The sequence below is a fragment of the Apium graveolens genome, chromosome 9, assembly GCF_009905375.1.
Source record: "Apium graveolens cultivar Ventura chromosome 9, ASM990537v1, whole genome shotgun sequence".
In the NCBI taxonomy this organism is placed as follows: Eukaryota; Viridiplantae; Streptophyta; class Magnoliopsida; order Apiales; family Apiaceae; genus Apium; species Apium graveolens.
In genome coordinates this window covers 45,680,158-45,752,246 of record NC_133655.1, presented here as the reverse complement: position 1 = coordinate 45,752,246, position 72,089 = coordinate 45,680,158, and the positions used below count along the sequence as shown (strand labels likewise).

The 72,089-nt window shown below is 36.9% G+C and overlaps 2 non-coding genes across 2 annotated transcripts; both read right to left on the bottom strand.

Annotated features, from left to right (window-relative positions):
• Positions 1-50,719: 50,719 nt before the first annotated feature.
• On the bottom strand, positions 50,720-50,824 carry LOC141688087 (small nucleolar RNA R71). The gene has a single exon (XR_012561553.1). It is a non-coding gene; the product is annotated as a small nucleolar RNA R71 (small nucleolar RNA).
• Positions 50,825-52,957: 2,133 nt separating this feature from the next.
• LOC141688217 (small nucleolar RNA R71) lies at positions 52,958-53,068 on the bottom strand. The gene has a single exon (XR_012561675.1). It is a non-coding gene; the product is annotated as a small nucleolar RNA R71 (small nucleolar RNA).
• Positions 53,069-72,089: the final 19,021 nt, after the last annotated feature.

The following is a 72,089-nucleotide window of genomic DNA, read 5'->3' as shown; positions in this document are numbered from 1 at the left end:
TACTAACTTCTGGTAGCTTGGGCCTCAAAGTGCACATCAATGACATGGTCAAAACTCACTCTAAACCTCAGGGTACTAAACTGATTTTTCTGCAGAAACTATAACTCTCATTTTTCCAAGGTTTTGACTTGACAACTCAAAAACTCAATACTTAAACCAAGACTTATACATGGTAATCTACTGAAATAACTCCTTTATTCTCAAAATAACATTGGGTGAGATCATCCATGCCTAAAAACAACAACATGCAACTAAATATATAACATGCAACTCATGGAAAGCACATAACAAGATTTCGGCTAGGCATAAAGTTGTAAATGCTTGCAAAATCGACTTGCACCTAATACTTATCCTTAATAATTATGAAATATAACTCCTTTTAAGTATTAATAAGAAATTCATCATGGAAACAATCTATTTAAGCACATCTATTTCGGATTTTATAGATAACAACATGATTTCGAAAAGAATAGCATGCAAAACATGGTTGATCATCATTTTAATATCTTAAAACTAGCATGCATGGCTAAACATAAATTTATAATGAGATTTCAGTAGCATGCAAAGCATTTTAAAGCATGATATCTCCATAAAACACTTAGTTAGCACATATACATAATATATCTCATAGAGAGCTCTTGAATTCGCAAGAATCAAGAGTTTCTCTTTGGAGATCACACAAAACTACACATGCAACCATGAAACTTCATCTTCCAAATCACAAAACTCTTGGGAAGTATATAAAATAAATGTAGGTGAAAGAATTACACTAGGGAAGATGAGAAATGGAATGAAAAATGGAAGGGAGTGGGGGAAATGGGGTTCGGCCGAGAGCAAAAGGGAGGGAGGGGAAGAGAGAAATTTTTGTGGTGTGTTGGAGTGTGAAATGATGAATGACTTCTCTCCACTTTGATTTGTTTGTTTTATGCTATTTGGTTGACAAGTAATGAGTGGAAGTGAGAACTTACAAAAATGTCCCTTGGCTAAAGTTAGGCCATTTTGCATGCAAGGCTAAGGTAGTAATTTGGTAATAATCAAATGAGTTAGTGGGGTTGGAAAAGTCTTATTTTCCCTTTGAGAGAATAGAAAGAGAGTTTGCATGCAAGGTTATTCATGTAATTTGATAATTATAACAAATAAAATTTGTAAAGATTTATTTTTATAAAATAAAATACAAGTTCAAAAATTATAAAATTTATACCATAAAATAACTTGTATTTTTAGAGACTTTATAAAATCATTTTCAAAATTTGTGATCAAAATTCCTTTTAAAAGAAGATTTTTCCAAAGCTTAGAATATTCCTTATAAATCAAAAATAAAGAAATTAAATAAACTCTTGCTTTGAAAAATCATATACTACCCAAAGCAAATTTATAATGCAGAAATTTTCACTCACACAAACGTACAATCATTGAATATATTTTCATTTGACTTAATATTATACCAAATTCACAAATAATATTACATAAAATGCCGGTCGTAACATCCTCTCCCCCTTAAGGGATTCTGTCCCCAGAATCTAAGAGAACAGATGAGGATACCGGGAACGCATATCAGACTCTAACTCCCAAGTCGACTCTTCGACCTTAGGGTTCCTCCAAAGTACTTTTACTAATTTTACTGACTTATTTCTAAGACTCTTTACTTGCCAGTCGAGTATTTTAACCGGTTGCTCCACAAATGACAGGTCTGCCTGAATTTCTACGGGTTCATATTCTATCACATGGCTAGTGTCAGGATTATATTTCTTAAGTAACGACACATGGAACACATTATGCACATGCCGATACTGAGGTGGTAAGGCCAACTCGTAGGCCACCTTTCTTACTTGACTCAAAATCTCAAAAGGACCTATGTATCTAGGTGCTAACTTTCCTTTCTTGCCATATCTCATCAACCCCTTCCTAGGTGACACCTTTAGCAACACAGCTTCGCCAATTTGGAATTGAACATCCTTACGCGCTGGATCCGCATACTTCCTCTGTCTATCTTGAGCAGCAAGCAACCTTTTCTGAATTAACTTGACTGAGTCATGCAACTGTTGTACCAATTCTGAGCCGAGAATTCTTCCTTCTCCTACTTCATCCCAACTTGTTGGTGATCTACATTTTCGCCCGTACAAAGCTTCATATGGTGGCATGCCGATACTGGAATGATAGCTGTTGTTATATGAGAATTCAATCAATGGCAGGTGGTCGTCCCAACTTCCTGCAAAATCGATTGCACAACTGCGCAACATGTCTTCGATTGTTTGAATTGTCCTTTCGCTCTGACCATCAGTCTGCGGGTGATACGCCGTGCTCATATTCAACTTCATGCCAAGACATTCCTGGAATTGCTTCCAGAATCTCGAGTTAAATCGGGGATCTCTGTCTGAAACTATTGATACGGGTACTCCATGCCTTAATACGATTTCGTGCACATACAGATGAACCAACTTGTCCAGTGACGACTTCTCATTTATTGGAAGGAAATGCGCCGACTTCGTAAGACGATCAATTATAACCCATATTGCGTCATGTCCGGATTTTGTTCGCGGTAGTCCTACTATAAAGTCCATAGCGATATTTTCCCATTTCCATTCTGGAATCTTCAGGGGCTGAATTAATCCGCTTGGTCGTTGATGTTCTGCCTTTACTTTCTGACAAGTATAACACTTCGCAACCCATTCTGCCACGTCTCGCTTCATATTTGGCCACCAAAAGTTCTTCTTTAAGTCTTGATACATCTTGGTGCTTCCCGGGTGGATTGAAAATTTCGAATGGTGGGCTTCATGGAGGATCTTATTCTTTAATTCAGGTACATGAGGAATCCATATTCTGGATGAAAACCTTAGTATTCCTTGCTCATCCCTTTTAGTATTAATCTCTTCTCCAGATAACTGATTTTTCTCTTTTTCCATTACTTCCTCTTGACACTTCTTTATCTTTTCCATTAGTGTTGGCTGAAAGGTCATTGCACGACAAACTTCTTTGACTTTCCCATAAGCACAAAGTTCCAATTCAAATTTTCCGATTTCTTCAAATAACTCTTTTGATGTTATCATCATATTCAATCTCTCCTTCCGACTCAGCGCATCGGCCACTACGTTCGCCTTTCTAGGATGGTAATTTATCGAACAGTCATAGTCCTTGATCAATTCCAGCCATCTCCTCTGCCTCATATTGAGCTCTTTCTGAGTAAAAATGTACTTTAAACTCTTGTGATCCGTGTAGATTTCACACTTCTCTCCATAGAGATAGTGTCTCCAAATCTTGAGTGCGAACACTATGGCGGCTAGTTCCAAGTCATGCGTCGGATACTTTAACTCGTGCGGCTTCAACTGTCTTGACGCATATGCTATTACCTTACTGTGTTGCATCAACACACAACCCAAACCCTTATGTGAAGCGTCGCTGAATATTACAAAATTCCCTTGATCATCTGGAAGTACCAACACCGGAGCTGTTACCAACTTCTGTTTTAACTCTTGAAAGCTATTTTCACATTCTGCACTCCATTCAAACTTTTGATTCTTTCTGGTTAACTTGGTCAATGGCGTGGCGATCTTCGAGAAATCCTTGACGAATCTTCTATAGTATCCGGCCAATCCTAGAAAACTTCGCACTTCCGTAGGAGTCTTTGGCCTCTCCCAACTCATAACTGCCTCAATCTTCGCCGGATCCACTTTAACTCCCTCATTTCCAATAACATGCCCCAAAAATTGAACTTCCTTTAACCAAAACTCACATTTGGTAAACTTGGCATACAACTTCTCTTGTCGGAGTATCTCCAATGCTATCCAGAGGTGTTGCTTATGTTCTTCTTCTGACTTAGAATAAATAAGGATGTCATCAATAAATACCACGACAAATTTATCCAAATACTTCTTAAATACTCGATTCATCAGATCCATAAATGCGGCCAGAGCGTTGGTCAATCCAAACGGCATTACTAGGAATTCATAATGCCCATATCTGGTCCTAAATGCGGTCTTGGGAATATCTTCTTCCTTGATCTTTAATTGATGGTATCCCGATCTCAAATCAATCTTCGAAAAGCATTTTGCTCCCTTTAACTGATCAAAAAGGTCATCTATCCTTGGTAGCGGGTAGCGGTTCTTGATCGTTACTTTATTCAACTCCCGGTAATCTATGCATAGACGCATACTCCCATCTTTCTTCTTCACAAAGAGAACAGGTGCTCCCCATGGCGACGTACTTGGTCGTATCACTCCCTTATCCAATAATTCTTGTAGCTGGCTCGCCAACTCTTTCATTTCTGCTGGTGCCATCCTATACGGAGCCTTTGAAACTGGTTTCGTGCCTGGAGCAAGGTTGATCTCGAACTCAATTTGTCGATCTGTTGGTAAGCCTGGTAGTTCATCGGGAAACACATCGGGGAACTCATTAACTACAGGAATATCTTCCATGCTGGGGCTGCCTCTCTCTGAATCCACTACATATGCTAGGAACGACTCACAACCTTTTCTAAGTAACTTCTTAGCCTGAATAATTGTAAGAAATAGTTGCCCTTGCCTCTGCCCCTTAAATACTACCTTCTCTCCACTCTTCGTCTTTAAATACACTCTCTTGGTCTTACAATTTATCTGAGCGCTATTCTCTCCTAACCAATCCATTCCTAAAATTATATCAAACTCTCCCAGCTTGAAGAGTATCAAGTCGGCTGAGAACTTATATCCCGAAATATCAATCTCACATTTTGGACAAAATTGATTCACAGGAATCTTCTCTTGGTTCGCAATTACCACATTTACTACCTCACTCATAACCGTTTTATCACATTGGAGCTTATCAACGAAAGATTCTGATATGAAAGATCTTGTTGCTCCCGAATCAATCAATACTTTAGCTTTGACATTATTGAGTAAAAGTGTACCTGCTATCACCTCAGAATTCTGAACAGCATCTTTCATCTTTAGATCAAATGTCCTTGCTGTTGCTTGCGGGGTTGGTGCGGGTGGTGGAGGTAACGCCAATACCTCAGCTGACACGCTTGCACTGGTACTTGCCACGTTCATCAGAGCTCTGACTGGTCCTGTTGCCTTACACTCCCTAGCCATGTGTCCAGTCTTCCCACACTTGTAACACGTAACTCCTGGCTTCGGCATCTTGCACTCGTTTGCCAAATGTCCCTTCTGATTGCACCTATAACAGGTCATACTCAGCTTATTGCATACTCCGGGGTGCCTTCTTCCACAGTGCTTGCATTCTGGCCTCTGGAACCTGTCTTCTCCAACTTGCCCTTGGCTTGCCTGATTGTTCCCTTTTGATTCTTGCCTTTTGCCCAAATTTCCCTTCCTTTGAAAATTTCCGCCCTTCTGGAAACCAATCCTCTTTACATTCCGATCTTGCGAACTTCCAGCTTCAGACTTTTCTCCATAAAATGGAACCTTCCTCTTCTTGTTATCCCTCTCTTTCCTTGACTGCATCCCATTATTCTCAATCAGAGCAGCTTTCTGTACTACTCCCACATAAGTTTCAAGCTCAAACATAGCCACCCTATCTCTGATCCAAGGCTCCAATCCTTGCTGAAATTTCTTTGCTTTTTCCTCCTCAGTGCTGGTATACTTTGTCACAAACCTTGACAACTCAGTGAACTTCTTCTCATACTCCAATACAGTCATGTTCCCTTGCTTCAACTCAAGAAATTTTAGCTCCATCTGATTCTGCATGTACTTAGGGTAATACTTGTCCAGAAATAACTTTTTAAATCTCTCCCAAGAAACCTACTGAGTGACTTCCATAGCTTTTACTGATTCCCACCAATAGATGACTTCTCCCTTCAAGAAGTAAGTGGCATACGGCGTCTTCTGATCGTCTCCTAACTGTACCAACTCAAAAGCCCTTTCCATCTCCTTGATCCAGGTGTTTGCTATCACTGGATCAGTGGTATCATGAAATACAGGTGGATTCACATTCTGAAAAGCTTTGAAAGTGACAATTTGTCTAGGTGGTACTGGTGGTTCAGGTGGTTGGTGTGGCTCACGGTTATCTTGGTTTTCAATTCGTTGTTGAAGGGTTAGTTGTTGTTGAGCTATAGCATTGGTTTGCTGTTGCAAGGTTTCCAGTAGTCGAAGAATATTTGGGTCTGTGGTGAAGGTGGTTATTGGGTTCTTCTTTTTGGGAGGCATGATCCTGAAATAAGAGTTGTGTCATAACAAATATGAATGATAAAATGATTCGAGGGTATCGCATGGCATTCTCATTTACATATGGGGTCAAGTTTCCAAATTAAGCAGATATGATGATAAAAACATAAAATAACAGTTGAGAGCAAATGGAACAATAGCACATAATTATTGAAATTTTTAAAGGTCACAGTACATAGGATTGGGACATAGTCTGATTCTAGGAATTACAGGCTTATTAAAGGAAAGACGGAAACAACTGGGGATTCTATAGAGTCTGATAGTACAACAACATGAAAGGTAAATGGAAAGAACTAAGGCTCCACTCCATCTGAACGGGGCTTGGTAGTCTTTTCCTCTCGAAGCGTCTTCACAATGCTCTGGAGCTCATCCACCACCATTTGAATGACATACTGGCTGGTACGGTCCTGGTGTGCTGGCATCTCCTCAAGCTTAGTGTTGACGTACTGAACCAAGGTCTCAAGTCTCGCAATCATCTGCTCCTTGGGCTTCCCTTCGTAGTTTCGGCTGTCCGGATACACGTTCTTCAGTCGGTCTATCAGTCGGTCGTACTTGCCCTGAAGCATGTCGAACTCGCGCCTCAACTCAGCATACACGGAGAAAGCAATAGTGTCGTCCGACCCTGAGGATGACGAGGAATGCGCCCTTTGCTGACAACCAATAAGAGGAGTATTAATAATAATTTACTTAACCTACTCTCTCGCATAATATCTATAACCTACACACAAATCCTATAACCTATTTGGGCTGTCCAGGGACTCTAAACCGTAGCTCTGATACCAAAACCTGTCACACCCCCAACTTAAATAGCGAAATAAATATAGCTATTACATCTTTTTAATGAAGAATACACAACCAAAATCCAAGATCTTACAGTTTAGGGTTTGGAACAGCCCAACACTACCAACTATTACATCTGATTACAAATACCGAGTCCTCACACAACTATTATTACTTATTCTACCTGAGCTCGAACATAAGCATCAGCATCACAGGTCTTATGGGCAGTCTGCTTGAATCTAACCATAGCTGCTAGCTGTAATATAAGGGTAAAGCAAGAAGTGAGCCAAAAGCTCAACAAGTGCTAATAGTACAACACAAAACATAAATCGAGATATACCTTTAGGAATGACAATGGAAAGACATTATCAATGATAACGAGAGATAAAACTTATGTGAGTTGGCATCATTTTGCTTGCATCAAAACAAATTTTAAAAATCATTCTTAATCAAAATCATTTTATGACGCTACGGATTACAGCCGGTGATCAGCCGCGAAGTAATCCCGAACCTCGCTGGGTTCTAAAACATTATTGGGAATCCCTAGGCAACTTTTAAGCCTAATATAAGTGTGGAAAGGACTCGCGTCTCAGTCCAGATCCACCATTCAAAGAAAACATTTATCCCCCTTTGGGACTGAAAAATCCACATTTTAATCATTTTAAAAACTGATGTCGATTTATGACAAAATCTCTTTCGACTGTAATCATTTTTATCAAGGGATTATAGATCAACTTGAAACACTGGAAATATGACACTAAATCTCAGGGCCATGATCCACTAGACTTTACTATATTAGGGTAATTGAGAGGTTTCCATAAACAAGAACTTTGACAAGGAAATTGAGCAAGGCTATTAGATAATATGAAAGAGTAATGCCAAACTAGGCTTAAAGCAATGGTTGTAGACAAGGTATAGGTATTAGAACATCAAGAAGATAAGCATCACTGGTTCCAATAGGATAGAGGTGTTAAAATATAAAGAAAGTGATCATCAGCTCAAGATATAACAGGGTATCAAGCTTTTAGGGTAAGGATAGGGTTATCAAACAATCATGAATGAATTTAAGAAATGATTGGCTTTTAGGTATCAAGATAAAGTTTCTATCGAGGTTATTTCAAGAGTTGAATCAAAGCATCAGGGTGCAATATCAAGATTTCTCAGGGATCAATAGCATGATAATCAAAAGGATCAATAAGGTATTATAACAAATCTCTATTTTATCATGGCATTAAACTATCATGAAAGACTTTTGAACTACTTGCAATACGTACTCGAGGGTTCATGGCATCTCTATGTAACTCAAAGATAAACAAAAGATACGCTTGATTTAAATATATCAAAATGACTCAGGATAATTGCATCGATATATAAATGAACTGTTTACAGTGAATACGAAGGTCAAGTTGAATCACTTGCCTTGAGATAGACTGGTCTGGTCTGACTGGTAGGAGCAACAACTGGAGCTTCACTCGACTTTTATGGCAAGTTTTCCCTCGTCTCGAGATCCTACATAAATAATAATAATCCTCATTATAATATATTCTTACCATCTTAACCTATTTACAACCCGAAATTAAACATGGATGGCACTTAGGCCTATACGCACTTAATTCATATCCACCATTATATTTTCAAATGTACACACGTAGCCACATAATCACATATCGTATATTAATACCAAATAACATCATATACACCATAATGCCACACTAGGCTTGGATGATCTCGACTCACCACTTAAGTCACTTGGTCGCTAACTAAACAAAGTCTTCAAATTTGGGCTTCCTAACTCAATGTGCCTTTCCTAAATTATCCAAAACCTATTGACCCTCACTTGTGCCTTTTTCTCTACTGACCTTATACTATCTTACAACTATGGTGTTTGACCTAATACTCACTTCTAAGTGTTCTAAAACTATGTGATAAGTGAAAGTGCTCACTGGTGCAAATTTCAGAATGTTAACTAAGGTTTCTTGAGTGCATTAGACACTCTTAAACTACAAGTTTTTCTTCAAAAATTTTACACAAGACTCTCCTGACCTAAGGGCATCTCACAAGCTTGATGTGGCTCAAAGGCCTGGCTTGGGCCTTCTTGGGCCTAAGCTAAAAGTCCAAGGTTCCCCTGTTTTTCTGGGCAGAAAATACCCTGACTTGAATTAACTTGTGACACATGGTTCTAGCTCATATCCTATGAACTATGGTTGGAAAAACTTCTCTGACATACCCTCTAACTAAGGCCCAATTGGGCCTAATGAGGGCCTACCCATGACATGGCCAAATATCCCTATTTCTAAGTTGCAACAAAACTGTCCCCTGCTGGACAGATTTTGTTATTCTACTTGTGCACCTAACCAAATGACATGAAAACCTCCAACCAACTCCTAAAACCTATTATATACTCCTCATACTAACTTCTGGTAGCTCGGGCCTCAAAGTGCACATCAATGACATGGTCAAAACTCACTCTAAACCTCAGGGTACTAAACTGATTTTTCTGCCGAAACTATAACTCTCATTTTTCCAAGGTTTTGACTTGACAACTCAAAAACTCAATACTTAAACCAAGACTTATACATGGTAATCTACTGAACTAACTCATTTATTCTCAAAATAACATTGGGTGAGATCATCCATGCCTAAAAACAACAACATGCAACTAAATATATAACATGCAACTCATGGAAAGCACATAACAAGATTTCGGCTAGGCATAAAGTTGTAAATGCTTGCAAAATCGACTTGCACCTAATACTTATCCTTAATAATTATGAAATATAACTCCTTTTAAGTATTAATAATAAATTCATCATGGAAACAATCTATTTAAGCACATCTATTTCGGATTTTATAGATAACAACATGATTTCGAAAAGAATAGCATGCAAAACATGGTTGATCATCATTTTAATGTCTTAAAACTAGCATGCATGGCTAAACATAAATTTATAATGAGATTTCAGTAGCATGCAAAGCATTTTAAAGCATGATATCTCCATAAAACACTTAGTTAGCACATATACATAATATATCTCATAGAGAGCTCTTGAATTCACAAGAATCAAGAGTTTCTCTTTGGAGATCACACAAAACTACACATGCAACCATGAAACTTCATCTTCCAAATCACAAAACTCTTGGGAAGTATATAAAATAAATGTAGGTGAAAGAATTACACTAGGGAAGATGAGAAATGGAATGAAAAATGGAAGGGAGTGGGGGAAATGGGGTTCGGCCGAGAGCAAAAGGGAGGGAGGGGAAGAGAGAAATTTTTGTGGTGTGTTGGATTGTGAAATGATGAATGACTTCTCTCCACTTTGATTTGTTTATTTTATGCTATTTGGTTGACAAGTAATGAGTGGAAGTGAGAACTTACAAAAATGTCCCTTGGCTAAAGTTAGGCCATTTTGCATGCAAGGCTAAGGTAGTAATTTGGTAATAATCAAATGAGTTAGTGGGGTTGGAAAAGTCTTATTTGCCCTTTGAGAGAATAGAAAGAGAGTTTGCATGCAAGGTTATTCATGTAATTTGATAATTATAACAAATAAAATTTGTAAAGATTTATTTTTATAAAATAAAATACAAGTTCAAAAATTATAAAATTTATACCATAAAATAACTTGTATTTTTAGAGACTTTATAAAATCATTTTCAAAATTTGTGATCAAAATGCCTTTTAAAAGAAGATTTTTCCAAAGCTTAGAATATTCCTTATAAATCAAAAATAAAGAAATTAAATAAACTCTTGCTTTGAAAAATCATATACTACCCAAAGCAAATTTATAATGCAGAAATTTTTACTCATACAAACGTACAATCATTGAATATATTTTCATTTGACTTAATATTATACCAAATTCACAAATAATATTACATAAAATGCCGGTCGTAACAGATATCGTATTTCTCAATAATGAATGACGAAGTCAAAAATAAGGTCTCGATGGCCAGACTTGGTTTAGCTCAGACCTTGAGGGTTAAAAACCTCAAAGTCTACGGAGACTCAATGTTGGTGATTTCTCAAGTAAATCGGGAACTCAAAACAAAGTATGAGTGATGCCTATGAAGTCATGAATAAATTATGTAAAGTTACATCCTAGTGGAGGAAACATGAAGGATAATGTTCAATTTGAGTTTGCATATTCAAATATAGAGATTTATAAATTATACCATCAGTAGGTGTGAAAATTGTTGGATTAATTTTATGAAGGTTTACCTAGAAATTAGTACGCTCTGATAGAGGGGATGTTACATAAGAAATTATTTATGGTTCCATACTTAGAATACCTGGGACCCTAGGAAGCGGAACCAACCTCGTAGGAAGTTCATCCATGAACAGCACCGGGGGGCAAAGCTGACACAAAAAAAGTAGTAGAGCAGAATTCAGCTCAAAAGGAGACTGAATCCTAACCAAAATACGGCTCAACCAGGCTGTTTAAAATCAAGATAAGTCGACCAGAAGGCATGTCGAGGGGATTTATTTGGTAAAATTGCAATTTAGTGCCCAAGGTTTTACAAGCTTTGCAGCACACTCCTCGGAATTTTAGAAACAATAAATTCGTCAATAAAATATAAGAGACTTGTGAAGTCATGACTAAATTGATGAATTCTACATCCTGATAGAGGAAGACATGAAGGCCGTGACTCAAGAGATACAAAATTATACAAGAAGTTTTTACTTTTAAGTCTCGAAGACCCAAAAACTAATACAAAACCGATAACACCGATACGTGTAAGGACTTATTGCCTAGATGACTCAATGTGAAACTAGTCGATGACCCGATGATGCCATGGGAGCATGAAAAATGCTGGAAAAGGTTTGGAGTTTCAATTTAATTGCAAAGACTTTATGTAAGGAGTAGTTCATGATTCCTTACTTTAAATGCTCGAACCCCCAAAAAATGGAATTGGCCTTAAAAGAAGTACATGAAGAGAACCGTGGGCTACACTTTGGGGGCAAGGCTGTCACTAAAAATGTATCCTATTTAGATTATATTGGCCAAAGATGATGGATGATGGCAAAGATTGTGAGAGGAAAGTATACTTGATTTAGGAAGCACACATATGTAGTTAGGAAATCTTATAAGGTATTGATTTTAACAAATTCCCATGTCTCATTTACAATGTATAAGATTATTTCTCTTGATACATTCCCATAGCCAGTGCCGGAGGTAGATCCTGACACAAAGAGGATTGAGGCTAAAACCCTTAGTTGTATAACTGTTAAGCGGCATTTATGTCCACTAAGAATGCTCTATATAGGCTTGCATTGGTGTTTTGTACTCGAGTTGTTTGTGTGTTTGATGCGTTTTTGTAGTGTTTTGCATTTCAGGCATATATAAAGGAATGTGGAGATTTAGCATTGTTTTGGAGCTAAAATGATGTTAGGAAGGTGCCTCAGATGTTCTCTTGTGGATCGCCATCAAAAACCAGCGAATAAAACTCAAGTCAGAAGTTTTTCCAGAAGGTCGGCGTGCCCGAGCTGTGTTAGCGCGCGGCCGCCGGTTTGTTAGAGAAATAGTGTGCACGCGCTGGGATTGCGCGCGCCCGCGCCAGGTCGGCTTTTCAGAATCCTGATGCTACTAGAATTTTGATCTGCTGGACTTCTGGATTGTTTTGGGCTGCTATATAATAACTCTTTGAAGATATTTTTCATAACGGAGACTGAGGAGAAGACGACAAGAAGACCTAGGAGCACAAATACAACGAAGGAGAAAATGATCTAGTTTATTCTTGTGATTCTTTGTTTAAGTTATAATTTTGGATGCTAGTTTTCTTGTTTGTTGAACCTATTACTCTTGATTACGTACTTTTATTATTATTCAGTTTTTTAAATACTTAGTTTATTATACCATGCTTTCATCGGAACCCACGGTGATGATGAGTTCGGTTATGAACTTATCGTTATCATGGGGTTCTAGCGGATTTACTTATGAATTTCAATAGTTTATTTGTTTCGATATCTTAGTGTGTGGTGATTGTAAGATATCCTAGTATTGGTTGTGCTTATTCATCTTATGAGCGTCGCGAACTTATAATATATCGTGTTAATCTCTATTAAAGTGAAAGTAAATATAGGGGTTTAGAACTTGCCATGCTAGCATAGGTTCATATATTTGTTTTACATGATTCGTAGGTAATTTTAACCATCTTACTTGCCCTATGTAATCACGATAGGTAACTTGCGCATTAAACCGTTATGTTGTCAAATTCTATAGACATATAGGGTCTCAATATAATTGGTGTCTATTTAGCTTCCATCTCTTTTATGGATGTCTGGTAGTAGGGTATTCGTGTAACGAAAGTTGGCATTTACTAGTTTCGTGTTACCTGATTAGTTGTGATCACCATTGCATGCTAAAAATAAAGAACAATGACTTTGAATGAAGTAGTAATAAAGTTAGAATCCCATGTTTGTGTCATATAAGTAATTTAACCTCAATTCTCTTAGTTAATTTTAGTTAGTATAATTTCTTAGTTAATCGTAGTTATAAACAATCTTAACTTATTATCATCTTAGCATTGAATAATAACCATACCATTGTTGCATACGTGTATAAATTGAACTAAACCTAAACGAGTCTCTGTGGGAATGAACGAGAAAGAATTCTATATTACTTGTGAACGCGTATACTTGCGTGTAAAATTAGCGCGTGTATTCGTCCTAACAAGTTTTTGGCGCCGCTGCCAGAGAATCGTGGTTTATTTTTAGTTTATGTGCTTGACATCAGTGGTCATTAAAGTTCACTAACTTGGATATTTTATTTACTTATTTGCTTGTTGCTTTTCAGGTACTCTAGAAAGTGTGTAAGCTAACGCGTTCTCAATCTCGTAAGAGAACACTGGATAAAGCGGACGAAGTAGTAGAAGAAGTTCTTGTAGAGGAAAAGTAGAAGAAGTCTTAGCTGAGAAAGTCGAAGAAGCTCTTATTGCAATGGGAGAACCAGAAGTAAATCCGAAATCTTTGATGGATTACTCTCAACCGAAGATAATGATATTCGGTCTAGCATTGTCAAACCAGCCATCATGACTAATACTTTTGAGATCAAAGCTAGCATGATTCCGATGGTGCAGAAATCAGTCCAGTTTGGGGGTTCTCCAACGGAAGATCCTAACATGCATATTAGAGATTTCATTGAGATCTGCGACACTTTCATATTCAACAATGTCTCTGAACATGCTATAAAGCTAAGGCTTTTCCCATTCTCTCTGAGGGATAAAGCTAAGTGTTGGTTGCATTCTCTATGACTAGGCTCTTGTTAGTGTTTGTGACCTAGAGATAGCATTATAATGTTTTAGTTTAAGACTTTTGGATTATTAATGTTTATGTTCTATCGATTATTGCCTTTATAATTTATTAATTCTTAATTTACTGCGATATAAATGTTAGATTAATAAATGTCCTTGGAATATGATATGCAATTCTATATATCTAAGTACGTGACTTAAACATGAGATTATAAGAATAGTATTAATATTCCTAAAGGTCCCTAGTCGAGTATTATTATTAAGGAACAATAATAATGCATTAAGACTAGTGTGTTTGTTAACTGCTGATCACATCTCATTGATCATACGAATAGTGATACTAAAGTCAAAGACACAGGCATATGTATATGTACATGGTGCTGGACACATAACATGCCTCTAGTTTAATTTATAATATTTAGTCAAAGGGATTATATTACATTGTACAATATTCACGAAAGGTTTAATCGATCACCGATTCAATTATTATTACTGGGGTAGCAATGATGTATTACCAGATGCCGCTCATTGTTTATGATTTTAAATTAGATTTAAAATTCATTGCAAATGTAATAATAACCTATAGGGTCACACAAAAAGAATGCTTAAAGGATTATTTAATTTAAATTGGATTTAAATTATATTAAAGTAATACAAATTAATTATAATATTAATTAAAATTCATTGCGTTTATGTGCTCGAAACCCTTCAATAGCATCAAAGCTACTTGTAAAAAGTGTTTAATTCATTTATGTGTTTACTGGTTTTATGATGATAACATGTATACAATATGCCATGACTGATCAGTATGCGATTTATATGTTATGTTTGATGTCTAGTTTATAAATAGTGATATAAACTGTTGGCCAGATGGTGTATTGACATAATCTGTTAAACGGGGAATGATTAGTATATATATGATATATGCTTCTGAAACTACATATGATACATAGTGGCAGAGACTGGTTCAGATATGATCTCTAGTTCTGAAATTGAGATTTTTGTACAAGACTAGTCTTCTGTTGATGCACAGAACTGAGTATCCGTTGATGGATTTATCCGTTGATGGATTTATCCATTGAAGTACAATGTGCTTATCCATTGATGGATTTATCTGTTGATGGATTTATCCGTTGAAGTACAATGTGCTTTATCCGTTGATGAATTTATCCATCGATGTATGTATATGTTTTGAATATCTCATGAGAGTTGTATAATCATATGATGATTATATAATCTGTGTATATACTGATATATACATGTTTTGTATTTGTTCTTATTATAAGAATCGTATTTCATATGATTCTGAATTGGATGCAGCGGATTTGCTGAAATCTGTGTCTGGTATCCGATTTTGGCAAATGAATACGCTATTTCATATGGAATCGAGCGTCTGAGCCTCTATAAGGCGTTTGACGTCGTTCAGACCCTATAATCAGCGATTTAATATTTTCAGAATTTAATTTTGATTTTTCTGATTTTTGCCACATTGGTTTTTATGATTAGATCATGATGGGTATGATATGTTAAGATCATAATATGTGTTTTAACATGTTCTTATGTGTTAATTGAGCATGGTGGATGGTTATGGCTTATGACCATAGGTTAAAAGTTTTGGTTTTTTATATACGGCTTGCATATCATTTAATCTTGTAAATATTAAATCTCGAATGTAACTCGAGTTTTTCTTGTAAGTTCATTAGATTAGTTTTTATATTTCATTCGTCTAATATACAAGAAGACATGAAGATTGGAAGACCAAGGAAGAGTAATCTCATATGGGGGCCATCCAAAGAAGCAATACAAGAAAGAAGACATGTAATAGTTAGCTTGTATTTATTTTTCACCTTAAATTGAACTAGATATTTGTCATTAGCTTGATGAAGATCACATAGGATGAAGCCATAACCAACCATGTTTATTTATTGCACTTTATGTATATATGCACATATGATGAATGTATGTGTAGAGTAGTTTATAAAGATGCATGCTTAATTAGATTAAGGATGTATGTATTAGATATGACACCCATGCCATACTTTCTAAACAAGATAAAATCTGTAATGACTCAATATTTTAAAATGAACAAATGATTATGAAATTTTCATGTTTATGAAACACATAATAAAATACAAATTTTCTTTATTTCTTGCATGGGGCGATTTTGTCAAAAGCGAGTTCATTGAACTTATAAGGTTTATGGTTTTAAGTGAGACCGTTGTGACTCCCTCATAACCTGGAAATCAAACCATTGACGAATATTGATTTGAAGTATTTTATTCAAGGAAAAATTTGGAATCTCTTTATGATGGGATCATGATCATTTTTAAATTAACAAAACCCTAAAGTTAATATTAAGTTGATCAGATGCCTTCCAATGAGTCCAATACATTAACCCCTAGATCGACAAGGAGTGGGTTCGCCAAAGTGAAGTACTGCTATCTATCGTGAGAGATGTGTTGAAGTATATTGATACTTTTTGACCATTAGGTGTGACTTAACTAAGTTACCACAATAGGATTGTGAACTTAGAGGCATAAAGTTTGGCGAGATTTATTAGATAAATATGAACAAATGTTGTTCCACCAAGCTATCTAAGAGTTATATAGTTGATTTAATTGACAAATGTTGTCTAAATAAATAATCATGTTGTAGGAGAAAAGCCAAAACTGACCTAACGCATGGTGAAATATGGATCTTGGCTCACTAGAAAGGATATAGAAGATATTCTTTCCGAATTAATAGCTAGGGCTATTGATTTGATAAAAATAGTGGGAGATATATATTGTGAATATATATATATATATGAATAATCACTTGAACATAATTTATTGATCATTTGTAGGCTAAGTCATTTTATGCACTTTAATATTGTAGATATCAAATGACAAATAACACAAATAACTTCTCTATGTAATAGTCCTTGAGAAGGACAAACTGACATGAAATATTTCCTCGATTGACATGGGAATTTGAGGATTGTCCTCCGGTTCAAGGATGTCACTCAAACCCCTCCCTTATTTCTTCTAGCTGAGAATGAAACATGTGTTGAACAAATTCTTACCAGAAGCGAATTAATTATGCAACTGATGTTTCGTGTCTCATTCTTGTAAATATGAGTGCTGAGCTTTAGAAGCAACAAGAGCATAATGATGCTTATGATATGATTGAGCACCTTCAAAGGATGTTTGAAGGATAGGCTCGTCAGAAAGATTTGACAATAATAAGGCACCATACTTTTGTATTAATGGAAGAATGATAGCCAGTTGGACCACATGTTCTAAAGATGATAGGTATATGTACCTTGATATTTTGGGTTTCAACATTGGTCTATAGACTCAGCTTGATTTGATTCAATAATCGTTGAACAACTTCTATTCTCAGTTTGTTAAAATTAAAATGAACGAGATAGATAGAAGACTCACTGAGTTGTTAAGCATGTTTAGAACTGTAGAAAATAACACGGTAAAGGCATGAATTATGTCCATATTGATGATGTACACATGGATTGAAAAATGGGAAAGGAAAGTGGACAGGTAAGGTGAAGATTTGATCTTATTCGGTGCCAAACCAAAGTCCAATCCTAAAGGGCTTTTGAAACCAGATAGTGGTGTTGCTAAAGGAGATTATTGTCATTTCTGTGGAAATAACTGAATGATTGGAAGTTAAATTATCGAGCTTGTTTGGAAGATCTAAAGAATAAGACTAGCAATGGTCAAGCTTCAGGTATCGGGTTAGAATTGGAGCAAAAGTGTGACGGCCTCAACCCCGGGGTCTGGAGTTGACGTCACTAACAACAATAATAACAATCATAATTCAGCCTAACTCATTAATAATAAATATACTACGACCCCTTTACCAAGACCTTTTCCAGGTTTAAGTATGACTTAGGTTGCTCAACTAACACAACTCAAATTACCTTACACAATCCTGACCACTAATTCAATGCAGCAACTTAATAGACCTCATCTGGTCTGAACACAACTACCTCAGAGGAGCCTGACACAAAAGGAGCTGGAACTCTACCCTAACTACCGCGCGAGAATCTCCTAGGCATCTGCAATACATATAAAAAACATTCTGCAAGGGTGAGCAATCAATTGCTCAGCAGTACCACTATATGAATAACAAGTAAAAAATATTTAATAAAGCAGTGATAGGAACAAAATTCATAGCTCGTTAGAAAACAAGTAAACATTCATAACTGGATATTAAAACTAGCATGCTCCGAGAAATAACAATATCAGTCGTGTGCTATATATAAATACCAATGTTCAATTCTTTTAGCATGCTATTTTCATTTTCAAACATTCCGTTCCATTACAGGAATCATCAAACCATTTGTCCCGTTACGGGGATCCAAAATCATTTGTACCGTTACTGGAACCACCAAATCATCTGTCTCAAACACGTTGATTGTTAAACAATTTTCAAAACTGAATCAATCAAATCTATTGGACGTGTAACGGGTGAAGATAGCTGATCAGTCTACCCTCACCGGATAGCGACTAGCGGCCATCTAGAAATAGAATGTGTTCCGGAACTTGGGAAAAGACTAGCTAGGTCTTTCCCCAATGCTGGACTAATCGGTTAAACATAATGCCCAACCCAATTAGCCACTTACGCAACTACATGTTGGGCCGTTACTGAATAATGGGCCTCTTACGCAACTCCAATAGATCAACTGAATTCCCTTTTTGCCTCTTTCCAAAATTCTACGACATAGGTGGATCAAAACCTTCCACGACATAGGTGGATTAAAACCTTCCACGACATAGGTGGATTAAAACAGTCTCTTTATCTAGTTTCCAAAATCACTGTCACCTATCTCTTTTTAAAACCATTATGTCACAGCACACTATTTAAATCCTCTTTTTATTTAAATCACGTTTAGAGACAGGTGTTTTCAGAAGTTACTTTTCCCCAAAACATAATTTTAAAAAACATTTTCAAATACAGGGGATACGTAACTTAAAACGTTTCTGTTCCATTATGAAAGTTAAACATTTAGCTATTCATATGTACTGAACCATAAAAGAATGGTCAGGGGTACTTGCCTTGCAGAGCGCTACAACTATCTCTGATTGACCTTGAACCGACTTGGAACACTCGGCTTTATCGCTTTACTATTTAACTATCCTGAATCTGACTTCAACGCTCAAGTCCTTTGCTTGGAACCTCGTTGTGCTCGTCGACAGATCACTAGGTTATCTTAGTTCGATATCAACTCTTGAGTCCTTGGACTAGAACCTACAGAGCCGAAATACCCTACGTTAGACGTCTAGGCATGCTTGACATATCCTCCATAACACATCTACCCATTCGATATCAAATCCCGACTCGTACTCATATATATTATTATAATACACGCATCAATTTAGGGTTCACGTTCTCAAAATCGGTTTTATGTTCATTTTCAGAAAATACGAATACTCCTCCTTTTACGAAATTAGGGTCGTTGAGTTTTAACAAAACATTCACCACAACATATAATCACGTTCCGCACAGAATATATATATATATTTATTTATTTATTTATACTCGTTCGGCGTTCCGATAATTACAGGGTATGTCCCGAATTTCTGAATTTAATTTCCAAAAATTTGGGCAGCACCTCCACTGTTTATCGGCCTACCCGTCGAACAACTCGACGTCAAATCACAACAAACAATCCAACAATTTATTCCACCAATACAACCGAAATCCATTTCACAAATCCCAAACACCGATTTAACCAACTAATTATTATTATTACATCTCATATTTATACTCGTATTTATTTATTAATTTGTAGGACTCAAAACAACGTCATCACCGTCCACTGTTGACTCATTAAAAGTCATCGTCAACAACAGCAAAATTTATTGGTACCCAACAAAATTCGGGTTTCCAAATAAATTCCACCGATAAAAATTACTAATATTTTGATAATCACAAAACCCGAATCAATCATAAAAATTAATTCGATTTATTCCTAGAATAATCCGAATAAACACAATACCATTCATTCGGATTTTTTCAAAAATTACTTCGAATAAACTTCCTGCAGAAAGATAAATGAATAAAAATTTTAGTCAACACTTAAATTGAAAAAAAAACCAAAGGATAGGAACCGAACTGCTCATGCCACCAGTGGCCGGAAAATGACTGGGAAGAATAAAGAACTCAGGCGGCAAGTAAAACTCACCCCCTGACTCCAACACAGACACACACGTGAATATGTACATACAGTACATACACGCAAATATTGCCACAGACCCCGCCACCACCACCTCGTCGGAAAATCGAGGAAGAGCGGCCGGAACAACACAGATCACCCGAAAAGAAACAAGAACAGCGCACTTACCAACTCTGGGAATAACACAGGGAACAGAAAAGAAAAAGGAAGGTGGAAGCGGGAGAATTAAGGGGAAAAAGGAGATCAGGAGAGATAAGAGAGATGAAATGAGAAAGACAGAGACTTGAATTTGGGGGAGAAAGGATAAACCGATCGTGTTTATCTAATTAAGGGTCGTATTGTGGCTCCCTCCAAACCCGGGTCAGAAGTTTGGGGTCCACACATACCTCACTATTTATAACCTGCTTATAACAATAATAAAGATAATAATAATATGTAGTAACCCTACTTACCAACTACCACATACCGCAACAGGTTAAAGTATGCGCACAAGCCAAACACACCTACTTATATTACAAACGTTCAAATCCTAACTATTCCAAACTCAGAACTGAGTATTAAACATTATTATAAACTTTTACAAACTTAGATTATTCCAAAAGAAGCCTACAAGCTCAACTCGATCAACCTGAACCCCTAGCTCTCGCGCTGGACTGGGGATTCTCGTTACCAACCGGTTCCTTCTTAACTGGAAAAGAACATAAACAACATCGCACAAATGAGCTAAGTAGCTCAACAAGTCACAATGACAAAACTGAGAATAATGATCATCAGGTGAAAATTGTTACGATATCAAGTGAACAATGAATTATGATTTAGAATTGGATATTATACTTTCATTTTAAAAACCAAGGTTAGGCTGCTGATCAGTCACGCACTAACCCCGAGCAAAGCACACAGCACTGCTCTAACTACTGGATCCAAGGCACACATTGGCCTAACTTGACCATTATATGGTCTAACCACGAATCTGGTCCACAATTTTATAAAAACAATCCAATTCTAACATAATAACAGAATAAGTAGTAATAAACAATAAACAGAATCATTAACAACATTGGACATTCAATAATGAAAATGGTTTCAATCGGTATAAAGATCAATATGGAATTTCCAAAGCTTGGCTGTTAGGTAATGAAAGAATTGGATAACAAAAGAATCAGTGTTTCAGGGTTTCAAGGATTTGGCCTTTCAAAGCATAAGATACAATGGTTTGAGTGTGTAAGAAATCTGGTTCAGTGTTTGATATTTAGTTTGTATGTATTTGTGGAGTAGTATCGTATATTTGAGGTTTGTATTTGGGTATACAACAATCAATGGTCTAGAAAGAATTAGGTTTACGGCTAAAGATCAATAACTGGAATCAGGGTTTTGGGTTCAGTGCTTCAAAGCACTTGCAATATAAAATAAGATTATCAATCAATACAACATCTCGAGAAAGTTCAGAACACTTGCCTGGTACTAGCTTATTATACTGCACTCGCTTTCAGTCACGACTGTCTTACTCCTCGACTACCTGTTTCCCTTTCCTACGCCTTGCCTCTTCTGCTCACATATCATAAGCATCTATCAATATTCAACTCATACGATTCTATTCGATGCATACTTCTATCTACCCTTCGTTTCACGCAAATCAGATTAACAGATTGAAAGTTACGCAATAAACAAGTAAACATCGAATATACAGACCGACAGTTAACCAACAAGTCACATATAACACATAACACGTCACATAATCAATGATATATAATTTATAAAGAAGTCTCGGGTCATAAATAGGCTTTCGGATATTTAAAATGATTTTTAAAACATTTTTCGGAATTAAAACGGGTCGTTGGATCAATTTCAGAGTAATAAACAGGGTTCGGTTGGCCCATTTTGGCTTAAAAACAATTTTATAATAATTATCGAGCCTTGAAAATAATTTAGAATAATATTTTAAAGCTCGAAACTATTTTTCGGAATTTTTAAATCATTTTTAAATAATTAAATCTAATTAAATAATTAATTAAAATCAATTAATAATTAATTAAATCAATTAATCAATTAATTTTTGATTTAATTGATCAATTAATTGATTAAAAATTAACTGAAATTAATTAACAAATTAATTCAGATTTATTTTTGAATTAAAAATATTTTTTGGAATTAAAATATAAAATTTTTGGAATTTTCAGAAATTAAAATCGAATTTTTATAATAAAAATAAATAGGAAATATGATTTTTGAATATTTTTAAAACAGGAATCCAAAATTTGCAAGTTCTGGAAACCTCAGGGACCTAACTGTTTATTCTTCAATACTTCAGGGGCCTGTTTGCAATTTTGCAAACCCCCGCCGTCGACTCGCCGGAGTGTGGCCGGAGAACACGATTCCGGCCACCTCAGGCCACCAAACTGTCCAGAATTAATCTACACATTACCAGGAACTTATTTATGCAATCAAAACACATCAATCATCCCTGTCCTGGCCGGAAATTGGCCAAGAACATCGCCGGTTTCCGGCGAACTTCGAAAATTTTCAAAACACAACTCCCTTCGATCCAAGCATCCTCTGTTAACGAGCTATATACCAATCGATTGCAAATTTCATAAGGAACATAATCCACTATAAATCAACAGCTAATAACCCCTAAATCAAAAAGCCCCAAATATCAATTAAAAACATTCATACGGGTTATAAACCCTAATTTTAAAATTCGAGAATTAAAACCACTTTTGAGCATGTTATTGAACTCCAAATCAGACGTATGACATATGAAAATCATCAGGATAACAAGCTCTACAACATGCAATCATCAAATCATACAAACAATCATCCGAAGAAAAATTCATATTTTTAATAAAAATAATTCGAAAATAAATAAAAATATAGAAAAATAACCTTAGTTTCTGCAGTAAAACGAAGCTCAGAATCTGATAGTACTCCTCAAATCCTTCATTTTGGTTAGTCAAGCTTTGAAAACAGAGATCAATAACACCTTCGTTTTGCTATTTGATTCTCAGAAAGGTTTATGAATTTAGGGTTTTTCTCTGGAAAATTATATATTAGCTGACTGCAAATGATTTTGATACGAAATAAAATACGGTAAAAGGCTCTTTATAATTACGGAAAATTAGTATCCCGTTGGATCATTCCGGATATAAAACGGTACGTTTATTTGTAAAAACTGATCCAAACGGTATCAGTTTTCGGGATAATTATCCAAATCAGTACAATTTGTACTGCGGTCTTGGTCTCAGCGCCTGGTTATACGTATTACGAGGTGATAATTGTGATAGTTTAATAAAAAGCTCCCGTTTCTCGAAAATACGAGTTTTATTGATTTACCGAAACGAATATTGTATCGAATATGTTGCGCCGGGACTTGCGCAGGACAAACCGTACGCCGGATCGAAAAAGTTGAAACATGGAATATGCTCGTAATATTACAATTAGGTTAGGAAGGAGTTCTAGGAAGAGTTTCGGGTTCCAAAAACGTAATAACGGATGACGTCGGTTGGTTCCCGTTTTTATAAAATAGATTTTAAATACCCGAAAAAAGATTTTATAAATTACATATGATTCTTATAAATTCATAAATCAACATAAAAATAATTAGGAAGATATGACAATTATCTATATTTTATTTTGGACATATAAAAATTAAAATACTCAGTTAATAATATTTTTAAACATCCAAACACATTTAACACTTAACAAATAATTCACAGAATGGATATTGAACACATATAATAATTATTTATTAGCAAAAATAATTACACGATATATCCCGGATATTACATCCTTCCCCCCTTAAAAGGATTCTGTCCTCAGAATCTCTTAAGAAAACAAACGAGGGTACTTTTCTCTCATTTCACTTTCTAACTCCCAGGTTGACTCTTCAACCTTTGGGTTTCTCCATAATACTCTTACTAGCTTTACCACTTTATTTCTCAATACCTTCTCCCTTTCCTCTAAAATCTCTATCGGACTCTCTGCATATGACAAATCTGCCTGAAGCTCTATTGGCTCATATTCTATTACATGCCTGGAGTCTGGATTATACTTCTTAAGCATCGATACGTGAAAAACATTGTGAATGTGCTCCATGTGCGGAGGTAACACCAATTCGTAAGCTACTTTGCCAACACGCTTTAGAATCTCAAAAGGTCCGACATATCTTGGACTCAGCTTTCCTTTCTTTCCAAACCTCGTTAGTCCCTTCCACGGTTATACTTTCAGTAATACCAAGCTTCCTTCTTCGAATTCCATGTCTTTCCTTGACTGGTCTGCATATTTCCTTTGACGGTCCTGTGCGGCTATCAATCTCTTTTGGATAGTTTCAACCACTTCTTTTGTCTGATGTACTAGTTCAGGTCCAAGTATTGTGCGTTCTCCTACTTCATCCCAATACACTAGAGATCTGCATTTGCATCCATAAAGGGCTTCATAGGGTGGCATCCTAATACTGGCATGATAACTGCTGTTATAAGCAAATTCTACCAGAGGTAAATGCTCGTCCCAACTTCCTTTGAAATCAATAGCACAAACACGTAATGTAATAATCCCAATTTTTGGGAAATTTTTGAAACCCTTATGAATAGTGTTTTTGCTGAATGAGAAAACTTTTCATGCCACACTATGTAGGGGTTCTGATATGGATATTCTGAGATTTTATTAGTACTTTATATGGGATATAGTTTTTAAAACTATGGATCGAATAAGGTTTATTCGATACCTTTATTTTACTTTAATTGTTAGTAAGTTTAATGGTTGGTGTTGTGAAATGAGAAGCATGGATTGTGATTATTAGTAGTTTGGTTTGATTTGGAAGTATTTTGGTAATTGAAGCTTGATTATAGTTCATAGGTCTTGATTGTGGTTGTTTGAGTTGAAAACCTTGGAGATTATGGACTGATGTGGTATGGTTTAGGTGAAGTTTTGTTGTATTGATGGTTATGAGTTGGTTGGTGGTTAATTAGAGTAGTTTAAACATTGGTAATCGCGTAAACATAGCCGTCGTAACGTCCGATTTTCTTTGGACTGTTTTTGTGCATAACATTAGGACCCGAGAACCCCCTGCTAGATTATGACCACTGCCATGTTTAGATAGCTCATGTTACGAGCTTCGTTTTGATATGTACTTCGTTCGATTCCGATGCACGGTTTAGGAGAAACGACCGTTTCAAGTAACGGCGTTTCGCGAACGAAACTTTTCCCCTCGCCTTACTTTGAAACATAGGTTAAAGACCAAAAAGGGTTAATTAATGCATGAAACATTTATGGTAAGTGTGTTAGGCAGTTGGTAAGACACTCGCGAAGGAATCTCCTTAAAACTCGTAAAGGTTAAATTATTAAAAATAGTGGAGCCGAGGGTACCCGGGTGACTTAAGCAAATCAGTAAGCGCAAAACGAGCGTTAGAGTCTGAGTTGGTTAGAGTATAGATTTACAAGTGACTTTGGTTTAATTCCAACTTACTTGTTGCTTATAGGTTACCAGACTCGTCCCGAGCCATTCGTAACCCCCAGTCGCTCAGGCAAGTTTTCTACCCGTTATACTGTTGTTGTGATAAATATATGTATATGCATTATCTTGCGATAGATGCATGTTGGTTAATTAGCAAATGTTGTGATATATTGAAGCATGCTGATATGGTATATATATGCATGCCTATTTCGTATTCTTGATTTATATATCTGTTGGTTCAAGTGCTTATTCGTTGCATAATACCTATGCTAGAGATAAGCGGTATTTGCATATACCCTTAGTATAGGGACCCAAAGGTGAAAACATTTTCTAAAACCGGGAGTCGAGGATCCCGAGTAGATTTTATATATATATATATGGTTATAGTTTTCAAAACTATTAATCGAATAAGGTTTATTCGATAACTTTATTTTATTAATGAATATTATCTTGAATATTCATTTGAGGGCTTATGACTCCTTTTATTTTATTAATTGAATATTATTTGAATATTCATTTGAGGATGTATGACTCCTTTATTTTATTTAATGAATATTATTTATAATATTCATTCGAGGTATTATGACTCCGCTTATTGTTGAAATATATTCTTTATTTTATTAAAGAATAAGGTGTTAATAATCAAACTTATTTTCGATTATTCAAATAAAGATAATACTTTCGTATAAGTGTATCGTTGGTTATTTAATACCCGTTTCAAGTATAAGTTTTAAAACTTCTACTTCAATTATTTTTATAAAGATTATTCTTTATGGGAATATTATTTAAATAATAATATTCAGATATTTTCTAATATATCGGGACTGATTTATTTCATTAAATCAGCTTTACTCCAAACATTCTTAAAAAATGTTTTTGAGTCTTCAAAATGATTTTAAAAGTTAGAGCGGATCCCAAAACTCGTTTTCCGATTTAAGATCTTCCTTTCGAAGGAGACTTGAATATTCGCTCAAAAATCTTGGGCATCCGGCTCTGTGGTATATTTTATATTCGCAACATGGTTGCTGTTTTGAGAAAACAATTTGATTACTTGCCCAATGTTCGGGAAGTAAGTCCATTTGATTGAGTCGGCATAAGCGACAGGCCGGGGTACGGTCTATAAAGTGTAAGTGGCTGGGTGGCAGTCCATCAACGCGTGAGTGGCCGGGTAACGGTCTAGCGCGAGGTCCTAATGCGGCCAGGGTGATGACCGGTGAGGAATTCATCCATCTACAGTAGAAAAGGTTACTTATTGGTATCTTTGCCTGATCAGCAAGATATCTGGTTTATGCCAAAATTCTTTTCCTTCCAAATTCATTGGATATTACAACTCTGTTCATACTTTACATGACAGAGGTTTTCAGGAAATGTATGGGAGATATATATGAATATATTTATATATCGGGACTTAATGAAGTATCTCGTAACTTCATTATTTATAATGATATTCAAAGATTGAATCTATTCAAATTTTGTCTTGTAGTCTCATCTATGTGATGAACCTTTGAAACTGATTATAACTTGAACGGGGGTAGTTCAAGTAGTATTTGGGAAAGATATAAGTATTTTGGGGTATCTTGTAACTTCATCTTTTAAACTTATATCTAGTTAATGATTGTCTTATGAATGACAAAGATTTTCGGAAAAACGTTGAGACAAGGTTAGATATATGAGATCACCTTGCAACGATATTTTTTATATATACAGTTATAAACTGGAACTCTGTGTGTATTATGCATGGAAGAGGACTTCCCATATTTTGAAAAGTATATATGTATATATATATACTGAATATTTTGCGACTTCATCGCATTAAGATATCAACTTGGTTCATTTCTTTTGACCAAGACTTGCATGAGTACTATGAGAAGGCTCATATATTGTAAATCATTATACATATTATTTTGGTGGGCTTGCTGCTCACCCTTGCTTTATTTCTTCATCACACAATAACAGTTAGGAAAGATGGCCAGACTCCAGCAGACCCAGCGCAAGCGCGTGGGAAGCATTCCGCGTCTTCCCGTTGATGTTATAGCTGCTATAGCTGCAGAGGTAGATCTATTATAGATCAGACCATCTACTTTTGAGAATCAATTATGTATAATTATAACTTGTGGCAGATAATGGCAATTAACTGTAAATTTATCAAGTAATCATTTTGGGTTGTAATAACTTTTAAATTGTGGATTCAAAGACTTGTACTTATTTAAATTTCATCGCTGAGACTATAACGGGTTGTGGTGTGTGTTAGTGTGGGGTCACAGCATAAGGTTATTTATTATTAATTAAGTGAAGTGATATTGTGGAAAGAAAGACCGTGACGACCCGGATCCCCGACCCCGGATCTGGGGGTGTTACAGAAATGGTATCAGAGCTAAGCGTTATAAACCTCAGAGATGATGTGACGTTAAGATAATAAGTTCGTTAAGATAATAAGAACTCTTGCCAAGTTCATAGTCGGGCTACCTAACGTAGCACTGACAGTTAAAACCCTTATGGGAACCCTTATAAATATCGTGATAGGAGCGTAGTTCGTTATCGTATATGGTAGCGGGACTCCGAACCCTGAGGTTGAGGAGCAACATCGCGATGATATTTTATTACTAATTGGAGATTAGATTGTGGATCCAATAGAGCGTCCTAACGCAGGACCGGATGATGTTGATATTGAGGATGTAGCGGTTGAGGATGTTGTCCTAGAAGGGATAGTTGCTGAGGAGGATCCCATGGAGGATCCTGACGAGATTGGATAAAGGACCACTGATGAATTGATGACCATGGTTAGGGCAACTACCAGAGGTAGGATTGGCCGGTCACTACCGGAGGTTCGTTCAAGTTGTAAAGATAGTAGCCCCTTTAACGCGGCTTACTCGTAAGACTGAGAAGTTCGAATGGACAGAGAAATGCGAGAACAGCTTTCAAGAACTGAAGCAGAGGTTGGTGATGGCCCCTATGCTGGCGTTGCCGGATGGAAAAAGGAGATTTTGTGATTTGTAAGTGACGCTTCGCATAAGGAATTAGGGTGCTTCTTAGCACAGCAAGATAATCGCGTCTGCGTCAAGACAATTAAGGTAATATGAAATTCGATATCCCCGCCCATGAGCTTAGGCTCGTGGCAATAGTTTTACCCTAAAGATTGGAGGCACTACTTGTATGGAGAGAAGTGCAAGAATTACCTAAGCCATAAGTGCTCTAGTATATTCTTACGTAGAAAGAGCTCAACATACGCTAGAGGAGGCGGTTAGAGCTAATCAAGAATAATGATTGGGAGATTCTTTATCATTCGGGGAAAGCCAATGTGGTGGCTGATGCCCTTAGTAAAAAGGAGAGACTCAAGATGATAATGTCTTTGGGAGAGTTTATAAGAGATTTTGGAAATAGTAGTGAAGGTAACCGGAGCCGGTACCGAAAAGCTGTTTGAGATTGCAATAGAGACCGAATTATTGGAAAAGAGCATACGGTGCCAGAGGAAGATGATAAGGGAATAATGAGGTACTCCTACAGAATTTGGGTTCCAAATGTTCAAGAGCTTAAAGATGAGATCTTAGATGAAAGCTAGTTTGAGGAATAAGATTTAGAGCAAACCCTGAACGTAATAGTCAGGGAGGTCGCCATCAAGATAGAAGGAACCCATGACATAATGGAGTGGAAAATGAGGATTTTAAATTAAAAGATGACCCCAATTATGGGGAGTAGGATGAAACATTTCATACTAAGGAAACAAAAAGTCGAGTAAGGAAAGGAGACCCGAGATGGTACCCCTATACGGCAATTCATGGACCTGTCTAAAGAGAACTTAGACTATTATCCCCAACCACCACCCTGAGGAGACAGTGCGGTGAGAAATTCTTTCAGGACCTTTAAATCGCTAAGCTCTCATAGTTCCAAGGAACAGGCTGACCCAGCCGAGGCAAGAGCCTGGCTAAAGGAAATATAGGAATCATTTGAGATTCAAAATGATTGATGAACCACAAAAGACTATTTTTATCACTCACCCTCCTAAGAGAGAGACCACCCGCTGGTAAAAGGCCAAGGAAGGCACGGAGCAAGAGATTATAATAAACTGATTTAAGTTCAGTCAATTGTTTTCAGGAAAGTACTTCCCAAGGTTATGGAGATAATGTAAAAGCTTTAGAGCCATAACAAAGGCAGACGAGTATGATGAATTATGAATCTAAGATGTAAAAGTTGTTAAGATTCGTTCTGAAGACGCGAATCCAGAATGACGGGATATTTGAAATCAATGCTTATGTTGTGTTGGTTCATAAAATAATGATAAGAGAAAGGAAAATAAAAAGGAATTGAAGTGGAAAGGAATATAACGGCAATAGAGTTTGAGGTATGATAAGGGAGTTGGGTATGAGGAAACCCTAACGACTCGTAGCAATAGAAATAGAAAAGTATGCATTCGTCAGGATGAGGGTGATTTACCATAAGTTAAAATTGATGGTTGAGGGCATAAGAGATACATATTGTTTATCCCCTTTAAGTTGGGAGGATTCGAGGAAACATTGAGATAGTTCGAAGGATAAACAATGAGACGCGGATAGACTGAGGAGACAAGGAAGTAAGAAACTAGGAAAATTGGATGAAGGAAATGACCTTCAAGAATGTGAAGTGTAAGACCGGTGGCATGATACCCAGAAAGGGAGACGCCGAGTATGAAAGATATCCCAACATTGAGGTGACTGTTAAGATAAATAACAAAAGTAAATAAGGAATTATTAAGAAGAAGTTCACGTTGAACATGACCAATATCTTCCAGAACATCCATGTTATCATTACCAAATCAGGAAAGAAAAGCGGATGACCATTGTTATCTTTTGGAGGCCATATGGATTGACCTCAATTTGAATAAGGATGCTATTATGAAGTTAGGTATAGACTATCGAGGTGGAAATGATTGAACAAGATACCCTTATCAGGGATATATGACTTTATTTATCCATGGAAGGATGCTTGTACCTTTTTAGAGGTGGAATTAAGGATAGAACATCGGTAACTTAAAACGAATCCTAGGGGAATGCATAAAGGTTGGCATTTCACCCTTAATAGGGATAGTATGAGTTTTGACAGTATGAATTGGAAAGGATTAAGGTAACAATAACCTTTAAGAATTAGTGGAGAAATTTTTCAGATGTATATAGACAATGGTTCTAGTAATAGTGAATGGTATTTTCATATGCCCTGTATCTAGGGAATACAGGAGGAACGATTGAAGGATAACCTTAGAGGTTTTACAAGGAGAAAGGTAATATTCAAAATTCTCAAGAATAGAAATGTTGATAAAGGAAATGTGTCGTAATTATAATGATGCCAAGTGGGGCACGTGTTACACCACGAGAAAGTATGGATCGAACCAGTAAAGGTCGAAATTGTTCAGGGCAATTAGGACCTAAGACAAAAGATGTTCTAAGTATGATTGAGAATCAGTCTTGACAGTGATTAGCCTCTAAAGACTGAGGCAATAACTTATGGAAAACATCTTCACTCAAGCAGTGATCGGAAATAGGGTAGAAAATTTGTGAAAGTGGTTAAAATGAAATTGACTATAAGGAAATTTTACTATCAGGAAAGGCCAAAGAGGTGGCCGACGCTTTAAATGTAAGAGAATAATTATAGACGCTCGTGCGAGAGGAATACAGTGATGATGGTTAAAGCTGTGAAGGTTGTATTATGGTTTGGAAGATTGACATTCCTTCTGATGACTGTGCAATACCCAACCCTAATAGTAGTTGGTAAAGGTTTAATTCGTGTAATCGCCATGAGCAGGCTATCTATCTTAGAAGGTCCTATCTTGAGATAATCCAGGACCATGTTTCAAAAAGGACTAGATGAACCCTTGAGTTAATTCTTCTATTTAGGGCGTATGATTAAGAATGGTATTAACCTGCTATCGTTGCTTTGATTGAAACTCTTCTGCACTTTTATCTGCTTCATGTCATGTATGTATGTCAGAATCAGGAGTGTACTCCATGAATCATGAATGGTGATTATGTTACCTCCTTAGAAGGATTTGATACGACATGTATGGACTCCGTATGGTTAGCTATTAAGACTTCATGGAAAATGAATGACTACAGTGGGTCAGTGGTGGACCATAGTAAGGCAGCAATGATTCTGCGAGTAGTGAGCTGATTACAACCATGAGAGTTGTATTGGAATGGGTGTTGAGATTGAGTACCCCTAATCGGGTCGTGGTAGTGTATAAGTTATCATTGATAGACTAATTAAGTAGAGTATCTACCTAGTGAATAATTATTCTTTCTTATCAATAGAGAGTCGTATTACTATACGAGGAAGGTTGCGGTACGAGCATAGAATCCTAGTAACGGTGATATATAGAATAAGATCCCAAATTCGATTTTCGATGTCGAGGGAGTTTCAAAGGTGATTGTGTATAAGCTCGAGGAAGAGCATGGGTCCATAGAATGATGGACGGGATAGCGAAAATATTTAGGCACGTGAAATGCGATGCTATAATACTTGATGTTGATATAAATACATATATGTTTTGTTCTTCTATGACAAACCTCTATAGTTCAGAGGTAGATTCCAAGCCAGATATTTTATGGCAATAAAATTTTTTTATGAATATACAATTCTCTTCAATTCGTTCTTTTCTCTTCTTTTCATTTCATGTAAGCTGAGAAGAACAACCCTTCCAGAAAGGGGAGGTATTGCCGAATGACTATCTATCTGTGTGATAGAAGCCTAGCAGGATACCATCTATTGCTTAATTGCTTGTTAAGTACTAAAGGCTGGCCACCTTCTGTACTAACTATGCGATATAACAAGTGTTCATGATCATAGTGATCTCTCAACAAATTCCTTTACTTCTATATGATTGATCAAACTTTGGGAAATAGAAACATCTGAAAAAGGAGTAGTAAAGTTATGGTGGTATGCGGAATGGGAACACATTCGTGATACTAAGGTTGACGTGGTTATTAAAAGGTTATAGAACGCTAACGAGCAAAAGTATAACCAGTATAATATTAGGAACGGAAGGTAGTAGCGATTACGAACTGGAAAAGAATGGGTATTGAGAAGCAAAAGCTCTAATGCTAAAAGCTATAATGAGAGTCTGTGCAATAGACTTGAAAGAATTTGGAATGATCACTTAACACAGATTAAGTTTTCTTACGATAATATATCATATGTCATTATCGAGATGTCGCCTTATGAGATCCTTGAGGGAAGACAATATCAATCTCCCTTATGTTAGGATGAAGTTGTAGAGCGCAAGATGCTCGGACCAGCAGTGGTCTAAAGGACCAAGGATATGATAGATCTAATCAGAGGACGGCTGGTAGTAGCCCAAGATGGACATGATAAGTATGTTGATTTGACACAAAAGGATAAAGAGTACGAAATAGGGGACCTAGTAATGTTATAGGTATCCCTTGGAAAGGATTGATGAGATTCGGAAAGAAAGGAAAGCTAAGTCCACCAATTGTTGGACCCTTGGATATATTAAGGAGTATTGGGAAGTTAGCATATGAGCTAGCCTTACCCCAGAACATGTAGCAAGTCATAGCGTGTTTCACGTATCAATGTTAAGAAAGTGTAATTCGGATGCTAGACAAATAGGGGCATATGAGCGCATAGACATGCAACCAGACGTAACCTATATGGAGCAACCAGGAAGGGTATAGAGTAAAAGGGAACGAGTGCTTAGGAGAAGGGTTATCAAACTATTAAGAGTTTGATGGTAGAACCACAATGTGGGAAAATTTACTCGAGAGTTAGAAAGTGCAATGCTAAGAGAGTATCCCTATTCATTTTCTATCTGATTCCGGGACGGAATCCTTTTAAGGAGGGGAGACTGTAATAATCCCAATTTTTGGGAAATTTTTGAAACCCTTATGAATAGTGTTTTTGCTGAATGAGAAAACTTTTCATGCCATACTATGTAGGGGTTCTGATATGGATATTCTGAGATTTTATTAGTACTTTATATGGGATATAGTTTTTAAAACTATGGATCGAATAAGGTTTATTCGATACCTTTATTTTACTTTAATTGTTAGTAAGTTTAATGGTTGGTGTTGTGAAATGAGAAGCATGGATTGTGATTATTAGTAGTTTGGTTTGATTTGGAAGTATTTTGGTAATTGAAGTTTGATTATAGTTCATAGGTCTTGATTGTGGTTGTTTGAGTTGAAAACCTTGGAGATTATGGACTGATGTGGTATGGTTTAGGTGAAGTTTTGTTGTATTGATGGTTATGAGTTGGTTGGTGGTTAATTAGAGTAGTTTAAACATTGGTAATCGCGTAAACATAGCCGTCGTAACGTCCGATTTTCTTTGGACTGTTTTTGTGCATAACATTAGGACCCGAGAACCCCCTGCTAGATTATGACCACTGCCATGTTTAGATAGCTCATGTTACGAGCTTCGTTTTGATATGTACTTCGTTCGATTCCGATGCACGGTTTAGGAGAAACGACCGTTTCAAGTAACGGCATTTCGCGAACAAAACTTTTCCCCTCGCCTTACTTTGAAACATAGGTTAAAGACCAAAAAGGGTTAATTAATGCATGAAACATTTATGGTAAGTGTGTTAGGCAGTTGGTAAGACACTTGCAAAGGAATCGCCTTAAAACTCGTAAAGGTTAAATTATTAAAAATAGTGGAGCCGAGGGTACCCGGGTGACTTAAGCAAATCAGTAAGCGCAAAACGAGCGTTAGAGTCTGAGTTGGTTAGAGTATAGATTTACAAGTGACTTTGGTTTAATTCCAACTTACTTGTTGCTTATAGGTTACCAGACTCGTCCCGAGCCATTCGTAACCCCCAGTCGCTCAGGCAAGTTTTCTACCCGTTATACTGTTGTTGTGATGAATATATGTATATGCATTATCTTGCGATAGATGCATGTTGGTTAATTAGCAAATGTTGCGATATATTGAAGCATGCTGATATGGTATATATATGCATGCCTGTTTCGTATTCTTGATTTATATATCTGTTGGTTCAAGTGCTTATTCGTTGCATAATACCTATGCTAGAGATAAGCGGTATTTGCATATACCCTTAGTATAGGGACCCAAAGGTGAAAACATTTTCTAAAACCGGGAGTCGAGGATCGCGAGTAGATTTTATATATATATATATATATATATATGGTTATAGTTTTCAAAACTATTAATCGAATAAGGTTTATTCGATAACTTTATTTTATTAATGAATATTATCTTGAATATTCATTTGAGGGCTTATGACTCCTTTTATTTTATTAATTGAATATTATTTGAATATTCATTTGAGGATGTATGACTCCTTTATTTTATTTAATGAATATTATTTATAATATTCATTCGAGGTATTATGACTCCGCTTATTACTGAAATATATTCTTTATTTTATTAAAGAATAAGGTTTTAATAATCAAACTTATTTTCGATTATTCAAATAAAGATAATACTTTCATATAAGTGTATCGTTGGTTATTTAATACCCGTTTCAAGTATAAGTTTTAAAACTTCTACTTCAATTATTTTTATAAAGATTATTCTTTATGGGAATATTATTTAAATAATAATATTCAGATATTTTCTAATATATCGGGACTGATTTATTTCATTAAATCAGCTTTACTCCAAACATTCTTAAAAAATGTTTTCGAGTCTTCAAAATGATTTTAAAAGTTAGAGCGGATCCCAAAACTCGTTTTCCGATTTAAGATCTTCCTTTCGAAGGAGACTTGAATATTCGCTCAAAAATCTTGGGGATCCGGCTCTGTGGTGTATTTTATATTCGCAACATGGTTGCTGTTTTGAGAAAACAATTTGATTACTTGCCCAATGTTCGGGAAGTAAGTCCATTTGATTGAGTCGGCATAAGCGACAGGCCGGGGTACGGTCTATAAAGTGTAAGTGGCTGGGTGGCAGTCCATCAACGCGTGAGTGGCCGGGTAACGGTCTAGCGCGAGGTCCTAATGCGGCCAGGGTGATGACCGGTGAGGAATTCATCCATCTACAGTAGAAAAGGTTACTTATTGGTATCTTTGCCTGATCAGCAAGATATCTGGTTTATGCCAAAATTCTTTTCCTTCCAAATTCATTAGATATTATAACTCTGTTCATACTTTACATGACAGAGGTTTTCAGGAAATGTATGGGAGATATATATGAATATATTTATATATCGGGACTTAATGAAGTATCTCGTAACTTCATTATTTATAATGATATTCAAAGATTGAATCTATTCAAATCTTGTCTTGTAGTCTCATCTATGTGATGAACTTTTGAAACTGATTATAACTTGAACGGGGGTAGTTCAAGTAGTATTTGGGAAAGATATAAGTATTTTGGGGTATCTTGTAACTTCATCTTTTAAACTTATATCTAGTTAATGATTGTCTTATGAATGACAAAGATTTTCGGAAAAATGTTGAGACAAGGTTAGATATATGAGATCACCTTGCAACGATATTTTTTATATATACAGTTATAAACTGGAACTCTGTGTGTATTATGCATGGAAGAGGACTTCCCATATTTTGAAAAGTATATATGTATATATATATACTGAATATTTTGCGACTTCATCGCATTAAGATATCAACTTGGTTCATTTCTTTTGACCAAGACTTGCATGAGTACTATGAGAAGGCTCATATATTGTAAATCATTATACATATTATTTTGGTGGGCTTGCTGCTCACCCTTGCTTTATTTCTTCATCACACAATAACAGTTAGGAAAGATGGCCAGACTCCAGCAGACCCAGCGCAAGCGCGTGGGAAGCGTTCCGCGTCTTCCCGTTGATGTTGTAGCTGCTATAGCTGCAGAGGTAGATCTATTATAGATCAGACCATCTACTTTTGAGAATCAATTATGTATAATTATAACTTGTGGCAGATAATGGCAATTAACTGTAAATTTATCAAGTAATCATTTTGGGTTGTAATAACTTTTAAATTGTGGATTCAAAGACTTGTACTTATTTAAATTTCATCTCTGAGACTATAACGGGTTGTGGTGTGTGTTAGTGTGGGGTCACAGCATAAGGTTATTTATTATTAATTAAGTGAAGTGATATTGTGGAAAGAAAGACCGTGACGACCCGGATCCCCGACCCCGGATCTGGGGGTGTTACACGTAACATGTCCTCGATTTTCTGGATCGTTCTTTCACTTTGGCCGTCTGTCTGTGGGTGGTAAGCTGTACTCATATTCAGTCTTGTTCCCAAACATTCTTGAAAACTTTTCCAAAATCTTGAATTAAATTTTGGATCTCGATCAGATACGATAGACACCGGGACTCCGTGACGAACTACAATTTCCTTCAGGTACATATGGACCAACTTGTCGAGTGAAAATCTTTCATTTATAGGCAGAAAATGAGCTGACTTGGTAAGTCTATCCACTATAACCCAAATGGCATCATGATTAGCCCTTGTCCTTGGTAATCCAACTATGAAATCCACGACAATATGTTCCCACTTCCACTCTGGAATCTCCAATGGCTGTAGCAATCCACTTGGTCTTTGATGTTCGGATTAACTCTTTGACATGTATAACATCTGCTAACCCATTCCACAATTTCCCTCTTCATATCTGGCCACCAATAATTTTCCTTTAAATCTCTGTACATATTGGTACTCCCTAGATGGATTGAATACCTTGAATTATGTGCTTCCTGTAAAATTTCATTCTTCAGCTCCGTCACCGGTGGAATCCAAATTCTTGAAGAAAACCTAAGAATACTTTGATCATCCTTTTGCGTGCACAATTCTTCACCTACCAAACGATTTATATCTTGATCCATTACATCTTTCTAACACTTCTTTATTTTCTCTAACAACTCTGGCTGGAAAGTCATACTGTACACTTTTGCTTCATCAGGCTTGCAAACTCTAATCTCCAATTCCAGTTTCTGAAATTCCTTATATATCTCTTCAGGTACTGATAACTCATTTAACTTTTCCTTCCGACTCAACGCGTCTGCTACAACGTTCGCCTTACCGGGATGATAATTAATTAAGAAATCGTAGTCCTTGATCAATTCTAACCATCTCCTTTATCTCATATTAAGTTCCTTTTGTGTGAATATATACTTTAAACTTTTGTGATCTATGTAAATCTCGCACTTTTCGCCATACAGATAATGTCTCCAAATTTTCAAAGCGAAAACTATGGCTGCTAGCTCCAAATCATGAGTAGGATATTTCTGTTCGTGTGGTTTCAATTGCCTTGACGCATACGCAATCACCTTATCGTGCTGCATTAGAACGCATCCTAGTCCTTTATGAGAAGCATCGCTATAAATTACAAAATTCCCTTGATCATCTAGAAGTGACAAAATAGGTGCCGTGATTAATCTTCGCTTCAATTCCTGAAAACTTTCTTCGCACTTGTCGTTCCATATAAACTTTTCATTATTCTGTGTAAGCTTTGTCAATGGTATTGCAATCCTTGAAAATTTTTGAACGAATCCACGATAATATCCCGTTAATCCCAAGAAACTTCTTACCTCGGTGGGTGTTCTCGGTTTTTCCCAATTTGTAATTGCCTCAATCTTTGCTGGGTCCACTTTGATCCCTTCGTTACTGACTATGTGTCCTAAAAACTGAACTTCCTGTAGCCAAAACTCACACTTCGAGAATTTAGCATATAACTTCTTTTTCCTTAGAATCTCCAAAGCTGTTCTCAAATGTTCCGCATGATCCCCTTCCGCCTTTGAATAAATCAAAATATCGTCTATAAACACAATAATGAACTTCTCCAAGTATTCCTTGAAAATTCTGTTCATCAGGTCCATAAATGCTGCCGGGGCATTGGTCAATCCAAAAGACATCACTAAAAATTCGTAATGTCCACACCTTGTTCTGAAAGCTGTCTTTGGTATATCTTCTTGCTTAATCTTCAGTTTACGATATCCCGATCTTAAGTCAATCTTGGAGAAAAACTTGGCTCCCTTCAATTGGTCAAATAGATCGTCAATTCTGGGTAACGGATACTTGTTCTTGATTGTAAGCTTGTTGAGCTCCCTATAGTCGATGCACAGTCTCATGCTTCCATCTTTCTTCTTGAAAAATAATACTGGGGCTCCCCACGGGGATACACTGGGTCTGATTACTCCCTTCTCTAATAATTTTTGCAATTGCTTCGCTAGCTCCTTCATTTCAACGGGCGCCATTCTATATGGGGCCTTGGATACCGGTTCTGTTCCAGGTGCTAAGTCGATTGCAAACTCAATTTCTCTATCTGGAGGAAGTCCTGGTAACTCATCGGGAAACACGTCTGGAAATTCATTTACTACTGGAATATCTTTTAGTTTTGCTGGCTCCTGACTTTTATCTATCATATATGTCACGAAATGCTCGCATCCTTGTCGTAGTAACTTCTTGGCTTGAATCATCGCTAAGAACTTCTTTACTTGTTTCTGGCCCTCAAACGTTACTATTCTTTCATCTGGCATCTTCACCATTACCTTCTTATTTCGACAATCTATCTGGGCATCGTGCTTAGATAACCAATCCATTCCTAAGATAACGTCAAATTCTCCTAACTTAAATGGTATCAAATCTACGCAAAACTTACTACCAGAAATCTCAATCTCATAATTCCCACAAACTTGATTAACATATACTCGTTCTTGATTTGCTAATTCCATGGTCATTACTTCATTTAAATACTCAACTGGACAATTTAACTTACTAACAAAATCTTCTGAAACAAACGATCGAGTTGCTCCCGAATCTATTAACACTTTCGCACATAAAGAATTCACATTAAGCGTATCTGCCACGACATCCGTATCCTAGATAGCATCCTTCACAGACATGTAAAAACTCTAGCCCTTGGAGTCTCATTCACTGCTGGAGTAGACCCCATAATCCTCAATGCATTACTAACTGGGGCTGGTGTCTTGCAATCTCTGGCTATATGTCATGGCTTTCCACATTTAAAGCACATAAATCCAATGGCTGGAACCTTCAGTGCTGGATTCCGAATAGGCTGATCCTTATTTGCTGGCTCTTTTGCTGGCTGATTTTGGCACTCCCTTGAATAGTGCCCTTTCTGATTGCACATGAAACAAACTACATTCAACTTATTACAAACTCCTCCATGCTTCTTCCCACATACTTGACAATCTGGAAAAGTTAATCTCAACTGATTTGGCTGATTCGCAGTAACTGGGCGGTTGTCTGGCCTCCTTCGCTTGCATTTTGTCTCCTGAAATTAAAATTCCTCCCCGGATGAAACTTTCCCTTCTTAAAATTTGGAAACTTCCCTGGTTGTGACTGACCCTCATTCCCTTCAAATTTCCTTTTCTTGCTTTCTTTCTCCTTCTGTGACATCCCACTCTCTGTCTCTGCGATCATAGCCTTCTGTACAACCCCTGCATAGGTATCCAACTCAAAAATGGCTACCTTCCCTCTGATCCATGGCTTCAAACCTTGTTGGAATCTCTTAGCCTTCTTCCTATCAGTATCCACATACGACGGCACATACCTTGACAATTCCTCAAACTTACTCTCATAGTCCGTCACCGACATAATCCCTTGCTTTATTTCTAAAACTTCAGTTCCATTTGGTCTTGGACAAACTGAGGAAAATACTTTTCTAAAAACAACTCCTTAAACCTTTCCCAAGTAATAACATATGTTCCTTCTAACATCTTCGCCATCTCCTACCAATAGGTGGCCTCATTCTTCAAATAGTAACTTGCAAACTCAACCTTCTGTTCTTCCTTGACTTTTACTAAGGCAAATGCCTTCTCTAACTCCTTTAACCAAACATTTGCTTCAATCGGCTCTAAGGAACCCTTGAATTCTGGTGGGTTTATTGCCTGAAAAGTTTTAAAAGTTACCTTGGGATTAGTCTGTCTTTGTTGTTGTTGTGCCAGGTGAACTGTTTGTTGGGCCAAGATTTGGAGTATCTGGGCTATTGCTGGGTCTATAGGTCCTGGGTTTGCATTCTGGTTTGTATCATCTTGGTTGTTATTATTGTTGTTGTTGGTTTCTTCATTCTGGGTGTTGGTGCCGATATTTCTTCTAGGAGGCATTTTCTGTAAAGAATCAAACAACTTATTTAGCTTTTAAACCAAATTCTTTGCAGAAAAGAAAAGTTTTGTAAAACAGAAGTATCTCTTTTTGAAAATAGTTGTAGCAGTTAAACTAAGTAAATTGCATGCTTCTTTACAGAATATAAACAGTTATGTGAAACAGGGTACATGGTATCACAGGGGTATAACTGGTGCAATAAATAAGGTAAAGTAAAACAGGTGCAATAAAGTAAATGATAGTGCTGGAAAGGAAAAGGTACTAATATATATAGATCAAAAGTTTTGGGTAGTACAAGCGTAAAGACGTTTCGGAAGTAAAAGTAAAAGGGTACAACAACATACTCACTAGTCAACATAGCTAGTCTATAAATACAACCCAAAAGTCTACTGATACACACTACACACAACTGTACATACTACACAACCAAAACAACACTGATCAGTATCTCTATCTCTGAATCCTTGACTCATGGCAAATCTGGACCTCCAATCTCCTTAAGCTCCTCTAGCACCCACTTAGCCCACTCTACTAGAAAATCAGGGGTGATGTCCTCATGTGTAGCCTCAGCAATCCTCACCGCAGCTGCTCTACGAAATGCCTGGAGCCTCTCTCTAAGTCGCCTCTCACCACTCCCAACCTCTCTGGTACGCATAATATGCAATAACTCCTGAATCTGACCCTGTAGGAATCGCTGCTCCATAAGGCAAGCCTCAAACTGATGATATGGGACATGATAGGAAGAGAACTGGAAAGGTACTCCTGTAACTGAATGACCAATAAAGCCCGAATCAGCAGGTGGGGGTCCTCTGATAGGTGGCCTCATGCCTGGGGGTGGAATGGTCTGCAGTGGTACGGGCTGCAACACAGGTGGAGGTAGAATAGCCAATACTGGTGGAACAACAGGACATGGGTCTGAAGACGGTCCTCCAACTGAAAGCTCTGAGTGATCAACTGATACGGGGATGAAAGAGTCGGCCATCGCTGCTATCTGAAATCATATCGCAATATAAGAATCTCGAACCATGACGCGAATTACACTAATACCTGTTATACCATAGCACTCAACCTCTCGACGTTCAATCTTTCTATTCCTTACTTCTAATCCTAACCCTCTACCCATTCCCGTCAATCTAAGCTTATGTCAGTGACTTATAACCTGTAGCTCTGATACCAAACCTGTGGCGCCCTCCAAACCCGGGTCAGAAGTTTGGGGTCCACATATACCACACTATTTATAACCTGCTTATAACAATAATAAAGATAATAATAATATGCAGTGATCCTACTTACCAACTACCACGGACCGCAAAAGGTTAAAGTATGTGCACAAGCCAAACACACCTACTTATATTATAAACGTTCAAATCCCAACTATTCCAAACTCAGAATTGAGTATTAAACATTATTACAAACTTTTACAAACTTAGATTATTCCAAAAGAAGCCTACAAGCTCAACTCGATCAACTTGAACCCCTAGCTCTCGCGCTGGACTGGGGATCCTCGTTACCAACCGATTCCTACTTAACTGGAAAAGAACATAAACAACATCGCACAAATGAGCTAACTAGCTCAGCAAGTCACAATGACAAAACTGAGAATAATGATCATCAGGTGAAAATGGTTACGATATCAAGTGAACAATGAATTATGATTTAGAATTGGATATTATACTTTCATTTTAAAAACTAAGGTTAGGCTACTGATCAGTCACGCACTAACCCCGAGCAAAGCACACAACACTGCTCTAACTACTGGATCCAAGGAACATATTGGCCTAACTTGACCATTATATGGTCTGACCCCGAATCTGGTACACAATTTTATAAAAACAATCCAATTCTAACATAATAACAGAATAAGCAGTAATAAACAATAAACAGAATCATTAATAACATTGGACGTTCAATAATGAAAATGGTTTCAATCTGCATAAAGATCAATATGGCATTTCCAAAGCTTGGCTGTTAGGTAATGAAAGAATTGGATAACAAAAGAATCAGTGTTTCAGGGTTTCAAGGATTTGGCCTTTCAAAGAATAAGATACAATGGTTTGAGTGTGTAAGCAATCTGGTTCAGTGTTTGATATTTAGTTTGTACGTATTTGTGGAGTAGTATAGTATATTTGAGGTTCGTATTTGGGTATACAACAATCAATGGTCTAGAAAGAATCAGGTTTACGGCTAAAGATCAATAACTGAAATCAGGGTTTTGGGTTCAGTGCTTCAAAGCACTTGCAATATAAAATAATATTATCAATCAATACAACATCTCGAGAAAGTTCAGAACACTTTCCTGGTACTAGCTTATTATACTGCACTCGCTTTCAGTCACGACTGTCTTACTCCTCGACTACCTGTTTCCCTTTCCTACGCCTTGCCTCTTCTGCTCACATATCATAAGCATCTATCAATATTCAACTCATACGATTCTATTCGACACATACTTCTATCTACCCTTCGTTTCACCCAAATCCGATTAACAGATTGAAAGTTACGCAATAAACAAGTAAACATCGAATATACAGACCGACAGTTAACCAACAAGTCACATATAACACATTACATGTCATATAATCAATGATATATCATTTATAAAGAAGTCTCGGGTCATAAATAGGCTTTCGGATATTTAAAATGATTTTTAAAATACTTTTCCGAATTAAAACGGGTCGTTGGATCAATTTCGGAGTAATAAACAGGGTTCGGTTGGCCCATTTTGGCTTCAAAACAATTTTATAATAATTATCGAGCCTTGAAAATAATTTAGAATAATATTTTAAAGCTCGAAACTATTTTTCAAGATTTTTAAATCATTTTTAAATAATTAAATCTAATTAAATATTTAATTAAAATCAATTAATAATTAATTAAATCAATTAATCAATTAATTTTCAAATTAATTGATCAATTAATCGATTAAAAATTAACTGAAATTAATTAACTAATTCAGATTTATTTTTGAATTAAAAATAATTTTTGGAATTAAAATAATAATTTTTGGAATTTTCAGAAATTAAAATTAAATTTTTATGATAAAAATAAATAGGAAATATGATTTTTGAATATTTTTAAAACAGGAATCCAAAATTTGCAAGTTCTGGAAACCTCAGGGACCTAACTGTTTATTCTTCAATACTTCAGGGGCCTGTTTGCAATTTTGCAAACCCCTGCCGTCGACTCGCCGGAGTATGGCCGGAGAACACGATTCCGGCCACCTCAGGCCACCAAACTGTCCAAAATTAATCTACACATTACCAGGAACTTATTTATGCAATCAAAACACATCAATCATCCATGTCCTGGCCGAAAATTGGCCAAGAACATCGCCGGTTTCCGGCGAACTTCGAAAATTTTCAAAACACAACTCCCTTCGATTCAAGTATCCTCTGTTAATGAGCTATATACCAATCGATTGCAAATTTCATAAGGAACATAATCCACTATAAATCAACAGCTAATAACCCCTAAATCAAAAAGCCCCAAATTTCAATTGAAAACATTCATACGGGTTATGAACCCTAATTTTAAAATTCGAGAATTAAACCCAGTTTTGAGCATGTTATTGAACTCCAAATCAGACGTATGACATATGAAAATCGTCAGGAAAACAAGCTCTACAACATGCAATCATCAAATCATACAAACAATCATCTGAACAAAAAATCATATTTTTAATAAAAATAATTTGAAAATAAATAAAAATATAGAAAAATAACCTTAGTTTCTGCAGTAAAACGAAGCTCAGAATCTTATAGTACTCCTCAAATCCTTCGTTTTGGTTACTCAAGCTTTGAAAACAGAGATCAATAACACCTTCGTTTTGCTGTTTGATTCTCAGAAAGGTTTATGAATTTAGGGTTTTTCTCTGGAAAATTATATATTAGCTGACTGCAAATGATTTTTATTCGAAATAAAATACGGTAAAAGGCTATTTATAATTACGAAAAATTAGTATCCCGTTGGATCATTCCGGATATAAAACGGTACCTTTATTTGTAAAAACTGATCCAAACGGTATCGGTTTTCGGGATAATTATCCAAATCAGTACAATTTGTACTGCGGTGTTGGTCTCAGCGCCTGGTTACACGTATTACAAGGTGATAATTATGATAGTTTAATAAAAAGCTCTCGTTTCTCGAAAATACGAGTTTTATTGATTTACCGAAACGAATATTGTATCGAAAATGTAGCGCCCGGACCCGCGCAGGACAAACCGTACGCCGGATCGAAAAAGTCGAAACATGGAATATGCTCGGAATATTACAATTAGGTTAGGAAGGAGTTCTCGGAAGAGTTTCGGGTTCCAAAAACGTAACAACGGATGACGTCGGTTGGTTCCCGTTTTTATAAAATAGATTTTAAATACCCGGAAAAAGATTTTATAAATTTCATATGATTCTTATAAATTCATAAATCAACATAAATATAATTAGGAAGATTTGAAAATTATCTATATTTTATTTTGGACATATAAAAATTAAAATACTCAATTAATAATATTTTTAAATATCCAAACACATTTAACACTTAACAAATAATTCACAGAATAGATACTGAACACATATAATAATTATTTATTAGCAAAAATAATTACACGATATATCCCGGATATTACACGTATCCAATTTATTCTCCCGAGCCTGAATTTACTCTGCAAATTCGCGATTATACGATACATTTTATGGACAAAACATTTTGAAATAATTTCAAATAAATCTCGAAATTTACCAAATAAATTTCCAAAATTTTCGGGGTAATTAAAAGCTAGTAAAATAAAATTTTCATAATTTTTTTAAAATATTTTTGAACGCAACTCGTACCCGCAACTTGATATTAAGGGATTGAGGTGCCCATAAAACAATTTCAGGAAATTACGAAGATAGTCTTAAAATGGTACAAATATCCCGAAGTTTATAAAAACATAACTTACGAAATTTTAAAACAATATTCGAAACACAATTTATTCCCGCTTTTAACAAATAAATGAATCAATGCGCGGGTGAAATTAATCTAAAAAATACCCAAAATAATTTTAAAATTCTCAGAATAATACGAACTTAATAAAATATAAGTTTCATAATTTTTGAAGATTTCCATAATTAAATATGAATTTTACTATTAAACACACTCAGAAAATCATTTAAAAATAAATATTTAATGAAATATTGATTTCTCAATTTTCTAAAGTCCTAAAAATAATTATTGAAATTATAAAGTCATAAAAACAATTTTAGAGACAATCCAAGTATTTATGGAAATGAAACTGCAATAATACCATTTTTAACAACGATACAAAATCATACAATTTATTAATTAACCACGCAATTCAATTCCATACACTAGTACTCACATACAGATAGTGACAGAGTAATAACCCACTGACTGAACCCACACAAATATTTTATTTAATTATTTATTCCATATTTACGCATTTAAATAATAATAAAAAAAATATACGGGTCGTTATAAAAAGTGGTTGCTCTAGTTGAAGAAACTCGATAGCTAATTTTGCTCATAAGGCGAGGTTGAGAACTTGATAAATTGTTATTATGTGTCTGCCTTTAGTGGATACATTAAATCAATTTCTTGTCAGTACAAGAAAGGTTTTCATTTTAATTAAATAGACAAAAGTTGTTTATTTTATTTTAATGATAAGGCTTATAATGTTGCACAATTACTTAACAATTATATGTTTCAAAATGACTCAAATCAAACATTACCTCTAGCATTGTCGTTAAGCCATATTAATGAGAGATGCATTTCTGAGTTATATATAGATGAATACTTGGATAAGTTTGATTTTGAATCAAATGGAAGATGCGAACTTTGTCTCATTGGCAAAATGACTAAAGCTTCTCTTACCTGATCAGGTGAAATGGACACCAAATGATTAAGACTTATACATAATGATGTATGTGGTCGAATGCATATGATGGCAAAGGGTGGCTTTTACTACTTCATAACATTTACTGTTGACTTTAGTAGGTATGGAAATGTATATCTTATGAAGAACAAATCTGATTCTTTTGAAATGTTCAAAGAATATAAGGCTGAAGTAGAAAAGCAAACAGAGGAAAGTATAAAAGTTCTACGATCAGATCGTGGAGGAGAATACTTAAGCCTCAATTTCAAGAGTTTCTTGAAAGAGTGTGATAGTGTATCATAACTTACTCCTTCTGGAACACCTCAATGGAATAAAGATTCTGAGAGGAGAAATCGTACCTTGTTGGATATAGTGTGATCGATGATGAGTCAAGCGGATCTTCCATTCTATTTCTGGGGTTATGCTCTAGAAACGGTTGAATATACACTTAACCAAGGTCCGACTAAAATGGTTCAAAATACTCCGTATGAGATATAGACTGATAAACATCATAGCATGTCATTTATGAAAATTTGGGGATGTGAAGTATTTGTAAAACATTTAGCCTCTAACAAGCTTGGACCAAAATTAGATAGATGCTATTTTATGGGATACCCAAGTGAGACTAGGGTATAGTTTTTTATAATCCTTCGGAGAACACAGTGTTTGTTGCTCGGGCCGCTGTATTTCTTGAGGGAGAACTACTTTCTAAAAAAATCAGTGGGAGGATTATACATCTCGATGAAGATCGAGAACCACATGATAACATTGAACCAAAGTTGGAATAAGATCAGGATGTGCATCAAAATGTTGAAAGTAATCTTGTTCAAGAAACACAAGTTATTCGTAGATCTAGTAGGATTCACCATGAGTCTAGGAGAAATTATGGATTTATTTTGACTCAAAATGGTGATGTGATGCTTACGAATAATGATAAAGCCTCTCAATTACCAAGATGCTATGAACTGTATAGACTCCGAGAGATGGCTGAAGGCCATGAAATCCGAGATGAAATCCATGTATCAAAATAAAGTATTGACTTTAGTTGATCCACTCCAAGAGGTAAAACCTATAGGCTGCAAGTGGGTTTTCAAGAAGAAAACTGACATGGATGGTAAAGTACAGACCTATAAGGTGCGACTAGTGGCAAAAGGTTTCAAACAAATTCATGGTATAGACTATGATGATATTTTTTCACCAGCTGCTATGGTCAAGTCCATCAGGATTTAGTTCGCAATAGCTGCTTATTTTGACTATGAGATTTGGCAAATGGATGTCAAAAACTGCTTTCTTATATGAGAGCCTTGAAGAGGATGTATATATGATACAACCTGAGGGTTTTGTCGATCCAAAGTTCGCTAATATAGTTTGTAAGTTGCTTTTATATATTTATACATTGAAGCAAGCCTCAAGGAGAATGAATATTCATTTTGATAAAACGGTCAAAGTCTTTGGCTTTATTTAAAACGAAGATGAATCATATGTTTGCAAGAAGGTTAGTGGGAGCCATGTGGCATTCCTAGTATTATATGTAGATGACATATAATAGATGAGGAATGACATACCTTCTCTACAGGCTGTTAAGACTTGGTTGATATATAGTTTCTCGATGAAAGACTTAGGCGATGCTACCTATATATTAGGGATCAATATCTATAGACATAGATGGAAGAGATTAATCGACCTAGTCGGAGTACATACATTGATAATGTATTACATCATTTTATGATACAAAAGACAGAGAAAGGATATGTTTCGATGTTTCATGGGATAATGATCTCAAAAGATAATTTCCCTCTAAAGCATTAGATGATAAGGGTCGTTTGAGAAAGTTCCATATGCTTTAGAAATTGGATCTATAATGTGTAGAATGATATGTATTTATCCTGATGTTTCGTATACTTTGAGCACGACGAGCAGATTCCAGTCTAATCCAAGTGAGGGTCACTGGATAGTTTTCAAGAATGTTCTTAAATACTTGAAGAGGACTACAGATTTATTTTTGGTGTTTGGAGAAGATAAGGAGCCGGTTGTAAAGGGTTACACTGATGCTAGTTTCTGAACCTAATTTTTGGACAGACAAGGATGATTAAGTGTTTATGTCTGTTTTGTGTTTTGTCTAAATATAAGTGATGTTAGCTGGAATAGTTCACAGCAAGAACCTTGATGATTCTATAATGGAAGCCGAATGTATTAATATTTTTGAAACAGCCAAGGAGACTGTTTAGGCATGTCCTTAGGCGATATCACCTTATTAATGAGATTAATGATCCAGGAGATATAAATGTAAAATACATAGTAATGATAGTGTTGCAGACCCACTGACTAAGGCTTTGTCGCAGCAGAAGCACGATGGTCATACTAGTTCCATGAGTATTAGATACATGGGTGATTGGCTCTAGTGCAAGTGGGAGATTTTTAGTGTTTGAGCCATATAGACAATACTATGATGTTTTAGTTTAAGACATTTGGATTATTAATGTTTATGTTTTATCGATTATTCCCTTTATAATTTATTAATTCTTAATTTACTGCGATATAAATGTTATTTTAATAAATGTCCTTGGAATATGATATGCAATTCTATATCTCTAAGTATGTGACTTAGAAATGAGATAATGAGAATAGTATCAATATTTCTAAAGATCCCTAGTTGAGTATTATTATTAAGGGATAATAATAATGCATTAAGGCTAGTGTATTTGTTGACTGATGATCACATCTTATTGATCATAGGTATAGTGATACTAAAGTCAATGACACAAGCATATGTATATGTACATGGTGTTGAACAAACCCGATGTGAGATTCTACATGTCTGTTGTGTCATAATAATTCTCATAGTGATAATGATGTAATGGTCCTTAGACCTGGAGTCATTATTTTTCTATACGAGAATTAATATACATTAATTCCATTAAAAGTTAACCTTGACCGGGTAATGATAAAAGTGGACATAGGGTATATTATGAATCGTATGAGAAATATGAATGATCTAGATGGGATTTAACCATCGTATTTTATGAGTGATATTATTGGCCTCTTGTGTGAGCTAGACTATGAAATGCGTGCCCACGTTCAAATGTTGATTTGATATGATATTCTACTCATTGATCAAGAAAACTTGGATTAAACTATGATGAGGATGACACATAACATGCCTCTAGTTTAATATATAATATTTGGTTAAAGGGATTATATTACATTGTACATTATTCGCGAAAGGTTTAATCGATCACCGATTCAATTATTTTTACTTGGGTAGCAATGATGTATAACTAGATGCCACTCATTGTTTACGATTTTAAATTAGATTTAAAATTCGTTGCCAATGTAATAATAACCTATAGGGTCACACACAAAGAATGCTTGAAGGATTATTTAACTCAAGTTGGATTTCAATTATATTAAAGTAATTCGAATTATTTATAATATTAATTAAGTATTACTTAATTAATTTGATAAATATTAATATTCCAATTTACTAATATTAATTATGAAATTCATTTGTTATATAATTAAGTGTGAGTTAATTATTATACAAATAGAAATTTTGAATTAATAATAACTCCAAACTAGTTAAGAGTTATAATTCTTATTTTACTCTCTCTATATAATATCTCTTGTGTGGCTGATTTTGGATGCAAGACTTTCACTAAAACCCTAGCCACCAAGAGAGAAGATGGAGAGAGCAAGAAGAAACGAGTTTGTGCTAGTAAACATCCAATCCTCGAGTTCAAGCATTCATGTGGCTACCGATAGAGCGTAGATCGCGAGAGCAGGATGCATGGTGATTGAACAAGCTTTGGATCTGCATTAGTCAACCGATTTGTAAAGCTTCTTAAGGTAAACAACCCGATCTACGAATTAAATATCTATTTTTCGCATGGATCCTGCGTTGGGTTTCAAAAATTCTGATTCTTCACGTTGCGTTCATGTGCTCGAAACTAAAAGCTTTATCACCAAATGGGAAGATCTTGCTCAGAAGTTTCTTACTAAATTATTTCCTATGGCGAAGACAACTGCAACAAGGAATGCTCTTACTCAATTTACGCAACAATCAGGAGAGTCTTTAAGTGAAGCTTGGGATCGTTATAAGGAGATTCTTAGAAAGTGTCCTCATAATGGGATGTCTGACTGGATGATTATTAAATGCTTTTATAATGGGTTGGGAGCACATTCTAGACCCATGCTTGATGTAGCATCAGGTGGAGCCTTATGGGCCAAGAGCTACGATAAAGCTTATGAGATGATTGAACTGATGGCTACTAATGAATACCAGAACCCTTCTCAAAGAATACCTCAAGGCAAGGTAGCAGGAATTCTGGAGGTGGATGTGACTACTGCTATAGCTTCTCAGCTTAAGGCTTTGACGATGAAGGTGGATTCTTTGGCTAATTATGGAGTTAATCAGATCACTAGTGTTTGTGAGCTTTGTGTTGATACGCCTGAGACGGAGCCATGTGCTATTTCTAGTGAATCAGCTCAGTTCGTGAGAAACTTTCAGAGGTCGCAGCACCCAGTTCCAGCCACCTATCATCCTAATAACCACAACCATCCTAACTTCAGTTGAAGCAACACTCAGAATGCGGTGCAACAACCTTATCAGCAATATCCATCAAAGCAAGTGATGGATTAGGATGTGACCATTCTTGGCTACGGGCCAAACCTTGATAGATGTGCAGAAGGGTGAGCTCACTATACGAGTGCTGGATTAGGATGTGACGTTCAATGTTTTCAATGCCATGAAATTCCCTACTGATAATGAGGTGTGCTTAAAAGTGGAATTAGTCGATTCCGTGGTTACTTCAGAACTGATCAATTGTTAAGGTCTAATGCCTTCGAAAAAGCCTTGTTATGGAATTCAGACAGTGAAGATGATGAATGGGATGAGCAACTACAGTATTTGAATGCTTCTTCTTGGAAGCAAAGGCTGGATATTCCTTTTGAATATCTTGGAGTGTCAGAACTAAAAAATGCCGAGGGGCGTCTCAAGGCATCTATTGAGGAAGCTCCTACACTTCAGCTTAAACCATTTCTTGAACACTTAAGGTATTCATTTTTAGGTGATGCATCTACATTTCCCTATATTATTGTATTTGACCTTTCAGGTAGTGATGAGGAAAAGCTCTTGAGAATTCTGAGAGAGTTCAAGTCAGCAATTTGATGGACTAAAGCAGATATCAAAGGAATCGGCCCTTCTTATTGCATGCATAATATTTTGCTAGAGGAAGGAAGTATGGCTACCGTTGAGCAACAAAGAAGGCTAAATCTGATCATAAAGGAGGTCGTGAAAAAGGAAATTCTCAAGTGGCTAGATGCAGGGATCATCCATCCTATTTCTAACAGTTCTTGGGTGAGTCTAGTTCAGTGTGTGCCAAAGAAAGGAGGTATCACTGTGGTTGCTAATGACAATAATGAGCTTATTCCTACTCGAACAGTCACGGGGTGGAGAGTTTGCATGGATTACAGGAAGCTAAACAAGGCCATGAGAAAGGATCACTTCCTTCTTTCTTTCATTGATCAGATGCTTGACAGGTTGGCGGGGCATGAATACTATTGTCTGTTGGATGGCTATTTGGGTTATAGTCAGATTTGCATGCCTCCATAGGACCAGGAAAAGAATACCTTCACTTGTCTGTTTGGTACTTTTGCCTTCAAAAGAGTTTCTTTTGGATTGTGTGGTGCACCTTCCATATTTCAGAGATGCAGGATGTTTATTTTCTCTGACATGATTAGTCAGAATGTGGAGGTATTTATGGATGACTTTTCTATGTTTGGAAACTCTTTCGATGAGTGCTTGCAAAATCTTTGCGCAGTTCTTAAAAGGTGTGTTGAGACCAATCTGGTTCTCAACTTATAAAAATGTCACTTTATGGTATAACATGGCATCATTCTTGGGCACAAGGTCAAGGTATCTAGTAAAGGTCTTGAGGTGGAAAAAGACAAGGTGGGGGTCATTGAAAATCTTCCTCCACCAATTTATGTTAAGGAGATTCATAGTTTTCTTCGTCATCCGGGTTTTTTATAGGCGGTTCATCAAGGACTTCTCTAAAATCTCTAAACCATTGTGCAATCTTCTGGAGAAAGATGTTCCTTTCAAATTTGATGACGAGTGTCGAGCTACTTTTGAGAGCTTAAAGAAGAGTTTGATCACATCACCTGTCATAACTGTGTTCATGTGCTCGAAACCAAAAGCTCTATCACCAAATGGGAAGATCTTGCTCAAAAGTCTCTTACTAAATTCTTTCCTATGGTGAAGACAACTGCAAAAAGGAATGGTCTTACCCAATTTGCGCAATAATCAGGAGAGTCTTTAAGTGAAGCTTGGGATCGTTATAAGGAGATGCTTAGAAAGTGTCTCCATCATGGGATGCCTGACTGGATGATTATTAACTGCTTTTAAATTGGCTTGGGAGCATAGTCTAGACCCATGCTTGATGCAGCATCAGGTGGAGCCTTTTGGGACAAGAGCTACGATGAAGCTTATGAGTTGATTGAACTGATGGCTCCTAATGAATACTAGAACCTTTCTCAAAGAATACCTCAAGGAAAGGTAGCAAGAATTCTAGAGGTGGATGCAGCTGCCAGCTACTGCTATAGCTTCTCAGCTTAAGGATTTGATGATGAAGGTGGATTCTTTGGCTAATTATGGAGTTAATTAGATCACTAGTATTTGTGAGCTTTGTGCTGGTGCGCATGAGATGGAGCAGTGTGCTATTTCTAGTGAATCAGCTCAGTTCATAAGCAATTTTCAGAGGTCACAATACCCAGTTCCAGCTATCTATCATCCAATAACCATAATCATCCTAACTTCAGCTGAAATAATATTCAGAATACGGTGCAACAGCCTTTTCTGCAATATACAGCAAAACAATAAAACCCTCCTAATTTTCAGCAACCACAATATGCACCAAGACAACAACTCCAACTGTAACAATCTAATGAAAAATCTGAATTGGAGGAGTTGAGGCTTATGTGGAAGAGCCAAGCGATTTCCATTAAGACATTGGAAAATCATATTGGGCAGATTGCCAATGCCTTGCTGAATCGACAACTTGGTACTCTCCCTAGTGACACAGAAGTTCCAGGCAAGAAGGAAGCTAAAGAGCGGGTTAAGGCAATTACAATGAGGTCTGGGAAGGTTGCAAATCCTGAAAAATCTCAAGTTTCAAAAGATGAAGTTGTGGCTGAAGAAGATGTGTAGAAGGAAGCAGAAGTGGGACCAAGGAAGAAAACTGTGGAACACACTCCTCCTGAGAGTAATACAAGGAAGAAACATATCTATCCTCCACCTCCTTTCCCTAAAAGGCTGCAGAAGCAGAAGTTGGATATGCAGTTTGCTATGTTTCTGGAGGTGTTTAAGAAACTTCATATCAACTTACCTTTCGCTAAAGCTCTTGAACAGATGCCTAGATATGTGAAGTTTATGAAAGGTATTCTCTCTAGGAAAGTGAAGCTCGATGACTTAGAGACCGTTCCTCTCACGGAGGAATGCAGTGTTGTGCTGCAACAGAAGTTGCCTCTGAAGCTTAAAGATCCTGGAAGCTTTACTATTCCTTGCACTATCGGAAACTTATCATTCAATAAGTGTTTATGTGATTTGGGAGCTCGCATCAATCTGATGCCTTTTTCTATCTTAATGAAGTTGGATTTACCTGATCCAAAGCCTACTTATATATCCTTGTAGTTGGCCGATCGCACTATTACATATCCATGAGGCATTGTGGAGGATGTCTTGGTCATGGTGGACAAACTCATCTTTCCTGTTGATTTTGTAATTCTTGATTTCGAGGAGAATAAGAAGATTCCCATAATTTTGGGAAGATCATTCTTGGCTACGGGCAAAACCTTGATAGATGTGCAGACGGGTGAGCTCACTATACGAGTGCTGGATTAGGATGAGACGTTCAATGTTTTCAATGCCATGAAATTCCCTACTGATAATGAGGAGTGCTTCAAAGTAGAATTAGTCAATTCTGTGGTTACTTCAGAACTGATCAATTGTTAAGGTCTAATGCCTTCGAAAAAGCCTTGTTGTGGAATTTAGACAGTGAAGATGATGAAGGGGATGAGCAACTACAGTATTTGAATGCTTCTTCTTGGAAGCAAAGGCTGTATATGCCTTTTGAATATCTTGGAGTGTCAGAACTCAAAAATTCCGAGGGGCGTCTCAAGCCATCTATTGAGGAAGCTCCTACACATGATCTTAAACCATTTCCTGAACACTTAAGGTATTCATTTTTAGTTGATGCATCTACTTTTCCTTATATTATTGTATCTGACCTTTCAGGTAGTGATGAGGAAAAGCTCTTGAGAATTCTGAGAGAGTTCAAGTCGGCAATTGGATGGATTATAGCAGATATCAAGGGAATCAGCCCTTCTTTATTGCATGCATAAAATTCTGATAGAGGAAGGAAGTATGCCCATTGTTGAGCAATAAAGAAGGCTAAATCCGATCATGAAGGAGGTCGTGAAAAAGGAAATTCTCAAGTGGCTAGATGCAGGGATCATCCATCCTATTTCTGACAGTTCTTGGGTGAGTCTAGTTCAGTGTGTGCCAAAAAAAGGAGGTATCACTGTGGTTGCTAATGAAAATAATGAGCTTATTCCTACTCGAACAGTCACAGGGTGGAGAGTTTGCATGGATTATAGTAAGCTGAACAAGGCCATGAGAAAGGATCACTTCCCTCTTCCTTTCATTGATCAGATGCTTGGCAGGGCATGAATACTATTGTCTTCTGGATGGCTATTGGGGTTATAATCAGATTTACATGGCTCCAGAGAACTAGGAAAAGACTACCCTCACTTGTCTGTTTGGTACTTTTTCCTTCAAAAGAGTTTCTTTTAGATTGTGTGGTGCACCTTCCAAATTTTAGAGATGCATGATGGCTATCTTCTCTGACATGATTGGTCAGAATGTGGAGGTATTCATGGGTGACTTCTCTATGTTTGGGGACTCTTTTGACGAGTGCTTGCAAAATCTTGGCGCAGTTCTTAAAAGGTGTGTTGAGACCAATCTGGATCTCAACTTGTAGACATGTCACTTTATGGTGCAACATGGCATCATTCTTGGGCACAAGGTCAAGGTCTCCAGTAGAGGTCTTGAGGTGGACAAAGCCAAGGTGGGGGTAATTGAAAATCTTCCTCCACCAATTTATGTTAAGGGGATTCACAGTTTTCTTGGTCATGCGGGTTTCTATAGGCGGTTCATCAAGGACTTCTCTAAAATCTCTAAACCATTGTGCAATCTTCTGGAGAAAGATATTCCTTTCAAATTTGATGACAAGTGTCGAGCTACTTTTGAGAGCTTAAAGAAGAGTTTGATCACGACACCTGTCATAACTGCACCTGATTGAAATGAGCCTTTTGAAATGATGTGCGATGCCAGTGACTATGCAGTTGGAGCAGTTCTTGGGCAAAGGAAAAACAATATATTTCATGTGGTCTACTATGTTAGTAAGACCCTTAATGGTGCCCAACTAAACTATGCTACTATTAAGAAGAAACTCTTAGCCATTGTCTACGGTTTTGAGAAGTTTCGATCTTATTTGCTTGGGACGAAGGTGACAGTTTTCACTGATCATGCTACTATTCGCTATCTCATCTCCAAGAAGGACTCGAAGCCTAGATTGATTAAATGGGTTCTTTTACTTCAGGAGTTTGAGTTGGAGATCAAGGAGTGGAAATGTACTGAGAATTAAGTCGCTCATCATCTCTCTTAGTTATAAGATCCAAATACAGCATCAAATGATAAGACATTGATAAATGAGTCTTTTCTCGATGACCAGTTGTTTGGGGTGCAAGAGGAAGAACCGTGGTTCGCAGACATTGTGAACTACCTTGTGAGAAATATTATGCCTCCAGACTTGTCTTTTGCTCAAAGGAAGAAGTTTCTTAATGAGGTGAAGTGGTACATGTGGGATGAGCCATTTTTGTTTCGGCAAGGAGCTGACCAGATCATCAGGAGATGTATTCTGTACAGCGAGACGGAGGGTGTCTTGCAAGCCTTTCATTCGGCTGTTTATGGAGGCCACTATGGTAGAGAGAAGACAACAGCTCGTATCCTTCAAGCGGGATTCTTTTGGCCTATATTTTTTAAGGATGTGCATCGGTTTGTTTTGAAGTGTGATCGATGCCAGCGTGTTGGAAATATGTCTAAGAGGGATGAGATGCCTCTGAATGTGCTACTCGAGGTCGAGGTCTTCGATATTTGGGGAATTGACTTCATGGGGCCATTTGTCATATTTTACAATAATCAGTATATTTTGTTGGCAGTTGATTATGCCTCGAAATGGATGAAAGTTAAAGCTTTGCCGACATATGATGCAAAGGTAGTGCTCAATTTTCTTCACAAGCAGATATTCACAAGATTTGGGACTCCAAGAGTCATAATCAGTGACGAGGGATCATATTTCTACAATCGTAAGTTCACTGTTATGACACAGAGATATAATGTGAATCATCGCATTGCTACAGCCTACCTACCTCAAACTAATGGTTAAGCTGAGGTATCTAACAGAGAGATCAAACATATTCTAGAGAAGGTTGTATGTCCATCAAGGAAGGATTGGTCTTTGAAGCTAAATGAAGTTGTTTGGGCATACCGGACGTCATACAAGACTTTGCTAGGCATGTCACCGTTTTAATTGGTTTATGATAAGGGATGTCATTTGCCTGTGGAGCTAGAGCAGAAGGCATTTTGGGCTTTGAAGAAATTAAACCTTGATTTGGAAGTAGCTGGTAAGAAAAGAATGCTTCAATTGAATGAACTCGATGAGTTTTGACTTCAAGCGTATGAGAATAACAAGATGTATAAGGAGAAATTCAAGAGGTGGCACGATCGGGATCTAGTGCTCAAATCATTTGTGGAGATTTTTGAGAATGATCTAGGCTAAGCGTTCAAGGTAAATGGACAACGATTGAAGCATTACTATGGGAATACGGAAAATCGTGAGGTGGTTAGTGCCGTTTTACTATGGACAACGATTGAAGCATTACTATGGGAATACGGCAAATCTAGGGAGGTAACCCAATTTTGTTGTACATTAGTAGATGAAAGGAACAAGAAAACAAGAAAAAAACTAAAAATAATTAGAAATACAGAAAAATTCAGTGTCAACTACAGTAGCACGACACGCCCACGCTGGGAAGCCGAGCGGCCACGCTGAAAGTCCAATAGTTGCGCGCGTCCGCGCTGGTATGCGGGGCGGCCGCGATAAAATTCCAGAAGCATGGCACGCTCGCGCTGCACCCCTGTAATAGAAAAAAACAGAAAATCAAAAAAATCAAAACAAATATTTGCACCCAACCAAAATTTACTCCCTTCCTTTCCATATTTCCCTATCCAAATCAATTCCAATCACCCCATTACTCCCACTATTCCCATAATCAAATCCCACTTCTTTTCCAAAAGTAATTTCTTAAAACCCTATATATACACACACTTATACACAATCCTCTACACCATATTTTCAATTCCCAAACTCTAAATCTCTCTTAAACACTTCTCTTTTCTCAACTTACTCAAATTCAATGGCACCCAAGAGACAAAGAACCCAAGTTAGTAGCAGCAACACTGATTCTTCAAGCGTTGGAGGTGTGAGGCCTAGGTTTGCTACTACGGAGGCTGAAGTGGAGTATACGAGGTTACTATCAAAGCCCATAGTGAAGGAGAGAGGTTTTCTGCCATCGGGGAGAGATGGTAAGCTTTTGGAGATGATTCTCGAGATGAGTTGGGTTACTTTTTGTGAGGCACCCGCTGTTGTGCCCATGAGTGTAGTTCGCGAGTTTTACGCAAATGTGAAGGCGGATAAGATCGGGTACTCGGTGGTTCGGGGTTTGATAATGGATAATACTGTGGAGGCTATTCGGAGGGTGATTAGCCAGTCTGAGAGACAGCCGGGTCAGGATGATTGGGTGACGAAGACCGGGGATGATTTTGACTTGGACATGATTATTGCGACGCTGTGTGTCCCAAATACTCACTGGAAGTTCAATAAAGGCTCGAACGAGTATGCCACTTTCCCTGCCTCTTGCATGAACAGGTTCGCTCATGAATGGAACTCTTTTATTTGTGCGAACATTATGCCCTATTCGCATGTGCACGATGTTACCGTGGATCGTGCCAAGTTATTGTGGGGGATACTACATGATGACTATGCGGACTTGGGGTCCATTATTATCAGGGCATATTGTGGTTTCTGTGTGGGAGCAATACGGGTTGTATTTATTATACGTCGATTGTGACGAAGCTGTGTATAGCAGTCTGTGTTCATTGTCCTACACACGAGCAGTTGTAGTTGCCTAATGCCCCTATTGACAGTTTGAAGATCGAAGTGATGCAGGAGTAGTATGGGGGAAAGGCTGATGAGAAGGGGCTCCGTTACTCATATGATCATTTTCCGGGAGGATGACTAGTTGATCAGACATATGCTGGTGGTTCTGCTCAGGCTAGTAGAGTAGTATGGAGACATCAGATGTGAGAGGCCGGTTCTTCGCAGCAGCAGCAGGATATAGAGTACAATGCTGGTTTGGGTTCATCACAGTATAGGCGCATGATGAGGCGGATGGATACGATGCATGACATCTATAGTAGGTTTGCACATGATCTCACCCACGTATTGGGGACTGCTTTCAGAGCAATGGGAGTTGACATCTAGTGGTCAATTTTTGGTGAGGATGCTGTGTACCCACCTCCTGACACTCCACCCGCGGAGGGTGATGATCCTGATTCCGAGTAAGTATGCCTGATTTCTTACTATTACCTTCACCGAGGATAGTGAAAAATTTAAGTTTGGGGGTGGTAGTTAAGGAATATATTTGTGTGTGTGTCCATTTAGTTACATATTCATGCTAGTTTAGTTCATATAGTTGCATTTATTTGTCATATAGTTTTTTGCATATTAGTATGTTTGCACATAATTGTATGTGCATTTTATCATAATCCCTTAAGTTTGCTATTCCGATTGATTTGTAAGATTGATGCAAGTGTAGTGATGTCGTATAGAAGGATGTTAAGTCCTATCGAGTTGATTTGCGTGCTAGAAGCAAGAATTTTTCACTAAGTCTTATAGGTTGTTTGCGTGCTAGATCATTATTATGGTTTGTTTATTTTTCGAGGTTTAATCACTTGTTTATATCTAGAATTTAGGATATTCTCTTAATGATAAAATAACATGGATATTTAAAAATTATAGAAAAACATTGGATTTCATTGCTAGTTGTTGTGGTTAGGTGTCAAATGGCTAGTAGCCGACTCTTATTTATATGAGTAGTCTAGGTTTGAATGAGATGAAGCGAAACGTACTGATTCAGAAATTGTTGAAAGAAAAAAAGAAAAAAGAAGAAAAAGTATGTGTTAAGCATAATTGATCACGAGTGGGCTCTTTAATACTTGAGTTATTAAGTTCTTAGGGGACATTGTGCCTAGTGACCTAAGGCTTTTATAGTCTAAGATCCACTAACCTAACGCTCGCTATATGGGTATTTTTGTATAAGTCTTTTATGGACCTCACTCATTGCATGATCAAATAAACATATTTGTGTTGTTCAGTGTTATCAATAAAAGCGTGAATCCTTGTATAACTCCGTGATAAATTTGAACTGTTGTCAGTCATTTTGAGTTTATCATTTATTATATTTATAACCTTGTGATTGTCTTGATGAGTAGTGAGTCATGGTTATTGATCTAGTTGTGAGAGTATATATGTTAAGCAATTACACACACGCACATTTTTGGCTTGTGAGTTGAATTGTGGGATTTGGTTGATCTTTGTGTGAATAATTGCATTTGTTGAGATGTTCCGCATTGGTTGGTTTAGTTATTCTGAGGGGATCGTTGCACTCATGTAGTTTGCATTCATGTATGTTTGTTTCTTGTTTTTGAGTCTGTTTATGCTTGAGTAAAAGCATCAATTCATGTTTGGGGGTGTGTTAAGTGGCATTTATGTCCACTTAGAATGCTCTATATAGGCTCGAATTGGTGTTTTGTACTTGAGTTATTTGTGTTTTTGATGCATTTTGTAGTGTTTTGCATTTCAGGCATAGATAAAGAAATGAGGAGATTTAACATTGTTTTGGAGCTAAAATGGTCTAAGGAAGGTGCCTCGGATGTTCGCTAATGAATCGCCATCAAAAACCAACTAATAAACTCAAGTCAAAAGTTTTTCCAGAAGGTCAGTGTGCCCGTACTGTGTTAGCGCGCGGCCGTGCCGGTCTGTCAGAGATACAGTGCGCTTGCGCTGGGATAACGCACGGTCGCACCGAGTAGGCTTTTCAGAATCCTGATGCTACCAAAATTTTGATATGCTGGACTTCTAGATTGTTTTGGGCTGCTATATAATAACTCTTTGAAGACGTTTTTTACAACGGAGACTAAGGAGAAGACGGCGAGAGGACCTAGGAGCACAAATACTACGAAGGCGAGAAGAATCTAGTTTATTCTTGTGATTATTTGTTTAAGTTGTAATTTTGGATGCTAGTTTTCTTATTTGTTGAACCTATTACTCTTGATTACGTACTTTGATTATTATTCAATTTTATAAAGACTTAATTTATTATACCATGCTTTTATCGAAATGCACAGTGATGATGAGTTCGGTTATGAGCTAATCGTTATCGTGGGGTTCTAACAGATTTACTTATAGATATTAATTTTTTCCATATCTTACTGTGTGGTGATTGTATGATATCCTAGTATTGGTTATGCTTATTCGTCTTATGAGTGTCGCGAACTTATAGTATGTTAATCTCTATTGAAGCGAAAGTGAATATAGGGTTTTAGAACTTGCCATGCTAGCATAGGTTCATGTATTTGTTATGCATGATTTGTAGGTAATTTTAACCATCTTACTTGCCCTATGTAATCACGATAGATAACTTGCGTATTAAACTATTATGTTGTCAAATTCTATAGAGATATAGGGTCTTAATATTATTGGTGTCTATTCAGCTTCTATCTCTTTTGTTGATGTCTGTTAGCAGGGTATTCATGCAATGAAATTTGGCATTTACTAGTTTCGTGTTATCTGATTAGTTGTCATCACCATTGCATGCTAAGGTTAACGAACAATGACTTTGAATGAAGTAGTAATGAAGTTAGAATCCCATGTTTGTGTCATGTAAGTAATTTAACTTCAATTCTCTTAGTTAATTTTAGTTAGTATAATTTCTTAGTTAATCATAGTTATAAAAAATCTCAACTTGTTATCATCTTAGCGTTGAATAATAACTATACCATTGTTGCGTAAGTGCATAAATTGAACTTGACCTAAACAAGTCTTTGTGGGAATGAACTAGAAAGAATTCTATATTACTTGTGAATGCTTATACTTGCGTGTAAAATTAGTGCATGTTTTTTTCCTAACAATAACCAACATCTAAGTAACACAATTCCTATAGAAAAGTGTGATATAAAGGGAAGAACTCCCACGAATCCTAGTGACGGGTGATAGGAGACAATACAACATTAATGATGTGAGAAGAACGATAGTAAATCCTACTCCATAGGAAGTCGAGTAACCCATGATGGAATGAAAGAGGGATGAATACTCGAGAAATTAAATGACTAGGAAGACATGCCACTTGCAAAGAAATGATAGGAGTTATTCCATTCTTATTGGCTGATAAAGTTGAGGTTGTGATGCCATTATAAATCACTCAAAAAACTCCAAAGGTTGAGGTCTTTGATCCCGGGGAGAATGAGGAAGACATGACACATACTTTAGATTCACTGAAGCCAACACCGGGAATGTTGAGCATCTGCAACAAGTTTCAATGACTATAATGTAAGAGAAAAAGAAAGATTTCTTTGATAATGAGACTTAGTCCTCGGAAACATCAAGGCATCCTGAGTTGGACAAAAAGGAAAGGCAATATATATTTTCGAAGAGTCTTCCCTAAACATGAACATATTTGGGACAAGGATCCCACAAACTTGGAAATATTTTAAGAAAATAAGGTACTCAGGCTCAACATACCTTAAACCTCAAGGTTTAATCTAGTTGAGAATCTAAGTAGGACAACTCACCTGGTTGGACTAACTAGAAATAAGGCTCATATAGGCCACTTTCCGTCCAAATTGAGGGATCAAGGAACAAAAAAAATGAATATGCCATTATGAGTTAGAGCTCGTAATAAGCTTCGATTCGGTATATTATATGCTCAAATCATAAGAATGAGCGAAAAGTTATGACCATTAAAAGGCTTGTAACCCGTAATTTAGGATTCCTGGTATACGGGGTCATGATTCCTGGTCTAAAGGACTAGAATTCCTGGTATACGGTGTAATATCCTGGACATTGCGTGTAATTATTTTTATCGATAAATAATTATTATGTGATTATTATGTAATTTTTGGTGAATTATCTAATGATTGGTGTTGATTTGTGGATGTTTATATGTGGTAAAGTATAGATATGTTAATTTTACTATGTCCAGAATAAAATTTAGATAATTATGGTATTTTCTGGTAATTTTTGGAGTGTAATATGATTTTATAATGATTTATGAATTTATTAATTATTTTATGAATAATTACAAAACTATTTTATAAAGCCGTGAATCGTACAACTTCAACTGTTTTTATGTTTTTACAACTCGACTTCGGAAAACTCTTTCCTAACCTAATCTGATTATTCCGGAAATTTTCTGTGTTTTGACTTTTTTGATGTGGATTACGGTTTGACCCGTGCGTGGCCCGACGCAAAATTTTCGATATCACACTCATTTCGATTACATTATTTTCGTATAAAGTGTTTTATAAGAAGCCTGGTCTTGATAATTATCCAAAATTATTAATAGTTATCCAAAAGTTTTGATAATTATCCAAAACAGGATGATGGTTATCCAAAACATTATCCAATCGGATCGTTTTTTGCAGTTACTTAGTGGCTAAGTAACTTATATCTCGATCCAATACGATCCAACGCGTATTAATATTCCATAAATCGAAATAGCCCTTTTCTTATTTAATTTTTTTATAAAATCATAATCAATCAGTAGAAACCGATAAAATACCGAGAAAACCTCTTAAAATCACTATGTTCTTGAAAATCGAAACCACAAACGAAAGCGTTATCGAATTCAGAATCAAGCGTGCCATATATCAAATCGTAGCTCTCAAAAAGTTCTTTCATAATCAATCATCCATTTCAGTGCAGAAATCAAGGTGATTTTATTATTTAATTATTTTAATTTGAATTATTTAATGATTAAAATAGGAATTTTTGTTCTTCATGTTGTTTGTGTGATTTGATGCTTGAATCATGTAGATCTTTTCTTCCTGGTCATTTTGGTATATTATATCATGAATTTGGAGTTCAATAACATGTAGGAAATTGAGTTTGATTCTCGAAATTAAAAATTAGGGTTTATGTGTTTGAATGTTCTTAAAAATTAGACATTTCTTTGTTAGGGGTTAATAAATGAAATTATTGTTACCAGTTTATAGATTGTTGAAAAATGATTCGAATGGTATAAGTTAGATTAACAGAGCGTTCCTGGAAGGTGATGGTCGGGAAAATGACCTCACTGACGGCGAGATTTTAAGTCGATCGTTCCGGCTAAAAACTGGTAAAGTATGAACTTCTTGCATAACAGAGCGTTCTTATGAATCTTGAATAAAGTATGAACTTCTTGCATAATCAGCTCTATGAGGTGATAAGGAAATTTTTTTATTTCTTTCAAAATCATTATTTCCTTAAGTCTTATTTTCTGGTTGAGACAAGCAATGTTATGGTGTGACTCTTTGTCGGAATAACGAAGAGTCTGGTGGGACGCCACCTAATCATGTGTTGTATGCCATGTAGTATGAAAGACTGGCCATCTTGAGTACAAATATGGTCATCTCACTCATATCTAAATCATCATTCATTTTTTCCTCTTCAATTATGACTTATTGATTTATAGAACCTTCCGATTGTTTTCTTATATTTTATTCCTTACAAAAGTTTCAAATCAGAATCATATACACAAATTCCCCTCTTGTGTAAGGTCTATTCTTTGAATGTTTTAAAAGGAAGTGAAATGAACCCGTGTAGCAGATGGAGTTACATGATGAGTATAGATAATTGCAATCCAAAAAATGGTGGACATATACGTGCAAAGAATAATCATTATGCCAATAACGTGGTTGTCACGACGACATCAAAGGAAAGCTGCGTATATCGGATAAGGAAAATGATTGATTGGACAGCAGAAGCAAATGAAGAAATTCTTAATAATAACAGGATAATCGATTATTATATTGTGAAGATGAAGCATACCTCAATCATTTGGGAGATACTTGTCATGAAGGTTCAAGATCAAAGAAATGCTAGTTACGAATAATCTTTGAGTATGTTCTTCAAGGAATGTTTGGGCTTTCCCACTCAAGTAAGTAAGTTATAATAAACTTGATGCTCATAACTGAGCCAACAAAGAAGGTTGAGTATGGATTAAGTGGAGATGAAGCTATGGTTGTTTAACTGTAACAATTTTTAAGAATTAATGCTCTAAAACTAATTGAATTCTTTCACAAGATAATGATAGTGTTGGTTGAGACCAGGTGTTGGTTATCAGAAGTTGAACAAGTTAACTAATAAGAACAAGTGTATATTTTCAAGGGTAGATAAATTGTTAATTAGAGAGCTTATATTGAAATATGAACTAGAAGAATTCTAGAATAATTTATAATTGTACTCATTAGTAATATTCTGTTATAATCAGAAAAATGAGAAAATGTATGGTATAATATATAAGAAATGTTCGCTATAATCTTAAGTTGAACTAAAAATATGGATTATATCGGCTAGTATTATATGTGGTGGTGAAATGGTGAGTTTAGAAGGTGGTAGTTGATTGGCATACTTGTGGGTTGATTGTTGGTTGTTTGATTGATTATTGGTTATTTGATTGATTTTTGGTGTCCGCTTGAGTACGACTGTTAGTCAATAATATAAAGTAGATGATGCCCAAATTTTCGGAAAATACCCTACTTTTAAAGATAGAAAGTATACTTCAGTGTGATATTGATATTCCTGCATATACTACAAATAATTGTGATCTCGGATCTTGAAAGCAGTTGTTACAGCCAATCTGACTATATATATAATTGATCTTTGATTTCATTTAGCTAGTCATCACTTGGTGCAATTAATCAATTAAGTGAGTTAATTGATTAATTTTACCAATTAATGGTCAGTTAGATGGAAATCGATTCCAATTAAATTAAGTCAAATTATGATGTAATTTTCAAATCCGAAATTAAAGCAATGAGGAAGTTGGAAGAAGTAAGGACATCAGTATGATTTAGAAGTTGCTTCAAGAATGTGAGGCTTTGTGATGGCCTCAACCCCGGGGCAGGGGCTGACGTCACCAAAATATAATAAACTACAACATAAACTACGAAATAAACTTTATTATAACACACGACCCCAAACCAGGAGCCGATGCAGGTTCAAGTATTATTTAGGTTACAAAACAACACTAACTTAATCAAGATCTAACATCCTAACTTATTACAACAACTCATCAGACCTTAGCGTCTGATACAAACTACCTCAGAGGAGCCGGGACCGGAGGGGGCTGACACTCTACGCTGACATGGTCTTCTAGACATCTGCAATAAATAAATACAAAACAAGCTGCAAGGGTGAGCAATCCATTGCTCAACAATACCTCTATATGAATAACCAGTAAACCAGGATGTATAAAAACAGTATAGGAACAGATATCAAAACTAGTTTATGAAAAATCCGTAAAAACAGGTATAAACTGGATATCAAAACTAGCATGCTCTGCAAAATAATATCATCTGTAGTATGATGTGTCAAAATACCGAGTTCAATTTTAGCATGCTATTTCCTTTCCAAAACCACTGTCCATTGTTGGACCCATAAATCATCTGTCTCGTTACGAGGACCATAAACCATTTGTTCCGTTACGGGAACCATTAAACCAAAGTCAGATATAAAAGTGGATGAATTCCAGGGACAGCTGATCATTCTATCCCACCACAATTTGTTTCGGAACTCAGAGACTAGCTAGGTCTCCGTTATGCTGGACTAAGCGGCCTACCAGTGCGCGTATCCGACTTAGCCTCTTACGCAACCACTTGCTGGGCCGTTACCTAATAATGGGCCTCTTACGCCACTGACCATCCAATATCTAATTCGTGTTTATCCAGTTTTCAAAATCAAATTCACCTATCTCTTTTTAAACATTACATCACACATTCCAAAAATCCTTTTAAATTTTAATCACAATCTAGAGATAGGCATTTTCAGAAGTTACTTTTTCCCCAAAGCATCAGTTAATAAAACATATTTAAATACGGGGAATACGTAACTTAAAACGTTATGTTCCAGTACATAATTTAAATCAACAACTATTCATATATACTGAACTATAAAAGATTAGTTCAGGGGTACTTGCCTTACGAAGCTTTGCACTGACACTGACTTGACTCTACTTGACTTCACTACTGGTCCTTCAACTCGAACCTACGAAATAGAAACAACCTAGGTTAAATGACCGATTATGCTTGACTTTTCCTCACTAACTAATTACCCAATGATACAATTCCCAACTCGCATGCATATCAATAATAATAATATACACGTTATAATAATGCACATAGCAACCAAGGGTCAATTTGTATTAAACGAGATATATACACTCGATTCTTAATTAAAGGTAATTTCTAGAAAAATTTGGACAGCGACTCCTCTGTTTATAGACCTACCCGTCGAAACATCAATTGACGTCAATTCCCAACAAATCAATTTAAACTGCTACATAAATAAATTCTAGTCCCGAAAATGATTTATACGAGTGGTTTTATGTATTAAAATATTTTGGACTCAGAACAGGATCATCACCACCCACCGTGAGCTCGTAAAATAATTCATCGCGCACGACGGTAAAATTTATTGGTGCCCGAAAATATATGGGTGTCCGAATAAATTTCACCGATCAAAATTATCGCTCACCTAATTTATCATTTAGTATCACGAATTTTAATCAAAAATTTCCTGCAGCAAAAAGGAAATTAAAATTTAAAAAAATTTCAATAGCCCAAACCACTACACACACGGGCTAATAATGCCTGGTTTTTATTGCCGTTCGTGGCTTATACTTGATGTCGAATTCTCCCAGCTCTATTGCCCACTTGATCAACCTCCCACTAGCCTTGGGACTATGAATGATATTTCTTAGGGGCTAATTTGTTAGTACCTCAATTTGATGAGCCTGAAAGTAAGGACGTAACTTTCTTGAAGCCATCACTAAAGCTAAAGTAAACTTCTCAATTGTTGAATAATTCAACTCAACTCCATACAGAATTTTGTTGACATAGTATACGGGTTTCTGGATTTTCAGTTCCTCCTTAACCAACACAACGCTCAAGGCACTCTCTAAAATGGCCAAGTACAAGTATAAGACTTCATTCAAAGCTGGCTTGGCCAACAACGGGGCCTGGGCCATATATTTCTTTAATTTCTTGAATGCCTTCTGGCTTTCCTCACTCCATTGAAAATCTTTGACCTTCTTTAAGGATTTGAAGAACGACAAGCACTTGTCTCCTGACTTGGAGATGAATCGTCCCAGCGCAGCAACCCTTCCTGTGAGCTTCTGAACATCTTTGACAGTTTTTGGTGGCTCCATGTCCAGGATTGCCTTTATTTTATCGGGGTTGGCCTCGATCCCTCTCTTGGAGACCATCATCCCAAAAATTTTCCAGATCCTACTCCGAAATTACACTTCATAGAATTTAACATTATCTTGTGGTACCTCAAGACCTCGAAAGCTTCCATTAAATGGGTTATATGATCAGTCTTTACTAGACTCTTGACTAACATGTCATCAACATAGACTTCCATAGTCTTTCCAATAAGATCCTTAAAAATTTTATTTACCAACCTTTGATAGGTGGCTCCTGCATTCTTGAGACCAAATGCCATAACAAGATAACAATAAACACCAAAGTCAGTGATAAATAATACCTTTGGAATGTTGTTCTTATGCATCTTGATCTGATTGTATCCACTAAATCTATCCATGAAGCTCAGCATCTCATGCCCAACAGTGGCATCTATCAAAGTATCGATCCTTGGTAACGGGAAACAGTCCTTAGGACATGCATCATTTAAATCAGTGAAGTCCACACACATCCTCCATTTTCCATTGGCCTTTTTCACCATTACAGGGTTTTCTATCCACTCCAGAAATTGAATCTCCTCAATGAAACCAGCCTCTAAGAGCTTTTCCACTTCCTGTTTTATAGCTTCTTGCCTTTCTGGAGAAAAACTTCTTTTGTTTCACGATCTTCCGGTTTGGGTCCATATTCAGCTTGTGAGTAATCAGTTCCGGGTCTATGCCTGGCATATCAACTGCTGACCATGCAAATACATCACTATTTTCTTGCAAAAATTTCACCAACTTCCCTCTGAGGGGCTCCTCGAGCGTGGCTCCAATAAAAGTCACATTCTCAGGATCTTCGGGGGCTAAAGGAATTGAAACCAAGTCTTCTGCTGGTTTTCCTCTTTTCTCATCATTCTCTCGGATATCCAGATCTTCAATAGGAAAAACCTGCCCCCCAACTCCATCTGCCCTCAAACGGGCCACATAACAGCTTCTAGCCATTTTTTAATCTCCTCTCTCTTCTCCGATCCCATCCCGAGTGGGAAACTTTATAACTGAATGGTAGGAAGAGGGGACTTCCTTGAAGGCGTGTTTCCCTGTTCTTCCCATAATAGCGTTGTAAGTCGAACTAGCCTTCACCACCACGAAGTCCAACATTTGAGTTGCTATCCTTGGTTCCTGTCCTATAGTTGTTGGCAACTTGATTATCCCTTCCACGGGTCACTCCACTCCTGTAAATCCATATATCGGCATGTTGGTCGGGGTTAATTGTGAGTCATTATATCCCATCCTCAAAAAGGTGTCATGGAGCAAGATATCCATTAAAGCACCATTATCCACAAGGACCATTCTCACTGGGTTGTTCCCTATTATTGGGGTTATAACTAACGAGTCGTCATGGGGAAATTTCACACCCTCCATATCAGAATCATCAAAAGACATTGTTACACCTATCCTGGCCCTCTTTGGGGCTTCCCCAACAATATGCAAAACTTTTCGGGCATATGCTTTCCTGGAGTTCTTGGATAACCCAGCAGCAGCTGGTCCTCCAAAAATTGTGTTTATCACAGGCCCTCGGGGTCGTGGTCCTCCGAAGATTGTATTTATCACCGGTCCCCTAGGCTGAGGATTCCGCCCCTGATCGTCTTGGTCCCTCCTACGATCTTCATAGTACTTTCTTCCATTGTTATTCCTATCCCCTCCATCTCCAGTGTACTTGTTCAATCTCCCTTTTCTAATAAGGAACTCAATTTCATCTTTCAGTTGCCTACACTCATCGGTGTCATGACCAACATCCTTATGAAATCTATAATACTTGCTCTTATCTAGCTTGGCAGGATCAGCCTTCAAGGGCTTAGGCCAACGAATATCTCGATCTTTCTCGATTTCCATCAAGATCTGGCTTCTAGGAGCATTCAACTTAGCGTATTCAATGAACTTTTGCCCAGGTCCTCCCTTCTTGGGGGTTGAATCAGGGTTTTGCTCGGCTCTAGGATATTTTTCCTTAGCGATATATTCCAGGTCAGTTTTTCACTTCTTGCCTCCAGTGGGCTCACTACATACTACGGTCTTCCTCATTCTCTCTTCCACCTTGATGTACTTCTCGGCCCTATCTTGGAGCTGCAACATGCTTTCAGGGGGCGCTTCGCCAAGGACATCTTGAAGAACTCATCCCTAGTTCCTTGTTGCAGTGCTATCATGGCTACCTTATCATCAAGGTACGGGACTTTTAAAGCCTCCTTTGTGAAACGATTCAGGTAATCTCTCAAGGATTTCTTTGTTCCCTACACAATGCTCATAAGAGATGCTGAACTTTTCTCATGCACTCTCCCGCTGATGAAATTCTTAATAAAAGCCTGACTTAATTCTCTGAACGACCCAATAGAGTTTGGGGCAAACGACTATACCACCTTTGAGCCATACCCGACAGGGTTTGAGGAAAGGCCCGACATTTAATAGCATCATTCATGGGCTGCAACAGCAGTGCATTAGAGAATGTCCTAACATGATTAACGGGATCTCCCGTGCCATCATAAGCTTTCATAGTTGGCATCTTGAACTTCCTTGAGATATGGGCATTCATTATTTCTTCAGTGAAGGGCGGAGTAGGATCATCAGGACCTCCAAGGGGAAGAAGATTGATTGGATCAGCCCTTGGGACAACAGCCCTTCTCTGTATTGGACCATCCAGGTCTATGATAGGAGGATGATTTCTCCCCCTAGGGGGTAGTGGGAGTCTGGTGGTCTGGTGCGCCTGCAAGTCGTGCCTCATCCTTTGAATCTCAGCCTCATGAGCCCTGATCCTTTCCTGCACTTCTTGGGGATTCGTCCCTTGGGTGCTTCTATGACGTTGGCTACCATCAGCCATCGGCTCTTTGCCAGCACGTCTCCTTCTTGAGGCTACTTCATCATCCGAAGATTCGGAGTCTCTCTCAGTATAAGGACCAGAAAATTCCTGATCCTCAGGGATAGGAGCCAAACCTCGTATGTAGGGGGGCGATCACCCTCGTGCTTCACTCCGTCCAGCATGTCCACTTCCTCCAACCTCGGGGTAATGGGGCTTCCCATAAGGGGGGTTAGTAGTCACAACAGTTGAATACTCGTACCCGGTGGGTCGAGAATTCACAGGTGCATGTAGTTGTTGAACTTGGGGATTCGTACCTTGAACAACCGAGGGAATCGTCCCTTGTGGCTGAGGTTCAGTTACCCCTATCTGGGCTTCTCCTTAAGTGACTGTATAAGTTGAATGAGGAGGTACCTCCACGGTTGACGAAATCACTTGGGTTGTCCCTGATGGCATTCCTTCCTCAAGAGCTCTAATTGTTCTCCGTGTTCTCTCCATGGTTGTTGTTGTGCCTTTCTCACAAACGGCACCAAATGTTATGGATTAAAAACTAAGGTATATAATTGTTGTATTTATTACTAAGGAACGTGAGCTTCGAGACTCGATTTGACTGCTCTTGTGTTTCGTGACTCAATCTTCCTTAACAAGATGCCTACATACCTTGCTGATTTCCAAGGATCAAGTCAAAAAACATTGTTCTGATCTGTGGGGTGAGACCCCTTATATAGGTGTTGGGAGTCCTTGAATTGGACTTGGTATAGGAGACTTGGTGGTCAAGTCTCTGAATTAAAATGGACTTTAGAGTCCTTGGAAGTAGGAAGCTGATTCCTTATCTCATAAGGTTCCTTGGAGGCCAATCTACAAGGATTCATACTCCCACTAGGACTCATCTTAATAGCTATTTTCCCCCTTATTAATTAATTATGAAAT